Source organism: Pipistrellus kuhlii, unplaced genomic scaffold (genome assembly GCF_014108245.1).
Source record: "Pipistrellus kuhlii isolate mPipKuh1 unplaced genomic scaffold, mPipKuh1.p scaffold_m20_p_49, whole genome shotgun sequence".
NCBI classification, from domain to species: Eukaryota; Metazoa; Chordata; class Mammalia; order Chiroptera; family Vespertilionidae; genus Pipistrellus; species Pipistrellus kuhlii.
Window position 1 is genome coordinate 2,316,545 of NW_023425550.1, and position 67,317 is coordinate 2,383,861.

Consider the following 67,317-nt stretch of genomic DNA (forward strand, 5'->3'; position numbering starts at 1 on the left):
CAGCCATGTAAGATGAAAAAGGTCTAGAGTTTTGTTATACAACACTGTGAATGTACTTAACACTACTAAACTGCCTCTTAAAATGCTTAAGGTGGTAAATTTTATGTGTATTTTACCACCATTAAAAATGTTTTAGCCCAGCCAGCATGGCTCAGTGGTTGAGTGTCAACCTATGAACCAGGAGGTCAGGGTTTTATTCCCATCAGGGCATATGCCTGGGTTGTGGGCTTAATCCCCAGCTTGGGGCCAATCAATGATTCTCTCTCATCATTGGTATTTCTATCTCTCTCCCTCTCCCTTCCTCTATGTATTTAATATTAAAATTTTTTAAAATGTTTTTAAAAGAACAAGAAAAACTAGCTAAGCATTTGAATCTCAGCTCACTAACACTCCATGTTACAAGTCAAAAGGAGGGATTCCAACCACAGGGATTTGAGAAACTCTGATGCCACTGACAGCTCGTTAAAACCACCTTGTGCCCACATTTCTGATCAGCAGCCATCTTGGAGGCAAGGCTCTCAATATGTAACAGTTCTATGGAAGAAGTACCAGCTGGGCCTGCAGCCCCATGACAGAATCCTGAAACCATGGAAAGAAGGTCCAGAACAAGGCAAAGAAGCCTGAATAGCTCAGCTACTGCTGTTTTATAAACAGTCACTTCCCTGCCCTGCTAGAAGTCACTTATGCAAATATAGTCCTTGGCAATTACTGAAAGAAAAGTCTTTTCGTCTAGTGCACCCAGAAATGCTTATCCCAAGCAGGCTGACCTATTGTGGTCGGCCAGTGTCCAGCCGCAGTGCGTGGACTGAGAACCTCCAGAGACTGGCTCCTTTAGCAGCCTCAGCTCACAAGCCCACTATCAACCCCCTGCCTTCCACCCCTGCTCACTTGAGTGTGCCTCCATGGACCCCTCTCTCTTCTTCAAATGGCCAGGGAGCATTAACAAATCCCCTCATCAGTGCTCTATGCACGGAGAGAAAAAAACCAGTTTTGTTTTTTTGGATTGGGAAAAAAGCAGGGTTCCCATCAGTGGGAGCATTGGTATTTCTTTTCCAGCCTGGGAAGAAGTGGGAATGTAAACCAAGTTATTCCAGTCGGTCACCAAACTGAGTTCTGGTGTTTTTGTAAAGGAAGGCCTATTTGTTTATTTCTTTCAGCATAGAGACACATTTATTCATTCAACAAGCATTTTCAGAACACTTACATTATGCATGTGAAAATCCCAGGACGTGTGCTGTTAAGTTTCCAGATAGGGCAGGCCAGGGACTTATAGGGGGGCGGATAGCATGGGCACCTCCCCTTACTCAGCACTTAGGGAAGGCCTCCTGGGAACTCTTTTTTTTAAAAATATATTTTATTGATTTTTTACAGAGAAGAAGGGAGAGAGATAGTTAGAAACATCGAGGAGAGAGAAACAATGATCAGCCGCCTCCTGCACACCCCCCACTGGGGATGTGCCCACAACAGAGGTACATGCCCTTGATCGGAACCAAACCTGGGACCCTTCAATCCGCAGGCTGATGCTTTATCCACTGAGCCAAACTGGTTTCAGCTCTCTTGGGAACTCTTTAAACCGAAATTGGCACAAGTAAGTAGGAGTTATCCAGGCCAAGGAAAGCACAGGATGTGTGTTGCAAAGATTCAAGATAGGGTAAACCAGGGGATTATAGGAGGGAAGACAGCAAGGGCACCTCCCCTTGCTCAGCAGATAAGGGAGGCCTCCTGGGAACTCTTTATGTTTTCAAAAACATATTTTTATTGATTTCAGAGAGAAAAGGAGAGAGAGAAAAATAGAAATATCCATGATGAGAGAGAATCATTGATCGGCTGTCTCCTGCATGGCCCCCACTGGGGATCAGGCCCATAACCACTGAGCCACGCTGGCTGGGCCTGGGACCTCTTTAAACAAAAATGGACATAATAAGTAGGAGTTACCCAGGCCCAGGAAAAGGATAATGCACCAAATAAATGCTCAAATAAATGTTTAACCTAAGAAAGAAAGCCAGTGAGGAGAGAATCAATCTAAGTCATTGTTAACAGCAGCTCAGAAAGCAGGACAAAGGTTCTGGAGTTGGTACCATAGATCCACATGTAGGGCCAAGGCTGGAGAATGAATGAATGAATGAATGAGTGAATGAATGAATGAGGTATTGGGCAGAGAGGAGCTCTTTCTACACCCAGGCTTCCTTCCTTGGCCTGCTTTTCTCAACATGCTTCCCCAGCTCCAAATGCCACTCACTCGGTCTATGGCCAGTCCTCAAGGTCAACAGTCCACAAACCAGATGGCAGGCCGCAGGTTGGTGGGGGCCGAAGAAGGGGAAATAGCATATGTCTATTGTTCTTACATCATTTTTAAATGTCAAGTTTGTCTATACTTTCTAGTGCATGACATACTATATTACAGTAGTAACGTGCATGCGATTTAAAAATAACTATGTATGCACATTTGGGGGAGGGGTTATCAGTTGAGTCCTGCTGTGACGCCAAGAGGGCCTGTGGAATGCACAGTTTCTGCCAGTTGGTCCCTCAATTTTATGTGCACCTACTGCTTCTGCATGTGTACACATCTGCCCTGGGGGAGCCTTCTAGACCAGTTCCCCTTCATGCACCTCCATTGCCGAGAGCCTCCACATTTCAGGGCTATAACTGTACATTGAATTTGGGGGGTTTTAGCCTGCAGATCCAGAGAGACCAGAGACTGTGTGGATTTGTGCTCACTGCAATGTCTTCAGAGCCTAACACAACACTGCCTCGCACACAGGAGGAGCTCAATGATCAATTCTTGCTGATAAATGAAAGAGTGAGCAGGCAACATTTTTAGATCTCCCATATTCTGAGCACCGGAATATGAACTCACTGAGTAGATACTCATGAAGTTGAATTTTTCAATCATACATATTCTAAAATGATGCCAGTGCAAATAACCTCAAGAAGTAATGTCTACACAGGAAAATTGTCGCATAGCACAGGTAAGGAGGAAGAGGACGTGAGTGAATTCCTGGCCCTACCAGAGGCCAACTGTGTGACCCTTGGAAATCACCCAACTGTCTGTCTCCATTTTTTCATCTGAAAAAAATAATGGTCATGCTGGTTCTTGTGAGGTGTTGGCCAAATTACCCTGCAGAGAACATTTCACAAGTTGCCTGTTGCTTCACAATTAGTCAGTGCTCACCGTTATTATAATTCCTGTGCAGTTTGGTCATGGAGTTCAGCCTCATCCTGGCCCAGTCGACCTTCCCTTATCGAACTATGTCACCTCACATACTCAGGAGCAATGAGTCTTATCGTCCAGTGACTCCCTCCGCCACCCTCCGTTTCTCCTTAGCACATGAATATTTATTTACCTGTCCATTCTGGATACATGTCATTCAATTCCAATGCTACACTCCACACATCCACACCAGGGGTTCTGCTCACCTAGTTACCAAGAATGGCTTCCAGTTACCTGGCTACTGAACACCTCACTTACAGACTTGTTATTCTAAAAGATTTAAAACTGATCAAACAGCAAAATTATGCTCTAAAATTATACTCAGGAGTTTGGAGTCAATTCCAAAGCTGTCTGGAGCTTTCAAAGGCCTTCTTCCAAGGACTTAACCTTGTGTGTGCTGCCCCATGACTTTGGAATGGCAGCTTGCTGGAAAAGTCTGTCAGTGCTGACCTGTGCGGGGTTCCACGGTGTTTCTCAGCATTCCCCCCACCCTTGTGACTAAAATACAGACTCCAAAGCCCCATCCCTGCGAGTCTGATTTGAGGATATGGGCTGCAACCCTGCTCCGTGGGAATCTATTGTAGCTAGCCCTGTCCTGCATCAGAGCCTTGGCAGTGGCAAGGCTCAAGGAGCTCACCAGGCCTCCAAAACACCATGGGCCCTAGCCAGTTTAGCTCAGTGGATAGTGCATTGGCCTGTGGACTGAAGGGTCCCAGGTTTGATTACCATCAAGGTCACATGTCCGGATTGTGGGCTCAATCCCGAGTTGGGAGCGAGCAGGAGGCAGCCGGTCAATGATTCCATCTCATTGATGTTTCTATCTCTCTCTCCCTCTCCCTTCCTCTCTGAAATCAATAAAAATATATTTTAAAATAAAAATGTCCTCAGGTGAGAATTAAAAAACTACAAACACCCTGGGTTGTACTGCTCCAAGGCTTCAAACTCCACCTTTTCACCCAAGTGGCAACATCCAGTCCCTCAGGTCCTCCTGGGTACTGACCCACAATCACAGGAGCTGGAGGGGCGGCAGAAAGCTGTACGGAGGCAGCATGTCCAGAAACTAGGCAGGAGGGGCAAGTCTTCAGAAGCCCCTCTAGGAGAACCTCAGGGCTTCTTTCCACAACAGTGTTGCTGGCATGGTGCAGGGTGCCAAGGAGAGGTGAGCACAGTGCCCTGCCCGCAAGAGCACCTCTGCTGAGGGATAATGCTGAGGAAGGACAATCCCAGCAACCAAGGAAGAAACCTCTCTCCTGCACTCCACACATTGCATTTCATGATCTCCATTCTACAGATGAGGAAGCCGAGGCCCTAAGAGGGAAAGGCCATAGTGTTTATTGGGATGAAGCGGGTAATTGCCAACAAGCAAGTCAACTGAGCAATGGGACATGCTTGAGTGCTCCCAGTTTCGTATCCAAAGCAGTCATATGGCCAAGGGTGAGCAAGGCGGGCTCCCCACTGGGCGTCTGCTTACACACTGACCAACCATGCTCCTGGAAGCAGTCAGTGGCATCTGCTGAGGGCTACATCTGAGACAAGCCTGAATGCACGTCCCATCCTGCACACCTATCAGGAAAAGATCTTTATTATGGTCATTTCATAGTTGCAGAAACTGAGCTTCAAACAGGTTGAGTAATGAGACAATAGGGCGGTGAAGGCCTGGAGTGGAGGGCAGGGGAAGGCTTGAGGGAGTTAATGGGGAGGAAAGGGGACATATGTAATACTTGCAACAATGAAGATATATTTTAAAAATTACATAAAAAAGGTTAAGTATTATATTTCTGCAGAGAACAAGGCTGCTAAGCGTTGAAACTGGGCTTAGAATCCAGACAGCCACACAAAAATGTGTGGTCTTCACCCAATGCTGGGTTACAAGGATTCTCGAACTTTCTTCCTTGTCAGAACTACTTAAAGAGCTGATTAAAACTCAGAGTACTGGGCTCCACTCCCCAGTGTCTGGAGTGGGGTTGGCCCTGAGCATTTGCATTTCTGAAAGCTTCCAGGCCTCCACCTCATCTCACAGTCCACCCCATGCTTACAGTCCCCTCAATAGTGGAGCTACGGTCCTGCCTGCGTGCTCTATGGCACGTCCTTTGCTCTATCTGGAATGTCTCCCTCCCAAATCGCCCTAAGAAAATCCTCCAGATCTGCCCTAGGAAATGGCATTCTCTGACTCATCCTCCCTACAATAATCTGCCTGTTCTGCTGCTATTCCATGTAGCAATGATCTCATGGTATTGTGATACTTACTTTCATCTTTATCTGTTCCCTGTGCTGCGGGCTTTACTTTTTCTAGGAAAATGACCTTGTCCGATTTATCTTGTTATACCCAGAAGTAAGTACAGGCTCAAAGAAATGCTTGTTGATAAATGCATGACTCCATCCCACCCAAGTTTCTGATCCCTCCATAGCCCTGGCCTGACCATTCTTTCATTCTTATCTTTTGGCTCATCAATGCTGTTCCAGCTTGCTTTCCATATAGTATCAGCAGGAGACAGGATGATGGTGGAGCCACAAGCATCCATAAACATAAACTGTACATAAACTGTATGATTAATACTAGTGGTGGCCAGGGTCAGTGCAATAAATATATCCCCAGGACCCAAGAAGTACAGAATAACACCGCAGTTCTCAGAGCAGACGCTGGGAAACCCTATGGCCGTGGGGGACGGGGGTGGGGGGGAGGATTGTCCTTGAAAATATTTTAATCAGGGATCGACAAGATCAGATAATACTAAGATGTTTATACCTTTTACACTCTCATTCCTAAGGGCCACGTGGAGTTTTTCAGAGCTCACCCAAGTATGTTATCATGGCAGACCTAAGTCAGAAACAGATATGATTACTGAGCCAGACATACTAGTATAATCTCCTATTAATCCAGGCATCAAAGAGAGTTATGAAAGTATAAAACGATGCCACTTTTCCCACTAATTCTTATTTGTTTTGTAAAGTATAGATTTCCATGAAATATGATTTTCATGTTATCAAGGAAGGATTTTATTACTGTCATCTTTAACTGAATGAAAAAAATATATTTTTTAAATTTCTCATTTTACATTTCAAGACAGTAAATGCTGAAATGTGTAATCTACATTAAAAAAAAAAAAAAAGGCTCTTTGGAGTCCTCAATGAATTTTAAGTGTGCAAAGGGATCCTGAGGCCAAAAAGCTTAAAGACCTATTTAATTTGATGCTCCACAGAGGAAGAAAGTGAGAATCTTTCATGGTATATTAAGTTATGGGGTGGGGTCCCTCTTCTTTTAAAGGTAACTCTTTTTTTTTCTTGATGATGGTGTAGGTGCCACAGAATGCAAATTTAGGAGGGCAATCATGGAAGACTTTTGTGATCCATGCAAAACACCAGATATTTGGCCAACAATGTCTATGCCTTACTTTTAAAATCTCTTTGCTTGTTTTTTATACGGGAAGGACATATACATGGAACACAGTTGTGCACCGCATAATGATGTTTTGGTCAATGACGCACCGCATATACAGCAGTGGTCCCATGAGATTATAAAGGAGCTGAAAAATTCTCATCACCTAGTGACATCATAGATGTCATAATGCCATAGTGAAATCCATTTGTCATGTGTTTGTGGTGATGCTGGTGTAGCCAAACCTACTGCGCTGGCAGTCATATAAAAGTCTAGTGCATACAATCATGTACAGTACATGCTACTTGATAATGATAATAAAGAACCATGCTACTGGCTTCTGTATTTACTATACTAAACTTTTTATTGTAATTTTAGGGTGTACTCTTTCTCATTATAAAGCAGTTTGCTTGCCGGGACCGGTTTGGCTCAATGGATAGAGCGTTGGCCTGGGGATTGAAGGGTCCCGGGTTCGATTCCAGTCAAGGGCATGTACCTTGGTTGCGGGCATATTCCCAGTGGGGGGTGTGCAAGAGGCAGCTGATCGATGACTCTCTCCTATCGATGTTTCTAACTCTCTATCTCTCTCCCTTCCTCTCTGTATAAAAATCAATAAAATATATTTTTAAAAAAAAAACAGTTTGCTGTAAGACAGCACGCCCGTTATACCAGCAGCAGCCTCATCCGTCTGGTGTTTAGCTCGTCCCTTGATTGCATAGTTTAATTTTGTGTTTGATGTAATCTCACATTGCATTGTTTTTGCCTGCTCTTGACTTAATCTCATGTTGTTTTCTACAGCGACGCACTGTACAGGCTTGTAGCCTAATACCAATAGGCTACACCACACAATAGGAGTATAGTAGGCTATACCAGTGGTCGGCAAACTGCGGCTCATAAGCCACATGCGGCTCTTTGGCCCCTTGAGTGTGGCTCAGCGTTAGAACCACTTCTTCAAAATAGACTCGCCCAGACCGAAAACCGACTTCTGCGCATGGGCCACGAAGTTTCAATCGCACTGTACATGCGTGCCTGCACGTGGTATTTTGTGGAAGAGCCACACTCAAGGGGCCAAAGAGCCTCATGTGGCTTGTGAGCCGCTATTTGCCGACCACTGGGCTATACCATCTAGGTTTGTGTAAGTGCATTCTGATGTTTTCACAATGTCAAAATCACCAACTATGAATTTCTCAGAACATTTTCCTGTTATTAAGCAGCAAATCTATAATAATAAAAGCATAATATGCTAATTAGACCTGGACAGCTAAACGTCCTTCCAGACAACCAAATATCCTTCCCGACAAAGCCACTGTGGCAGCAAGGGCCAAGGTCAGGCAGCTGTGGCAGCAGCGGTGCCTTCTCCTGATTGGCCGGTTGCCTCCTGCTCCCCGGGGGACAGGATCTTCACAAAGATAATCGAGTTGTCATGAGATATTAGGGGGGCCCCTAATTCAATAAGTCAGGTGGAAATTTGGAAACACACACATGCATACCCAAGGAAAACACTCTGTGGAAATTAGAGTGATGCTGCCACAAGGCAAGAAGTCCCCGAAGCTAGCAGAGCAAATCCTCCCTTAGTGCCCTTAGAAGTGCATGGCCTTGTTGACACCTCAATCAGTAGGACATCCCCTGAGGGCTCCTGGACTATGAGAGGGGGCAGATCAGGCTGAGGGATCCACTCTCCCAGTAAACAAATTTTCATGCACCGGGCCTCTAGTGACACAATAAATAAGGAATTATGGCTTTAGCTTAAAAAGAAAAGAAAAAAAGAAAAAGAAAATGGGTTGTAGTCTGGCCAGCATGGCACAGTAGTTGAGCATCGACCTATGAACCAGGAGGTCATAGTTTGATTCCTGGTCAGGATACATGTCTGGGTTGTTGTGAGCTTGATCCTCATGCAAGAGGCAGCTGCTCAATGATTCTTTCTCATCATTGATGTTTCTATCTCTCTCTCCCACTTCCTTCTTGTCTGAAATCAATAAAATAAATAAATAAATAAATAAGCCCCAGTTTAAAAAAGAAAGAAATGGGTTGTATTAGTTTTCCAGGGCTGCTGTAACAACTTATCAAAGACTGAGTGGCTCAAACAACAGATGTTTCTTGTCCCACAGTCTGAAGATTGAGGTGTCAGCAAGGCCATGAGCCTCTGAGAGTGCTAAGGGAGGATTTGCTCTCCTAGTTTCTGGGACTTCCTTGACTTGTGGCAGCATCACTCCAATCTTCACGGAGTATTTCCCCTGGGTATGCATGTGTGTGTATCCAAATTTCCACCCTACCTATTGAATTAGCCCCCCCCCCCCGCCAATGTCTCATGACAACTCAATTATCTCTGTGATGATCCTGTCCTCAAATAAGGTCACATTCTGAAGCACTGAGGCTTAGGACTCCAACACATCCTCTTAGGGAGACGCAATTCAACTGGTAACAATGGACAATGACAAGTTAGAGAAATCATAAGGGAAAGAGGCATGATTTAAAACCATGGGGTCAAAGCAAGGAAGCCAATTCCATCTTTTAGTCCATGGCAATAAAGAACCAAGGAAGTTCCCAGGACCAAATCTTAAATCTTATCATTGCATTGTTGCTATTTATCACCAAGTACAGGGAAATGTTACTTGGAGAACTGGGTCTTCTATTGTTAAATTTCTTGCTGGGCTGGAGGAGTAAGTTCACATCCCTATAAGTCAGTCATGTTCAGATGATGCAAGTGGAAAGAACAATCTGGACCTGCAAGTTTTAGAACCAATTCTAAAATTCAAGAGAAGAGGGAGTACGGAGGACAAGAAAGAAGAAAGCCCTGGCCAGTTTGGCTCAGTATATAGAACATCCACCCGAGGACTAAATGGTCCTGGGATCGATTCCGTATGTATGTACCTCGGTTGCAGGCTCAATCTTTGGCCCAGGCAGGGCATGTGCAAGAGGAAACCAATTGATGTGTCTCTCTCACATCAATGTTTCTCTCTCTCTTTCGGTATCTGACCTCTCCCTTCCACTCTAAAAAAAAAAAAAAAATGTAAAAATATCTTTGAGTGAAGATTAACAAAAAAACACAAACAAAAAAAAAAGAGGAAAAAGAAAAGTGGAATCCTCTATAATTCTAAAATCTTCTAAAATTTGGCGCCTCACAGACATTTAAGGATGCAGTTTATGATGATGAGAAATGTGGATATGAATGAAATGAGCTTGGTTAGTGAATTTAGAGAGGGGATACCTTGTAAAGAAAGACAAGTGCCACAAGAAAACATTGTATTGTTGAAACCACAGTAGTCATTTGAGCCAGGAAAACAGTTGGAAGTTGACCAAAGGGAGAAAGGAGACTGAGAAACATTGGGCCCAGCACCTACGATGCCTTGGGGCCTGGGCAGTGAGGAGAAAGCCACACTCACCGGCCACACCAATAGGAAGAAGCTGCACTTACTGGGGGAGTGTTATGCTGGTTACCAATTTTTTAAAATATTTTTATTTATTTCAGAGAGGGAGATGAGAGAGAATCATTGATCAGCTGCCTCCTGCATGCCCTCTACTAGGGATGGAAGCCACAACCCAGGCATGTGCTCTCACTGGGAATCAAACTGTTACCTCCTGATTCATAGGTCAATGCTCAACCACTGAGCTACACTGGCTGGGCTTGCTGGCCACCAATTTATCAGCTTACAATAATGGCCAGCTAGTATACACAGTTGCCCTGGGTCCAAGGTCCAGGCATCACTGAGCTCCGGAAGCTACAATCAGTGTTGGCCTGCCAGGGTTTTCTCTGGAGGTTTGGAGCAGAATCTTTCAGGATCACCACAGTAGTCCATCTGCAGAATCCAGTTCCAGGCAGTTGTCAGTCTGGGGTCCCCCTTCATTTGTTGGCTGTCCTTGGGGGGCCACTCTCTGATCCTAGGGGCCACTAACACCTACCCTGTTTCCCCGAAAATAAGACAGTGTCTTATATTAATTTTTGCTCCCAAAGATGCGGTAGGTCTTATTTTCAGGGGATGTCTTATTTTTCCATGAAGAAGAATACGGTACACATTTATTGTTAAATGAAAATAAAGGAAATTTATTACCTGTATATGGTACGGTAGTACGGTAGTTGTCAACACAAACCAGAAAAACTGTGAATCCTGCAGTATCAAGAATTTACTCATTTATTCAATGACAATCATGTCATCATCTTCTGGAACATCATCATAACAATCCAATTCCTGAATTTCCTGGTGAATTTCTTGTGACTCCATTTCTTTCAGAATCAGTGGACCAAATCTCTCATGTTTAGCCTAGGGGGGCCTTATTTTTGGGGGGATGCCTTATATTTCACTCAGAAGGAAACCTGTAAGTAGGTTTTATTTTCGGAGGATGTCTTATTTTCTGGGAAACACGGTACATTCCCTCTCATATCCATCCCCCCTCCTGTGCCGTGCCAGCATGGCCAAGGGTGAACCTGAGGAGGGGCGGTGAAAGATTAAAGACAGGCAGGAGAATACAGCTGGGGCTCAGGGATCTCCCATGCATAGATGAGGACACAGAAAGACCCAGCCTGCTAGCCAAAGCTCTATTTTACAGTGAGATCAAAACAAGGGTAGTGCTCAACATGTTTACAATGTTCTTGTGAGTTTCACCTTGTTTTGGCAGCACTTGCTGCACCTCCCACAACCCATTAGCTACCTAGGAAGGAGCAAGGGAGGGCTATAAGGTCAAGCTTAATTGTGCTAAGAAGGCTCTGCCCTCCAAGCTGGGACTTGTTTGTGGCCCTGCCACCCATCAGTCCGAGGCTTAACCTTATAGCTGCACCCTACACCCTCCCTCTGCAAACAAGCTTCAAACCTTTGTGACTTCCCCTTGTTGCCTTTCTTGGGGGGAGAGGGGGACTCTGCTGGTAAAGAACCTACCAGATAATCCAAGATAACCTCCCTATTGTAAGAGCAACGATTAGTAGCCGTAATTGCATCTGCCATGTAACTTTACATATTCAAGGTCATGACACCAGGAGGCAAAGGTCCTGAGACCAAAAGCTTTCCTAGCACAGGAGGGCCAGCCAGCCTGCATCTCAGGAAAGCTATCTTCTGTGACTATTTTTCATCCATCAAAGGATTATTTCTGTTTTATCAAAATCTTGCCCTCCTTCCAAATTGCTTTCTAGCCACTCTTGACTTATAATTGCAGCGGTTTCCTTAGCAACAACTGGAGCTGGCCAACCTCTTTCTGATGCAGACCACTCCAGTATTTTTCCACAGAGTGCTGCCCATAGCAACATCAAGAGAGAGAGAGACAGACTCGTAGATAGAGAGCAGGCAGACAGCTCTTAGGGAGGGGATAGGTTGCGGGGGGCGGGGGGTGAAGGGATTGAGAGAAAAGAGAGAGAGCTCATGGACATGGACAACAGTGTGGCCATTGTGGGGGTGGAGGGGCATGGGTGGAGCTGGTAGAGGGAATAAAAGGTAATGGAACAATTTTAATTTAAGAGAGGGAGGAGGAAGAGAGAGTTATCTACCTGTTATGAAAAAACCTCACTATGGATTCCTCTTTGCTTCTCCAGCTCATGCTTTACCTCTGTCCTCTCTCTTGGCATCCCTGGCACTCCAGGCACACATTCATCATGGCACTCATGCCCCTCCTCTCTGATAGAACAAACCACACTTTCTCCCAGTCTTCCCTCTACCTCAGAACTGGGGCCCAGCCAGTAGGGCTCAGTGGTTGAGCGTTAATCTATGAATCAGGAGGACACGGTTCAATTCTCGGCCAGGGCACATGCCTGGTTGCGAGCTTCATCCCCAGTGGGAGGCTTGCGGGATGCAGCGATCAATCTTTCTATCTCATCATTGATGTTTCTATCTCTCTTTCCTTCTCCCATCCTCTCTGAAATCAATAAAAATATATTTTTTTAAAAAGCCTGAGCTCAGAACACATCTCCCTCAGGGAGCCCCTGTGAATCCCAGGCTGAGTTCCATGTTATCAAAATCGATTACCCTTAGCCATTGCACATACCTCATGCCAAGTACTCAGCCTGTGTCACTCCAAAACAGGACATGAGACCCCACAGGTAAAGCAGCGTCCATGCAACAAAGTCCTAAGGTGGCACCCAGCATTTATTCAGTCCTTCATGAGGGCTGTTTTCGTCCCTGCCACCACCACCTACATCAGGGTGCCTCTCTCCTCTGCCATTGGTCCCTCGCCCTCTGTGTGCCCAGCTGCTGGCACAGGAACTGAGTCTTGCAAACAGGACAGCCATCCCAAATTGTGAATAAACAAACTGGCAACAAACTCCACGGAATGCCCCCTGCCCCCAGGGCCCATCTCCTGGAGGGGAATGCAGAGAGCCTGGAGCCCTTCTTGGTAAAAAGTAAAAGCGACAGACCTCCAGATGTGTCGTTGGCCCTTCCTCTGAGCAGATGTGCCCTACAGAGGTGGAAGGTGGTTTCATTTAGGTCTGCTGGGTCCCTGAGTCACCTGAAGGAGGGCAGGATGATGCTTGCTTCTCGGTTGCTCCCTCCCTCCCTCTTCCTCTCCTACTCTCCCTTCTGGTCCTTCTGGCCTTGGCATCCACATGCACTACTCCCTCTGTGTTTCCGGGACTGTCACTGATAGTGTCCTTTAGCCTGAGAGGTCCACTGGCCTGGCCTGGAATCCCAACACCACTGAGGCTCTGTGGGGCATTGGGCAAGTCCCTGAGTCTTCCTGTACCCAGGCTCCTCATCTGTAGCAGAGGGGTCCCAATACTGTCCACCTTCCCCGGGGCTCCTCTGAGGACTCCCAGAGAGATGCAGGGCCAGTTGCTCAGCCCACTGCCTGTTGGGCAGTCAACATCCAGAGATGGAAGTTCTTAAGGAGGTACTCACTCTTCTTCCAGGACCCTAACCTTCACACCTTTTGGGTACACAGCTGATGTTGCAGTCCCAGGTCCGCTGTGCCTTATTTGGCCAGGTGGGACTATGGCTCTGACTGCCATGCAGAAATGGAAGCAAGGTGCAGGGGGTTATGGGAGTCATTGCCACAAGCAGCGCCACAGGAAACCCAGCATAGAGGGCAGGCAGCATAGGGATAAGCCTGGGATGAGCCATTGCAGAGCCCAGGTGCACATGTGTTAGGACACCTGGGTCTGACTGAGCTTGGGAAGGTTAGGGCCAAGTCTTATGCAGCACCAGGTGCCCTGGAACAGGACCACAGGCCCCAAAGGTACTCAGAGGTAATCTGGTTTGACTGGCAGCCCTGCTGGAGAGAAAAGTGCCCAGCCACATCCTGGAATAAGAAAGGAATCTGCTTAGGGGGCTGATCTTCCCTCTTTGTGATGGAGATCATGGCTCCCAAGAGGTGCTAAGGAGATAGGGACCTTGGCTTTCTAGTGTGAGAATGGGAGCCCTGAGTTCCAGCCCAGATGGGCAGCTGGGGAAGTAGCAGGACAGCCAGAGGTATAAGCAGCTAAAGTGTTCAAGGGAACACTCTGGTGGGTGTGGCTCATTTGGTTGGAGCGTCATCCCACGCATGAGGGGTCTAGGGTTTGATTCCTGGTCAGGGCATATACCCAGGTTTCAGGTTTGATCTGGATTCCTTCCCCCATTCAGGGGTATGCACAGGAGGCAACTGATCCATGTTTCTCTCTCACACTGTTCTCTCTCTCTCTCTCTCTCTCTCTCTCTCTCTCTCTCTCTCTCTCTCTCTCCCTCCCTCCCTCCCTCCCTCCCTCCCTCCCTCCCTCACTTTCTCTCTAAAATCAATAAAAACATATCCTCGAATGAGGATTTTAAAATAATAATAATAAATTAAGTGTTAAAAGTAAGAATTCCCACGTGCAGGGACAGTGGCTCAGGAGCTAGGCCCTGATCCAGGCTCCAGAAGACAGCAGTGGGGCCTACAGGAGAATGGTGGTCTTGAGGAGGGGGAGGTGCTAAATGACAGCTTTGAGCTTTGGTGGGGAAACCTCAGAGGGAATATGACCCTTCTGACTCCTTCCCAACACGCCCCACTGCAACTGCCCCTCTTTGCCTGTGTGCCCAGCACTTCCAGAGACCACTCCATCCCTGCGGCCCCACTGTCCTCAGCCCTCACCACAGGGCCCAAGTTTCCCCAGATGCATGGTTCCTGCAGACCCCAGCCCTCAGAGCCCTGGCTCTTCAGCTGCTCTGGGGACTGTGCCCTTCATCTGTGCTGTGGGGGTGGTAAGAGACTATCCCATCAGAATAGCTGGAGGACAGCTCTGGGCACAGACTAAGGGAGCCCCAATGCGTCTCTCACTATGTCTGGGTCAACAGTATTTTCCCCTCCTCCAATACATGCAAGAAGGACCTAGTCCCTCCTTCTGTCTGCCTCCCAAAGACCTGGAATCAATTCAATGACCTATTAAGGGCTGTCCTCAATTTGTGGTGGGCTTGTGGTCCCCGGGGCTGAAAGGGCAAGACCCAGGAGTGATAAAACCACCTTAGCCTCTCTTCCCCACTGGCAAGGGATAAGCCCTGTGAAACCCACCTGGCCTGCTCTCCATCCCTCCAGTATCCCTTAATGGCTATACCAATGCTGGCCAGTTGTCAGCTGCCAGGGTTAGCCTGATCACAGAGGGGTGGGTAGTCACCCCAAGTCACCCCAGAGTTCTGTACTGAGCTTCTGGCAGGGGCATCTGACCTCACTCTCAGACCCTTCTATGGCCCACTGGTCTCTGGGACTACCCAGGTGACTTCCCTGACCCCGAGTCCCCACCATGCTGCCAGAGAACTCAGGGCCTTCAATCCTGCCTGCTGTCCAGACCACTATCTTCAATGTTTAACCCAATTATTGCTAGGGGGTCCCAGAGTTTCCTGCAGAACCAACCAACCATTGTTCGTGCCAACCAGCCCAGAGGATTTCATAGCCCCCATGGACCCTGTCCCTACCCTACCCCAATGTTGACTTGGAATCCCATTGTTCTTCCCCAACCCTGTTCCCAGCAGACCCTTCCTTTAATTGCCCACAGAAGAGACGAAACTCAGCTGAAACATTCAATGATGTTTATTGAAGAGAAACATTTACTGAATCCATTGAAGAAGGGGAATTACAACACAGAGAGGAACTTCAACGGCCACTAGAGCCCATAGGTCACACCCCCTGCTCCTGGGGTCCCTAACGAGGAGCCTTAAATGTCCCCCACACTGTGGCCCTCCTTCCATAGTCCCCCTCCCTGAGGGCCCTTTGGCTGGACTTTGTAGGACCATGGACACAGGTGATGTCCACTCACTGCAGGGCTCCCCGCCCCCTCCGCTCTGGACGACATGTTGGGACCTGGCCCTACCCTGTGGCCTGCACTGAACAGACACAAGATACTGGAGAAAACAGCAGGGGACACTCGAGCATGCTGAGGAAACTGAGTCACAGGGAACAACAGGGTGGCATATCAGAGCACAGTCCCCGTGGAGCCTCCAGGAGCCGCCTTCTGTCCCTGGTCCATTTTTTCCTGCCACAGGTCACCGGGTGAGCGCCAGACGCGCCCTGGTCCGCCCTTCTCCTCCGTTCTTCTGGGCTCAGGCTCGGGGTCTCCGAGGTGGGTGATGTTGGCGGTGGGGAGGGAAAAACTGCTCAGAGAAGAACACACACATCACAAGCACAAGCAGCAGTTGGCCTAAATGTATACTGAGAAAGCAGAGGCTGAGCTCACGACACTGGACGAGAGCTGGCAGAGCCGTGGCTGGCAGTGGGGCTCACAGCATGTGCCGGGGCTGAGAGGTGGCTGCCCCGGGCAGGGTCGGGGGAGAGGCCAGGACACCCACCTGGGTTCACACACACCAAGTGGTACTGCACAGACTCATGGTCTGTTTGTGGGCTGGTGGGAGGATGATTACTTGGCACGTGGGTCCCTATGGGGCTATAGAGAAATGAGTTGGGGCCCCCCAGGGGATGGAGGATGGGGGTCCCCAAGAGTGGCACCCGAGATGGGCTCTAAAGTCTCCCAGTTCCACGCGGGTGGCAGATGTCTTCAGGTGCCCCTCTCCTAGGCTGAGATGGGCTGCTCAGCGGTGCTCCCAGGCCAGCTGCCCAAGTTGGCAGAGGCTGGGCAGGGGCTGAGGCCAGGCGTGGCGCTCCCTTGTGTGGGCACCTCTCCCCATCCCATTGGGTGTCAAACATGGTTATCTTGGTGACTTGGAGGGCTGATGGAGGTGATCAGGGCCCCTTGGGAGTAGTGGGGGGCCAGGGGACAACGCAGACCCTTCCCTGGGCCTTGCTCCCCATGAGGGGTGAGGTGGCCTTCCCCTGCCTCCAGGGCTCTGCTGCCCCAGAGAACAGGAGGCCACCGGGCCCTCCACGCTTACTCGAAGGAGGGCTCAGAGGGAATCATCTCCCCAGACCCATCCTCACTTCTTGACTCCTCCGGTAAGAGAATGAGCCCCTCCTCATGGGGCTCCTTGGCCTCCTCCTCTTTTTCCTGGAGCAGGCCCTCTGAGTCACAGCCAGGACCACCTGAGCCCACCCCCAAAGCAATGCCCATGTGGGCAAGGGAGGGCCCTGCCTGATCTAGACCTGCAGGAGCCAGAGCATTCTCATCTCCCTGAATGGTAGGGGAGGTCTTGGTGGTGTGCTCAGGGGCAGGGTCTGCCCCAGTGGCATCACTGGTTTCAGGAGCAGCCTCATCAGGATTGGCAGTGGCAGGACCCGCCTCAATGTCCACTTCCTTGGCCAGAGTGGCCTCGGCACTATCTTCCTTGGAAAGGGCAGCCTGGGCTGCATCTTCATTGGCTGTGGGGGCCTGGCCAACATCTTCATTGGCTAGAGCATCCTGAGCTGCATCTTCATTGGCTGGGGCGGCCTGGCCAACATTTTCATGGGCTGGAGAGGCCTGGACAGCATCTTCGTGGGTTGTGGCGGTCTGGGCTGCATCTTCATGGCTTGTAGCGGTCTGGGCTCTATCTTCATGGGCTGGGGCGACCTGGCCAACATCTTCATGGGCTGGGGCAGCCTGGGCAGCACCTTTATGGGTTAGGGTGGCCTTGGCATTAACCAGTTCTCTAACGTCCACCCGGACGGGTTCTTCCACTTGAAACTGCTGACTCATAGTCGGAGTGGCCTCGCATGCCTCTGACAGCCGAATGAGCCGAAGCAGCTCCAAGAAGCTAGGTGGTTTATTCTCCACTTGCATCCTCTGCAGCTTGCTCTGGAGCTCCTTACTGAGGCGGCCCTCCATCAGCAGCTGATGGACCCGTGCCTCATCCACCAAGCCTGGGTGGATGCCCTCCTTGTCCATGGCTGTGTGCAACAAGTCTTCCAGGCGAATCGCAAAATCAAAGAGAGTCTCCTCGGGCTGCTGGACACAAGTCACAAACTTCAGCCTCAGAATTGTCCCGGGTATCCTGTTTTTAAATGCAAGATTTACGGCTGCCAGGTATTCGTGAGCAGTGAGCTTAGGTCTTTCATTCATGAAGGCTTCTATGAAATTCTGTACGGGGCCGTGCAGGCTCTCCACCAGCCGCCGCCGCTGCTCCCTTTCCGATATGTGGCGCCACAGGTACATCATGTCGTTGGCCTCGTCGTGCCAGTTCTCAAAGTTCACCTGCACGTAGCTTGGCTGTTTGTTGTCAGGACAATCTTTCAGTTGCAGGTAGGCTAGATTTTCCAGCACAGGCTTCACGGCCTGATTCCATTGGTCGATCCAGGCATCCTCGGATGCATCTCGTGCCTCGGCTACACCTCCTGCCTCGGCTGCACCTGCTGCTTCGGCTGCACCTCCTGCCTCGGCTGCACCTGCTGCTTCGGCTGCACCTCCTGCCTCAGCTGCACCTCCTGCCTCGGCTGCACCTCCTGCCTCGGCTGCACCTCCTGCCTCGGCTGCACCTCCTGCCTCGGCTGCACCTGCTGCTTCGGCTGCACCTCCTGCCTCGGCTGCACCTCCTGCCTCGGCTGCACCTCCTGCCTCGGCTGCACCTCCTGCCTCGGCTGCACCTCCTGCCTCGGCTGCACCTGCTGCTTCGGCTGCACCTCCTGCCTCGGCTGCACCTCCTGCCTCGGCTGCACCTCCTGCCTCGGCTGCACCTCCTGCTTCGGCTGCACCTCCTGCCTCGGCTGCACCTGCTGCTTCGGCTGCACCTCCTGCCTTGGCTGCACCTCCTGCTTCGGCTGCACCTCCTGCCTCGGCTGCACCTCCTGCCTCAGCTGCACCTTCTGCCTCAGCTGCAGCTAATTCTTCACCTGGAGCTTCTAACACATCTTCAGCCTCTGCCTCATCTGCTGGCTTTGCCTCTCCTTCAGCTTCCTGCTCACCTGTAGCTCCTACCTCACCTGCAGCTCCTGCCTCACCTGCAGCTCCTGCCTTGCCTGTAGCTTCTTTCTCATCTGGAGCTTCTGCCACATCTTCAACTGAGGCCACAGCTGCAGCTCCTTCCTCTCCTGCAACTTCCTTCTCCCCTGAGGCCCCTGCCTCATTTGCAGATCCTTTCCTATCTGGAGAACTTGCCCCACCCGGAGCCCTTGCTTCCCCTGCCAATCCTGCCTCACCTGGAACTCGCACCATATCTTCAGCTCCTGCCACACCTGCAGCTTCTGCCTCATCTGCAGCTCCTGCCTCATCTGCAGCTCCTGCCTCATCTGCAGCTTCTGCCTCATCTGCAGCTTCTGCCTCATCTGCAGCTCCTGCCTCATCTGCAGCTTCTGCCTCATCTGCAGCTCCTGCCTCATCTGCAGCTTCTGCCTCATCTGCAGCTCCCTCCTCACCTAGGGCTCCTGCTTCACCTGCACCTCCAAGCCTCTGTGGGGCTCTTGCCTCACCAGCCAGGCCAGCCACCTCTCGCCTCTGGGGCTGTGCAGGGAAATCAGGTCTATCCTCTGAATCAAAGTCAAAGGCCTGAGGTAGGAAGAGCAAAACCCATGCCTCTCGATGCTTGCCTGGTATTTGTCGGGGGATCATTTTTCGGGTTATATTGTCATAAAACTCAACCAAGGCGACCTTGCAGTGTACCTCCTTTCTGAAGACATTGCCCAGCACTCGGTACCTGCCCAGGGGCCACAGGGAATCCTGCAGGATCACATGGATTTCTTCCACATTGCAGTCCAGAGGGATGCCCACGACTAGCACCGAGCGTTGTGAATCCACGCCCAGCCAGGTGCACCAGTCCCGCAGCAGCGTCAGCGCCATCTCCCAGACCTGGGTGGGGGTGGGGGGAGCAGGCGCGAGAGGAAAGGGGCGCAGACTGTTGCAGTCTCTGCTGAGGCAGCCTGGGAATGCAAATTGGGGAGGGGAGAGAAGAATGTTGGTGCCACACAGCCCACCCACCGCCTCCCAATCCAGTTCGCGCCCCCACCCCCCACTGCCGCATAATTCCCCACTGCACCTCTCACCTCCGCAGCAAGAAGACCCCCTTTGGTCTGGGCTTAAACTCCTGATCCGGCCCCAGCAGCTGGAGCCCCTCCTTCCATCATCTGCAAACCCCGCAGCCAGGAGTGCTCCTACCCTCTCTTTCCTAGAGCGGAGCTAGAGCTCTTGCGCTCTCTACTCTGACTCATGCAACCTGTAAGCCTGCTGCCGCAGAGCCCCAGCAGCCAAGTCCAGACCCCCTCCCCCACCCGCCAGACGCAGCGCCCCCGCAGCCAAGTCCAGACCCCCCATCCGCCAGACGCAGCGCCCCTGCAGCCAAGTCCAGACCCCCTCCACACACACACCCGCCAGACGCAGCGCCCCCGCAACCAAGTCCAGATCGCCTCCCCCACCCGCCAGAACCAGCCCCTCCGAAGCCAGGAGCCCTCTCCTCCCCAAACCCCTGCAGTCCGCTATCCCACCTCCCATCCCCTCCCCATCGGCACCCGCCCAGAGACCTCCCCTCCAACCCCACTGCCTTCCCAGCCCCGGCTGAGATTCCACCCCTACCCAGGGCGCCCCCTACCCAGGGCGCTGGCCAGAGGTAATTCTGGGGTCCAGCCCCAGAGAAGCCCCCAGTCACCTGCTGACTCTCTCCTCCTCTGAAAGCGCTGCCGCAGTGGTGGGGGTGACGGGGAGTACCGCCTGCAGGCTGCAGAGCCCACTGCAGATGCCACCGCGGAGCCCTGAAGCCAGAGAGTCAGAAGATCGTGGCCTAGGGCTGCGCAGTCCAGGGGTCTCCCGGGTAGCCCCCTCGGAGTTAAGGGCAGGTGAGCTTCCCAGAGCTTCTAGAAGCCCCGGGTAGATGAGGCAGACTGATCTCTGCGTCAGGATGCAGGGCAAATGACTGGCTCCGGAGAACACGTGAGGAGGCGTCAGTGTTGCCATGGCAATGGATTCATGAGGCAAGGCCTGGAGACTACACCCATTGGTCCTCCAGCCGCAAAATGGCCTCCATCAATAACTGCAGCAAAAATGGGGGTGCAGTGGAGGCTGAAAACCAGGCGGCAGGGGCCAGAGGAACCTAAGAACAGGTCCCCAATGCCCCTCTGCTTTCACAGCCTGCCCTCATTAAGCCTGGAATCTCCACAAGAGACAAGAGACACAGGCTACTTGTTCCCAAGCCAGCATCCTGATCACACCTCTCTATACTGTGAAGCCAGCTCTTAACCAGGCAGGCAGCCATTGCAGTGGAAGGTCTGTGGGCTTATGTGAGCCCAACACAGAAGCCATACAAGTCACTGAGCATCTGTGCCCTGCACCTGTGAATAGACAATAGAAAAACTTTCCTTACCATACATTGCTGGATTTCACTGGCTGATAGCTAAAGATTTTTGCTAACTATTCATGAGGGACATTTTCCTATAATTTTCTCTTTTTTCTTAACCATCACTTTTAAAATCAAGATTTATTTCCAGGTTTATCCTAGCTTTGCAAAACAAATTAGGAATTGTCCCCTGCTCCCTTATTTCCTGAAAGTGTGTGAGATTCGGCGAGTTTCATTCCTTAAACATTTGCTGGAATTTACCCATAAAGTCATCTGGGCCTGGATTGTTCTTTTGTTATATATACATATATATTAAATTAAATTAAATTAAATTAAATTCCCGTCTAAGAAATAGGGCTATTCCTATTTTATATTTAACCTGTTGTCAGTTTTGATCAATTGTTTTGCTAACAAGGAATTTTTCAATTTAATTTATCAAAATTATTGGCGTAAGGATGCCCACAAGAACCCCTCATTATTCTTTTAGTATCTACATGATCTATAGTGATAGCCCTCTTTCATGCTTGATGCTGATGATTAGTGTACTTTCTCTTCTTGATTAGTCTTGCTGGGGGTTGTACATTTCATTTCTCTTCTAAAAATATATGGCTTTGTTCATTTTCTCCATAGTTCGTTTGCTATTGCATTTTGTTCTGCTATTATCTCTGTTATTCTTTTTTTCTACTTATTTTGGGTTTACTTTGCTTTTCTTTTTCTCGCTTCTTTAGATGGACTATTAGGACATTGATTTTTATGCCTTTTTTCTTTCTGATATGATTTAAAGCGATAAATCTTCCTCTAATCATTTCTTTGGCGGCCTCCCACTAATTTTGATATTTTGTTTTTATTATCATTCAATTTCAAATACTTGTAAAGTTTCTTTGTGTTTTCTTCTTTAATACAAAGAAGAAAGTGTGATGTTGAATTTCCAAACATTTAGGGGCACATTATTGTTATTAATTTGTAATGGAACACCACTGTGAACTCAGATAACTTATTATGTAAGCCTTCACTTTTTCTAAATGTGTTGAGACTTGATTTTATGGCCCAGTATTTGATCTATCCAGATGAATGCCCTTGTAATGAATCTATAGTCTGCAGTTGCTGGCTATCGTGTTCTATAAATATAAATGAAGTAAAGATTGTTGATAATGTCATACAGATCTTCTGTATATTTACTGATTTTTTTTTTTTTTTTTTATCAATTGCTGAGGCCCTCTGGGTCTCTGGGTTTTTGGCACCCAACATGGCATCCTCTATAGCCCGCCCTCACACATGAACAAATATGCAGACAGGAAACTCAAATTCTACCAATTATTTGAGGAAGAAATAATGGCAACACTATGCAAACTCTTCTAGAAAAATGAAGAGGAAAGACTATTTCCAACTCAGTCAATGAGGTCAGCATTACCTTTATTATCGACTCTACACAAAGACATATGACAAGAAAAGTCCAGACCTAAATGCTTCATGAGCATCCACGCAAAAAATTCTAAACTAAATTTTAGCCAATTGAGTTCAACAAGATACAAAAATGATAGCATAACATGACTGAGTAGTTCACCACGAGAATGCAAGTTTCATTTAAACATTTGAAATTTTATCGATGAAATTCAGCATACTAACAAACTAAAAAATAAAACCCCTCTAATCTCTACCTTAGTCCATCTGTGCTGGTATAACAAAATATCACTGACTTGGTGGCTTATAAAGAACAGAAACTGATTCTGCAGTTCTGGAGGCTGGAAGTTCAAGATCGAGGTGAGGGGTCGCTTCCTGGTTCATAGCCAGAGCCTTTCTGTGCATGTCCTCACATGGTGAAGCATCTCTGGAGCCTCTTTAAAAGGGCATCAATCCTCCTGAGACCTCATTACTTCCCAAAGATCTCACCTTCTAATGCCTTTGGAGGTTAGGATTTCAACATATAAATTTTAGGGAGGGACACACTCAGACAGTAGCAATCTTCTCAATAGATGTAGAAAAAGCAGAATCTGACATCCATTCCTGATTTTTTAAAAATCACAGAAAATTAGGAATAGAAAGGAACTTCCTCAACCCGATAAAAGACATCTACAAAAAACCTACAGCTAACATCATCCTTAGCGGTGAAAGGCTGAGTGACTCCTCCCTCCCCCAAATCAAAACAAGACAAGGATGTCCACTCTTTCACTTTGTATTCAACACTCTACTGGAGGTTCAAGCCTGAGAAATTAGGCAAAGAAAAGAAACATCATGCAGATCAAAAAGGAAGAAGTAAACTATCTTTATTCACACATGACAAGATTGTCTATGTAGAAAATACATTGGAATCTACAGAACAGTTCCTATAACTAATATGTGAGTTTAGCAGGTTGCAGGACTTAAGTTCTATATAAACAAATCAATTGCATCTCTATATACTAGAAATGAACAATTCTAGATATTTTTTTAAAAATTTAAAACAATACCACTCACTATACCATCAAAATATGCAACATTTAAGAATAGATCTGGTAAAAGATATGAAAGACTTGTACATTGAAAACTACAAGACATTGCTGAGAGAAATTAAAGGACAAAATAAATGGAGAGAGAGAGACCTCATTCCTGGGTCAAAAGACTTAATATTGTTAAGATGTCAATACTCCCCAAATGGGCCTACAGAATATAATCCAGTCCCACTCAAAATCCCATCAGACATTTTTTTTTGGAAACTAAGGTGATTCTAAAATTTATATGGGAATTCAAAAAACCTAAACTGGTTAAAACAGCGCTGAAAATAGCAAAAGCTGTAGAACTTACACAAATTGATTTCAACAATTATTCTAAATCTACAGTAATAAAAAAAAAACTGCCTATTATTGGTGCAAAGATAGACAATACATCAACAGAACAGCATAGAGCCCTAAATACAAACATTTATGAACAACTGAACATTGACAAAGGCACAGAACAGTACAGTGGGGAATGATAGTCGTTTCAACAAATGATGCTGGAATAACTGGATATTCACATGCACAAAAATGAACTTTGACTCATATCTCCCACTACATCCAAAAATGGACTCAAAATGGATCAGAAATCTAAATAAACATAAAGCCTAAAACCATAAAACTTCTAAAAGCAAAGAAGATCCTTGTGACCTTGAATTAGACAAAGATGTCTTGGGTATGACACCAAAAAATATAATCCATAAAAGAACAGCTTGATAAATTTAGCTTCATCAAAACTTAGAATTTCTGTTCTTCAAAAGACACTACTAAGAGAATAAAAAGACATGCCACCAACTGGGAGAAAGTGTTTGCAAAGCAAATACCTAAAAAATCTCTTGTTTTAAGGATTAATAGAGAGTTCTTATAACTTAATAAGACAAGCAACTCAATAATAATAAAATGGGCAAAATGGTTAAGCAGATACTTCACTAAAAACAGCTAATGAGGATATGAAAATATGCACAACATCACTAGTCAAGGAAATCCATATTAAAACCATAATGAGGTTATACTATACACCTATTAGAGGCTAAAATTAAAAAAGCCTGACCATACCAAGTATTGACAAAAATGTGGAACAACTGGAACTCTCTTACACTGCTGGTGGGAATGTAAAATGGCACACCCACTATGCAAAAACAATTTGGTCATTTTAAAAAGTTAAACATACTTCTATACTATCAGCCATACCATTCCTCAATACTTACCCAAGATAAAAGGCAATATATGTCCCTATAAAGGCTTGTACACAAATATTCATAGCAGCTTTATTCACAGTTGTTCCAAACTGGAGATATCTCAAATGTCCATTAGCAAATGAATAAATAAACCCATTGTGGTACATTCATGCAATGAAATATTATTCAGCAATAGAAATGAATGAGCTGTTGGTACATGCAACAATGTGGATGAATCTCAAAATAATTTTGAGTGAAAGCCAGATTTTTAAAAAGCACTTATAATATTATTCCATCTATATATATAAAAGCCAAGTGACCGGAATAACTGGTTGCTATGATGCACACTATGATGGCCAACCAGCCCTATTGGAGCCCCAATTACCCCCCCCCCAACCTCCTGCAGCCCTTCCCCCCAGGTTAACATATGATAGCCTGGACATGTTTAAACTGTACAATCTGATAAGGTTTGACATGATACCATGACCACAACCAAGGCAACAAACATCCATTATTCTCAATGTTTGTAGTCCCTTTGTAGTTCCTCTCTCCTCTCTCTTCTTGCTTCTCTCTTTCTCAAGCAACCATTGATCTACCTTCTGTCACTAGCTGATTGCTGCCCCCTACTCTGAAGAGGGGCAAGACTAGCTGATCAACCTCCTGAGACCCCCTCTCACCAGCCCCACCCCTAAGCGGCCTCCCACCCTTATCAGGATGGGACTGGCCAACCTCTTGCATCCCCTCCCTCCCTCCCCATCCCCTGCCTGACCTGTCTGATCAGCCTCCATTGGAGCAGGCTGTCCGGACCCCACCTATGCATGAATTTGTGCACTAGGTTTCTAGTTTATATATAAAACTCTAGAAAATGCAAACTACCCTATAGTGACAGAAGGTAGATCAATGGTTGCTTGAGAAAGAGAGAAGCAAGAAGAGAGAGGAGAGAGGAACTACAAAGGGACTACAAACTTCGAGAATAATGGATGGTTGTTGCCTTGGTTGTGGTCATGGTATCATGTCAAACCTTATCAGATTGTACAGTTTAAATATGTCCAGGTTATCATATGTTAAATATATCTCAAAAGATCTTTTTTAAACAAATGCACTTACAAGTAAGCAATAAAAAGACAAATAATCCCATAAAAGTAGTCAAGCTTTTGAACTGACACTTTATAAAGGGGGTTGGAGAAATGGCCAATGAGCACATAAAAACATCATGCTTGATATGATTAGTCATCAGGGAGAAGATAATCCAAATCATACTAAGTTACCACTTTGCACCCACTTAAATAGTTAAAAATAAAGGCTGACAACCCCAAATGTTGAGGAGGATTGGGAATAAAAGGAACTCTCATATATTTCTGGTGGCAACATACATTGTACAATCACTTTGGAGAATATTCTGGCAGTTTCTTATAAAACAACTATCATGGCAATTTCCTTTCTAGGTACTTACCCAAGTAAAATAAAAGCACATATCTACATGAACGTGCACACAAATGATCATAGTAGCTTTATTTATAGTAGTCCAAAGTGAAAACAACACAGATCATAAAGTGGTGAGTGAATAAGCCAACTCAGATATGTCCAGACAATGGAATGCTACTCAGTAATAAAAGTAAAGAAGTCATAACATTCAACAATATAGATAAATCTCAAAATCATTATAATGAATGAATGAATGAAAGAATCCGGACACAAACTACTATCTGATTCCATTCTTACAAAGTTCTCAAGTAGGCAAAAGTAATCTGTGGTAGGGAAACATTAGAATAGGAGTTTGTGTTGCCTCCATGTGGGATTGTGGTGGGGACTGACTGGGAATAGACACAGGGGAAATTTCTGGAATGTTGATAGTGTTCTGTATCTTGACAGGGACTTGGAGTACACATTTATCAAAGTCAATGCATGGACTCTTAAAATGTGTGTTTTGCTGTATGAACTTTTTTCATTATCTCCACAAAACAAAAAGAACTATAAACAGGTATTGATCTCTAGCTAATGCTGTGTATGTTGAAGTGTTTAGGGATGAAGTGCATTGATTGGAATGGATCAGTCAGTCTACGGCCATAGCACCCTGAACATGCCTGATCTTGTCTGAAATGGATCAGTAACATAAGGATGACCATGCAATCAAGCAAGTAGAGCATATTGGTACAGGGGTACAAATGTTTCAATTGAGCTGTATGTTGCCAAGTTTTCATAAGAAAATGTGGAGGGAGAATAAGAATAAAGTTGTTAGCATCAAATGGATAAAATTGTTAAGAGACTATTTAAGAAGTTGGTTATATTGTTATGAATAAATCATTCAATGCTTATTCATTTTAAAATGAAAAAAAAAAAAAAGTTGGCCATATCCTTCAGACTCAATTTCAGTGCCCAGCGCCTAACTCTTCATTCCCTTGGCTGACTTACTGCACTCCAGCATTTTCTATTGAATCCTGAAGCACGTCCAGTTTGCTTTTCCTTTTACCTGTGGACACTTTCCTGTCTTCAACAACCTTTACGTGGTTGAGCCCTCATTGTTATTCAAGTCTCATCTCAACCGTAGCCTCACCTAAGTCCCCCAGCCATCACTCTAACTGATGGTCTTCACAATTCTAACTCTTCTGTGTTATACATTGATCCTTGTTGATTACCGGCTTCCTTTCAAAACAGGCATCTTCAGGAAAGCATAGATGGGCTTACTGCAGGGCTACTGCAGTTTCCTAGATTTTGGTTTATTGGCAGCGAATTCATCTGCAGCTAGCTGTCACTACTAGCAGCACCCGGAATCCAAGAATCCTATTCTTTTCCTTTACTGTATAATATGCTATTTTGAAATTAATTCAAGTGCGTTTCCCTTCCACCACCGGTACTCCTCGACCCCCTCCCCTGCATCCCCGCACCCCTGCAGCGCGCACACACACACACACACACACACACACACACACGAATTCTTGGACGCCAAATGCGAGCCCCCTCAGGGCAGGGATGTGGCCCGGTTTTGCTCACAGATGTATTCTCAGTCCCCGGTGCAACCATAGCTCACTTCTTTGGTGAATCAGTGATTCACTTTGACCCCTCCAGTGAGGCCTGATTTTGCTCTACTTCTGACATTCTCCTCTTCTCTCCCCACCCCTCACCCTCGTCCAGAAGGCGCGGGGGGAGGGGTCCTTTATATTCCTTCGTTACCTTTATTCGTGGGCTGGTAGGTTCGTTCACTCGTTCATTCATTAATTCACTAGTACATTCGATCCACGATTCACTCCGCCCACCTCCACCCAGGCATCGTTAGCGGGCACAAGACTCCAAGGGCTCAAGCTGGACCGCCCTCTCCCGCCGGCCTCAGTCCCGCCCCGCCCCGCCCCGCCCCCTTTCTGGGCCAATCGCGGCCGGAAGATAGGGCGGGGCCAGGGTCTGGGCGGGGTCTCGCCCCACACTACCCCTGGCGGCTCCCGCGGCTCCGGAAACGCGCCGTGGGGCTGTGGGCTCAGCCGGGCGCGGGTGGCTCCGTGGCGCTTCCTGCCACGCCGGGCCTGCGGGGGCTGGTCCAGCGCTGCTCATCCAAGGGCCGCGCGTCGACTACCGCCGGGCTGCGGTGAGCATGCGGGCCACGGGAGGATGTCCGCGGAGGTGTCCTTAGACGGGTGATCTTTTGGGACGCGAGAGGATGTCCTGGGGAGGCCGGGACAGTACGCGGGCCGCGAGCTAATGTGCAGGACTGAGGTGAACCTTTGGGCCGCGGGAGGATGCGCAGGGGGATGACCAGGGAGAATGGGGGGGTTGAGATGAGTGCTTCTTTGGGGAGTGTGAGGTTAGAGGGGACTGTCAAGCCTGGGCGGAGGGAGAGGGGCATCTTTGGGCCTGCAGTAGGCTGTTTGGCCTTGGGACCAGCCGAAGGGGGGACTGGGTCCAGGGTGAAGGGTAGGAGGAGGACCGAACGCCTTCCCAGGGCAGGCAGGGGACGGTAGTCAGGACCGGGATTCGCGGACGTGTGGAGGCCTACGTTGCTTTTTGGGAAGATGTTAAGGCGTGGGAACGAATCAGTGTGGGAAGGAACTGACCCCCTCCCCAAACGCAATGGAGGCCGAGGCGGAGGGGGTGTTAGGTAGGTGTTTAAAGGGCATTTCCCCAGTCTGGGGGGTAGAGGGCGGGGGCTGAGCCGAAGTCCTGGGCACCTGGTAAGTAAGCTGGGAAGGTTCCTGTTAGTGGAGTCCTTCCTTTGCTTTTGGGTGGGGGTCGAGCCTCATTTTGGTGGGGAGGCTGGAGGCGGGTAGACTAGAGCCCAAGGTGTATGATGGAAGGAGAGAGGCAGCCCTTGCTCAAGGCCCTTGGTCTGAACAGGGCTTTAGCTGTTGCCCTTCTGGGGGCCACCATCTCCTGCTCCAGTACAACTCCTTCGCTGCCTCCTTTGGTCTATATTTGGGTGATTAATTACATGTCTTTTTCCATCCTTCTCCCCCCCCCACACACACACACACTCCCCTGCTGCCCAAAGGCCATGGTCCCTTTCAATCACCATCCCCCCCAAAAAAATCCTGGCCCTCTTCCCGGAGGTCTCACCTTGTTCCAACTGAAGCCCTCCAGCCAGCGTTTGCCTGGCCCAGCCCCCAGCCCCCTCTAGTCTCCTTGGTCAGTGAAATATTTCTTCAACCTCAGACCCGACACTTTTCCTTTACCAAAGGATTTCAGATGGGATTGCTAGAACAGTACCTCCTCTGGGCACTAATGCCCAGATCCACCAGCCCCTCTCCCCCATTGGGCCTTTAAGTAGAAGCAGCTTGTACAGTGTCTGGCACAGTCCAGTCCATTCCAAAAAAAAAACATCCCCGGAGCTATATTTAGAATCCTATTGAGCAGTGATCTCCAGCCTTCTTTGGGTGAAAGACCCCTTGGAAAAATCACTAGAAAATGTGAATTCTCTTCCAGAAGTCGGACGGGACATAGTAGGGTTTTACTCAGGAGGCTCATGGGCCAGAATCCTGCCCGCTGAGCAGAGGAGAGGGTGCCTCCAGATCTAGACGGCCCAGTGCTAAGGAGGAGCATCAGCTCTGTATGCCAAGCCCAGTGCTGGTTAGAAATGCAGATTCCTTGGTCCCCACCCACAGCTGCTACTCTGCCCCTGGAGTTCTTAGCAAAACCCAAACCAAGATTCTAACCCACTGACCCAGCGCTAGCCCTAACTTACCTGAGCTCCTCAACTGGCCCAGGGACCCCTTGGGATTTGCACAGCACCCTCCCCCCCTCATTTAGATTCTCTCCTATCCAGGGCAGTATAACCTACATGAAGCTATGCTTACAATTTATTTTGATTTGTACTAAAACGTCATGCATCTTCTGGGAGAAATTGGAACAGAAACCTTTCCTCAAGTGAGTACAGCAAACACTACACACTCCCCTTCCGGTCTACCTTCTGGCTTTTTATAGAAGGGAAGGAAAATGGAAACCTCAGCAGCGAGGGACAGGTGCCCAGGCAGAGTGAGAGAGAAAAACTGAGGAAGACAGAGACAGATGCCTCCCACCCACACACACCAAAAAAGACACACACACAGACAAAAACATCCTGAGAGAAACAGCCTTTTTCTGGTGAAACACCCTTTCTCTTGGCCCTTTAGGATTCTTCCACTTCTAGTAGCAGTGCATTTGTACAGTATAGGGTGGGCCCAAATGAGGCTTTGGGGACCCCGTCCTGGCCAGGCAGGTAAAGAGCCAGACCTGGCCTTTCCAGGGGCGGGAGGGCGGGGTACAAAGATCCAGATCCTGCAGAGTATGTTCAGTCTCAGCCTGTCCTTTGGTTGAGCATTCACGACCCAAAAAGACATGTTCCCAAGTCTGCTTCTGCCGCTTCAAATTATTTTGACCCAACAGGTAGGCCATTTGTCAGGTTGATTAATCACTCAGAATCATTCCAAGATATGATGAGTTATCCCTGTGTGTCCCTTTGGGGTAAGTCTGGGTGTTTCCAGACCTATCTGGTGGCCTTAAAGCTGGCCTTGCTGTTAAAAGACCCAACGGTGGAGAGGCAAGATGGTGAGAAGTATTGTTTCCGTTGTAGAAGCGACTATGTTTTCATATATGCTGGTATTGCCACACTGTTTTTGCCCAGACACAGTTCTCTCTGTGTAAGAGACCCAACTCAAGGAAGAACAGGTATCCAGTCAGGAGAATTAGGAATCCATGTGATCATTTGGATGGGAGCAGGGGCTGAAGGCACCTATCTGAATTAGATGCTGAAAAAAGAGGTCTTGTGTGACCAAAAAGGCACACACACACACACACACACACCAGGACATTTTTGCTCCAGCCCAGAACCAAACTGAACATCACGAGCCGCCTGTTGTCTTCTGGGGCCTGTGAACATTCTGCTACAGTCCTTATCTAGATACTCCAGGGAGTCCAAGTGTTTCTGGCACCCTTGGAAATTTCCAGAAGGTGCCAGAATGATCTAGTTTGGGTGGCCTTGCTGCTTGTCCCCTGCCCCAGTGCCCAGGGACTGACGGGTGTGGAGGTGGTTGCTTGGCTATTTGTGCCATGTGATTGGTCAAAAAACCTGATCTTTTAGGCTCCAAATCAATCTTTACTGGCAGCCAGATATCCAGAAGAGGGGTCCTCACCACAAAGTTGACAGAAGATACCTAATTCTTTTTGTGATGATGCATTGGTTTTTGTCTCCATTGAATTCAGCTCTTACTTTCTGTTCTCTCTGATCAAAGTGGAACGATTATTTTGTTTCTCTTAATGTCTCTGATTCCCTGCACAAAAGTCTATTTAAATGAGTTGGTTGAAATTCACATCACCATCTACACTGAGTAGCCACATTATTATGATCTTTGAGCGCATAATAATCTGGCCACTCAATATATATATATTAGAGGCCCGGTGCATGAATTCGGACATGGGTGGGGTCCAGCCAGCCTGGCCAGAGGGAGGGGACATGGGTGGTTGGCCTGCCTGCCTGATGGTCAAACTCCTGGTTGAGGGGACAATATGCATATTAGCCTTTTATTATATAGGATATATACTGAGTGGCCAGATTATTATGTGTTCAGAGATCATCATAATCTGGCCACTCAGTGTAAAGCACTATCAGGAACACAACAAGCTCTCGTGCTTTACAATGCATGGCTTTTTGGACTGCCAGGCAGTAGGTTATCATGGACATAATCTCCCTGTGTTTATGAAACAGCAGCAGTGGTCATGGCACTCGACTAGGTTCAAGGTAGAATCTGAAATCAACTTGAGAGCTCTGGGTCTCTGCGAGCATCTAGTCATTAGCCACAACTTCACATCTCACTGAACAAAGGAAGATAATATGATTTCTATTAGGAGGCAGAAATGTGTCTTCCTGTATCTTTCTCTGAAGTTACATTTCCCGGCTGGTTGTAGGAGTGCACTGTGTAAGGTTTGGGGGGCGCTTATCCACAGTGACTTCATTTTGAAGGTCAGCCTCACTCTCTGTATCCATTGGGTACACCACCAGGGCTTTTGTATTCTGCCTGGAACTGCTTTGACCTTGGTCCCCCAAGGTCCACTTTCGGAAGGCAGCAGACACCTGTTTTTGTCGCTTCGGTCGCGGCGTCCAGCTTTTCCAGATTAGTTCCACCATTTTAAAGCGGAGCCACGGTGCAACATGGCTTCAACATGATCAGGTTGTCTCCAAGATGGATGATAATTTTATTTTTTAACTGCAGTGGGAGGGGGGGTTAATGTGTATCTCTTTTAACAATCTAGCTTTGCTTCGCTGAAAGCTTTTACCCGACACACGTGGTTCATTACACAGAGGTTAGCTTCCTTTTGTGAAATCAGGGCTCTCCTTTTCCCTCCCGTGTTTGCGAGCACCTTCTAAATGATTTCTGTGTCTGTGTGCTCTGTTGCTGCGGGCGGTGATGTGAAGTGGCCTCAGGCGAAGTCCCTGGGCAAGCCTGGTACAGGAAGGACCTGGGAAAGAATAACCAACGATTCGCTTGGGAGTTGTGGCTCCAGGATTTCAACAATCAGGCCACTTAAATAAATACACTCGGGTGGAATCTGCTCCATTAAATGGAACACTTCAAAAGGATTTGCTCAATTAAATGTGGGTAGCTTGGAAGAACTGTGTGAGCATAAGAGAGAGAGAGAGAGCGCAGTAAGGGTCTATGATGGCCTATTGATAGGACAATTTGAAGCCAGCCCCCCTAATTCACATATACCATCAGGCTTCAGGGACTCTTCGTGACTGCCTATCTTCTGGTGATAGAGGGTTGGGTATTATTTCTCTCCTCTATTGTGGTTCGAAAAGTCTACAATATTAGGAGCTGGACCTTAGGCAAGCTACTTAACTTCTCGGATCCATGGCTTCCTTCTCTGTAAAATGGAGGCGTAATAAGTACAGGTTGTGACAGCTAGACAATTAAATTAAATCCGGGGAAGGGAACGCATTGCCAAACCCATAAATGGCAGTTTGCGCTGTTTCACATGCCCCCCCCCCACCTCCGTTTATCACTGCCCACTCAAGGCCAGGAGCTGCTACAGATGCTGGGGGTCAGGGCGACTAAGAAAAAAAAGACCCCTGTCCTGTGGGAGGTGACACTTCTGTGGAGAGTCAGGTAGAAACAAGCAATTTCAGAGGATAATTTTTAGGTAGTAAAAAGTGTTGCTAGTATTATTAGTATACCCTGATGGGGCTGGAGAATGAAAACACTCGAGTGAGGTCTGAATTCCTAGAAGAAGCCACCTGTGTAATGAATGGTCAGAGCCCCTGAAAGGCATTGCCTTGGAATATCTAGGAAGGATGAAGGTCACAGTGTCTGGAAGGAATGACTGAGATTGGGGGTGCAGAATAGGGGTCTGGTGGCCTCAGCCAGGGCCCTGTCGGGGGTTAAGGGCTTCCTTGGGTCTCTGGCCTGAGGGCTTGTCACAGGCCATCTTTCTCAGAAGGTGAGTGCACCTTTCTCCCCCCACCCTTACACTTGGCAGCAAAACCTCAATGTCAATTGAAAGTACATCTTCATAAATGAATCGTGTAAGTAATCTAGGACCAATTCGCTTCGAGTTGGAGGTCAAACCAGGCATCAAATGTATCCCAGGAAGAATCCAACTGCTCAGAGTGGGCCCTGCCCAGGTGATAGCGGGACACAGAGGGCTTGGCTGCTAGGCCCCTGGGGCTTAATCCACACACCGGGAAATCGCCTGTGCTGGGCAGCTGGCTAGAGATGGGAACGGGGCTCCTGTGGATGCTGGGGCCAAGGAAGGCCTCCACACACCTGTCCGTGGCGCTGACAGCATGGGGGTTTGGGGGAGACAGGCCCTGGAAGGTGTTGCCTCTTAAGTTTTCTGGGACTACCCACATTTCTCCCAGCCCCCTCTTCCCTGTGGCTACCTTGCCCACGTGGGCCCTTCAGAATGTTGCCCTGATTGGAGGGTGTTTCCCTGTTGTCTCCTAGGCCCCTCAACCCTGTCCTCTTGCATCTGAGCATCTTTTTAATCCAAAATCCACCTACACCTTTTAAAATTATTCTTCTTTTCTGATTACCAAAGCAATGCAGTTTGGTTATCAGTAATTCACACATTACAGAAACAGAAAGCAGACCTGCCAGAACCGGTTTGGCTCAATGGATAGAGCTTTGGCCTGCGGACTGAAAGGTCCCAGGTTCTATTCCGGTCAGGGGCATGTTGCGGGCACATCCTTAGTGGGGGGGGGGGGGGGCAGGAGGCAGCTGGTCGATGTTTTTCTCTGATCAATGTTTCTGACTTTCTGTCCCTCTCCCTTCCTCTCTTAAAAAAAATCAATAAAATATATTTTTTTAAAAGAAAGAAAGAAAGAAAGACCTTTCTAGACCCAGACCCCACCCCGCTCTCCGTGTATTCCTTTCAACTCATAAAAAGCAAATCTATAGTAAGCCATCCTCTCCCTTTTACCTACCTTTTTTTGATGATTTAACAAATAGGTCTGTCTACATCTTCTGCGAAGGATTTGCATTTTTATAATCTGCATGTCATCCTGCATCAGCCACCTGTTGATTTCTTTTTGTTTGTTTGTTTGTTTTGTTTTGTTTGTTTGTTTATTGGTTTTCTTCCACCTGTTGATTTGATACCTAAGCTCTTCAGTTGTCATTGCCTGCTCTGAGTTCTAGTATCCTTCAGTACAGTCTCCAGAGCTCTGAGCTGCATTCATAATTCTCTCTCTCTCTCTCTCTCTCTCTCTCTCTCTCTCTCTCTCTCTCTCTCTCTCTCTCTCCCATCTCTATCTCTCTCTCATTTTTATGACAAGGGGATAACTTAGACCCTTCCTGTTGGTGATAATATATTGTTTTCCATCCTTTTACTTTTAACCTGCCCAGGTCTTTACATTTAAAGTCTTTATGTAAATTTAAGGTTTCTTGTAGACAGCATATACACTGAGTGGCCAGATTATTATGATCTCTGAACGCATAATAATCTGGCCACTCTGTATATTATACATATTAGAGGCCAGGGGCATGAATTTGTGCATGGGTGGGGTCCAGCCAGCCTGGCCATGGGCAGTTGGCCGGCCTGCCTGCAGGTCGAACTCCTGGTCGAGGGGACAATTTGCATATTAGCCTTTTATTACATGGAATGTACACTGAGTGGCCAGATTATTATGAGTTCAGAGATTATATATAATCTGGCCATTCAGTGTAGTTGAGTCTCTTTTTTAAATACAGTCTGATAATTTCTGCCTTTTATTTGAAGTGTGTGGTCCATTTGTACTTTTTTTTCCTTTTTATTGAATTTATTGGGGGGATACTGGTTAACAAAATATTACAGATTTCAGGCACACAATTCTACAACACATCATCTGTACACTGTATTGTGTGTTCACTACCCCAAGTCAAGTCTCCTTCCATCACCATTTATCCCCCCTTTACTCGCTTCTAACTCCCCTTTTCCCTCTGGTAATCATCATACTGTTGCCTGTACCTATGAGGGTTTTTTGCTTAATACCTTTACCCAGCCTCCAACCCTCTGCTACCAGTCTGTTCTCTATCTATGAGACTGTTTCTATTTTGTTTGTTAGCTTATTTCGTTCATTCAATTCTACCTATGAGTGAAATCAGATAGCATTTGTCTTTCTCTGACTGGCTTATTTCACTTAGCATAATGCTCTCCCCACCCCCAAAAAAAGTTTGGTGCGTTTACGCAATGGAATACTACAATACTTAGCTGTAAAAAAGAAGGAAATCCTATCCTTTGTGACTCCATTTGCATTTTACTTAATTATATGGTTGGAATTATATTTACTGTCTGGCTGATGGTTTCTATCTGTCCCATGTGTTCTTTTTCCCTTTATCTTTTTTTGTTTATCTTTATTGTTGAAAGTATTACAGATGGCCCCCTTTTTCCCCCATTGGCTCCCCCAACCTCTCTCCCACCCCTTGCCCAGGCCTTCACTGCACTACTGTCTACTGAATGTTCCAGGTGACCACTGAGGAGGACTCTCTACTGGTTGTTTGGACTCTGAACATCTCTCTTCCTTTGTGTGTCTTGGAAATTATTCCACTTACAGCTTCCTGGTCCTGCTTTCCCCAGTCTTGGAGTTTCACTATGTGTATGCATGGCTGGGGAGTCAGTAAAGACTCGAGGGGAGTCTTATTGAGACCTTTTCTGGAGCACTTTTTTTCTGCATAGCTCCCTCCTTTCTGGAACTTCCGGCTGCCTTGAACATTCATCTGTGCCTTGAAGCCACCAAGCTCTATTTGGGTCCTCCTTCTCTACACTCTCAATCTGGAAATTGCTTCCAGAGAGAGAACCTGGACAGCGATAAGGCTCATCTCATTTTGCTGTCTGCTTTCCAATGTCTAAAAACTGTTGCTTTGCCCTAGCCAGTTTCCTCAGTGGTTAGAATACCAGCCCTCGGACTGAAGGGTCTCGGATTCGATTCTGGTCAAGGGCAGGCTTACTCCTGGCCCTGGTCAGGGCATGTGCAAGAGGCAACTTAATCGATGTTTCTCTCTCAGTGTCTCTCCCTCTCCCTTCCACTCTCTCTAAAAATTAATGAGAAAATATCCTCAGGTGAGGATTCACAACTATAAAAACATCTATTCTATACAGTTTTCTGCTTGTTTATGGCAGGCCATGAAGTCTATCCTTGTTACTCCATCACAACCACAAATGGAAATCTCCATCCATCCTTTTAACATAGCATCAAATTTTATGTAAGTCTTTCCGCTGGAGTATCTGAGTTTTGTACTCCTTGAGCTGGTGTAAAAAATGCTTCCTTTTCATTGAATTATAAATGGGATTGAATTGACCTGGCATCAGAACAAACACTGTGCTCCTGTTTCTTTGAACTCACTGCGAGTGGGAGGCCTGTGATGCGCATGTCTGTGGTAGTCTCTTGTAATTTTTCACCTATTCTGCAACCTGGAAGCAAAAGGTAACATATATATTATTCAGGACTTTCATTTATTTAGCAAGTTAGTGCTTGAAAATATTTTCTTTGATGCTTCTTTTTCCAGCTGTTTTTTCTTTCTTTCTTTCTTTCTTTCAGATCTTCCTTTTGTCCAATGTATCACACAAGTGTTCTTGTCTGCGGCTGACTCATGGTCACCTGGCGCAGTTTCAGTGGGTGGGAGGTGACTATGAAAGACCTTGCCGCTGGGCAGAAAGCCCTGCCTCCTACCCTTTGTTGCCTCTCTTCTCTCCAGTGGCCCGATCTGGGGGTTTTTTTGTTGCCCCTACGCAGTTGGGAAGAATCTCTCACTTCCTAATTATTTCTTCTGATATTCTTCGGGGAATGCTTTCTTCCTGTGCAGTATAAGTGGGCACTGATCTCTTCAAGGCTCGCTGCTGGGAGGCCCGTGGTTGGCCTCTCTCTGAGATCCAATCTCCCCGCCATCAGCCCTCCATCTTTGTCTTCTCCCGGCTGTGCCTGGGCTATCATTCATTTGTCTCGTCAGGGCTCCCTCTGGCCTGCCTGCATTCATTCTTTGCCAGTCCACTTACCACACTGCTTGGGGTATGTTTTCTTAGGCCCACCCAGGCTCTGGCTTGTCATTCAGCGGCTGCGCCAGAGAAGACTCGACAAGATATAAAATCAGGGAAAGGGAAATTGCCAGTCACATCCCAAGGCTGCTGTCACTCACAGCACTTTACACTTCCCTTAACTCTGCCTGCTCCTGCCTCCCGCCAGGGTCTTGCCCTTCCCCGGGATAGAGTTGGGGGAAACAGGTTCTGGCAGGCCATCTTGAGATGCTGGAGATATCTCTTCTGCCCGTCACTCCTCCCTGTTCTGGCCTCAGCCTAATCTCTTGCCCCAGCATGACACAAGGTAGGGCCTGGACCTCAGCTACTGCCTTCCTTCCCTTCATTTCTCCCTCCTTCCGCTTCTCTCCCTGGACTCTGCCAAGGAATGGATGCCCACTGGACTTGTAATCCCCATCATACCACTGGAGGAGCTAAATTTTAATCCAGGAAAGGGACTGAACCAAGGTCCTTGGCAGGCCAGTGGCCCAGGTCTCCTGGCACATGGTCTCCTGTTGTCTTCCCAGGACTTCTTGACACTTGCGGGTAGATCTCCATGTTAGCAGGGCACACCCACTCCAGACCCCCACTTCATGTCCCTGGTGTTACTGGGACGGTCTCTACCTCATTGTAGAATGGATGGAAGAACTGATGATCCTTTTTAATTCTTTCAGGATTCACTGACATTTGGTTGCGTGGCACAGTACCTCACAAAAAAGGAGTGGTCGAGGACGCCGGCATATTACGGCAACGTGACTTCTTGTGGGTAAAGACACCCCTAGCCCTTCCATCAGCTTCATGATGCTAAGCAGCAGAAGCTGGAGTTAGGCTTGTGCCCCCTGGGGATGGGCTGTAAGAAAATACAAGGGTCTGCCACACCCCAACTTCTAATGGCACGGAAAGACACCCCCCATTTTTTTTTTTTTTTAGAAAAGAAGTTAAAATAAATGTGCCACTGTAATCTAGAGTGAATTAATCCCACACATGATACAAATTGCATGGCCATTTTATTATAGTTGACTGTCGAGAGAAAGGTTGGCACCAGCAAGCTTCTTCTCGCTATCATGCTGATGTGTAAAGTGGCCAGGGTTCTTAGAAGAGAGACACCGGGGTCACATGTGGATTGTGGAAGACCATGGAGTTCAGTATCCACCGAGGGGTGGATATAGAGAAAGGGAGTGCCCGCTCCCCAGGACGACTACCTCCTACTCTAACGGAGCAGGCCCAGAGCCATCTCATCCAGCCCCTGGCAGGAGTTACCCACTGGGGAAGGCATTTAAAATAGACGAATGACTTCCAAAGGTCACAGCCAAGCTAGACTTTGAGAATTGAAGGAGATTCCCCTTTGAAGTCCCTGCTTATTCTATGCTCTTCCTTTGCCATCTCTAGCCACCACTGCCATAATCCGTTTCCTTTCTCATGAGCAGGAGTTCCTGTTCTGAATCCTGCCTTGGTCTCTCACTGGGTGCCAGCACACACACTATTGGTATCAGACCCTTAACACGGATCAAGCTACGTATTCTGGTGAGTGAAAAAGAATCCTAAAGAAATGTGAGGAAATGGTGGGGAAAGCCCAGCTGAGCCTTTGGGGAGAGGGTGTGGTTTGGCTGCTGCTCAGTCACAGAAGGGGAGACCTCCCTGGGCCCACTTTGGTAGGAAGCACAATCAATCAGGCCCTTCTACCCTTTCCCTCTATGTTCCTTACTTCCGGTTGGATGAATATCTGCTGTTCTGACCCGGTGGCCTAGTGCTCTGCAGCTGTCTCATGAGGGAAGCGATTCTTTAAAAAAAAAATTTATATATATATATATATACACACACACACACACACACATACACACACACACACACACACACACACCACACACACACACACACACTTTTATTGATTTCAGAGAGAAAGGGAAAGAGAGATAGAAATATCAATGGTGAGAGAGGATCACTAATTGGCTGCTTCCTGTACACCCCCCACTGGTGATCAAGCCCATAACCCCAGGCATGTGCTCTGACTAGGAATCAAGCCATGACTTCCTGGTTCATAGGTCGACCCTCAACCACCAAGCCACGCTGGCTGGGCAGGAAAGCGATTCTTGACAAAGAATAACCTCCTTCCTCCCTCCTTTGCAGACAGCAGTGACTTGTGGTTCTCATTTCAGAAAGCATCTTGGCGACCCAACACCAGACGATGGGTGAAGACGCCCAACCACAGGAGATGGCATTTAGGAGCTCCCCGAGGGCCAGCGAGCCCAAACCTGAGGTCAATCAGAATGGGAACTCTAAGGGGAGGAGAGGGATCCCCCAGAATCTGCCCGTAGAGCCTCACTTTGCGTGTAAAGAGTGTGGGGATGCGTTTAGGCTCAAGGTCCTCCTTGTGCAGCACCAGAGAATTCACAGTGAGGAGAAGGGCTGGGAGTGTGGGGATTGTGGGCAGGTCTTCAGGTGGGTCTTTGAGTTCAATGAGCACCGGAAGAGTCACGTGGCTGTAGAGCCCCGGCCCAGCCCAAGCCAGGCCCTGAATGATGCCACCGAGAAGAGGGAGCAAATGGAGGAGGAGGCAAAGCCCTTCGAGTGTGAGGAGTGTGGGAAGAGGTTTAAGAAGAACGCAGGCCTTAGTCAACATCTGCGCGTGCACAGCAGAGAGAAGCCCTTCGACTGCGAGGAGTGTGGGCGGTCCTTCAAAGTGGACACCCACTTTTTTCGCCATCAGAGGCTGCATATTTCGGAAAAGCCCTTTGCCTGCAAGGTCTGTAGCCGGGATTTCCTGGATCGCCAGGAGTTTCTCAAGCACCAGCGAGTGCACAACGGCCAACTGCCCTTCGACTGTGACGACTGCGGCAAGTCCTTCCGAGCAGTCAATGGCCTGGCCGAGCACCAGCGCATCCACAGTGGTGCGAAGCCCTATGGCTGTGCCCACTGCGGCAAGCTGTTCCGGAGGAGCTCGGAGCTCACCAAGCATCGTCGGATTCACACGGGTGAGAAGCCATACGAGTGCGGCCAGTGCGGGAAGGCCTTCCGGCAGAGCTCCAGCCTCCTGGAGCACCAGCGCATCCACACGGGCGAGCGGCCCTACGCATGTGGCGACTGCGGCAAGGCCTTCCGGGGGCCCTCCGACCTGATCAAACACCGGCGGATCCACAGTGGACTGAAGCCCTATGAGTGTGACAAGTGCGGGAAGGCCTTCCGGAGAAGCTCGGGCCTGAGTCGCCATCGGAGAACCCACACTGGAGCCAGACGCTGTGAGTGCAGTGAGTGTGGCCGCGTATTCAAGAGGTGGTCTTCGCTGCTGAAGCATCAGCCAACCCATCATGAGTAGATGAGGCCTGCGGATCCTTATCTGTCAATGGGTCCCTGCCTCCCCCGTCCCCCAGTCCCCTCACCCTGGAGTGGGATGGCAGAGTCAAAGGAGATGAACAGTTTTGTAGCGCTTATATATTTTCTTGTCAGAAAGGTTGAAAGCAATTTATACTGCCACCAGCAATTTATAAGTGTACATTTCCCATTTTGCCTCTCGAGAGTAGCTTTGTCCATTTTAACTTATTTCAGCGAGTTTACCTCGCATCCAATATCTTCAAGGTATTTATATCTGCAGGCCTTGAATCTGAGAATGAGAGAAGAGAAACCTGGATGTGGGGCTCGAGGGCGGCTTGTTGGTCCTCCCCTCTGAGCTCCCACCTCAGGGAAACGGACACAGCTATTCAGCGAGGTGTCCAGGTAAAGTGAGCCCGACTTTACCGAAGTAAAGAGCCCTCCAGTCTTTTGGCCTACTTGAATCTATAAATTTTTAGGGATAGAAATAGAATATTCAAATGTGATAGAGTGTTTAACTTATTTAGTTATACGTACATATTATAAATAACATATTATATAGAATAATATATTAATTTAGAAAATATTCTCCCCCCCTCCTACTCCACTCCCTATCATTTTGTTCTAACTCCTCGCGTGCATTTGTGACCTCACCATCTTCATCAGCCTGGGAGCCACTTTTGAATCGTCGGTTTCAAAGCACATCGAATGGTTTTCCATCCATTCAAGCCGCGTGCCATGTAGCATCATGACAGGCCTCTCACTAGAAATTTCCTCCCAAGCCATAAATACGTGTCCACGTAAGCTTAGGACAGTTGCTTTTAAAAATGGTCCCATAGCTTTACAATATAACCACTCAAGGTATTGCTTTTTAAATGACCTTTCAAAGCCTTTTAAGTATCTACAACTTGTGATTGTGAGGTCATACCTCCTATGTTCAGTTTCTTTTTCAGAAAAAAAGGTTTTTCTGAAACCAATTCTGTCTGCCAATACACAAAACTAGCATCTGTTGGACTTTGCTTCAGGCTAATGAGTCGTCCTTAGTGGCACTATCTTGTTCAAAATCAAGTAGTTGAGAGAGCATCTCCATAGTAACAGGGACATCATGGACACAAGTGTGACACCTCCTTTTCAAGAATAATTGCCTCTCAGAGAACCATTGCCTCTCATCGAATGGGACCTAGATGTTACTTCTCAACCCTCAGTTCTGGCTCTAAAACGGGAGTGATAACAGGACTATCTCCTGGGGTTATGGTGAGCACCGTGACATGTGACACCGTGAGATGTGACACTACGTCCTGCATGGAGGGACACTCAGTGAAGAGCATCTGCTGTCATCGTCATAGTTATTGCTGTCATTCTTTGGCTCATTAATACCAGAACTGGGGATGGGCCCAGGCCTTCTGACTCCTAGTCTCATCTTTCTCACGCAGTGACTTCAATGCTGTTTCCGTTTTCTTGCACGCAAACTGTACGTTCATCTCCTTTGACCAGTTATCAAGTTACCTTTGGATATATTGACTTTATATAGAAGTTCTTTCTACATCAATTGTGAGGATCTCTCTTTCGATTTTATTGCTTTGTTCTTGTAGCAATTTTATTATACTTTTTGTTATGTAAGCTTTTAATTTTTACATATCCAAGCACTCATTGTCCGTTAAGTCATAATTTTCATTGGTTGAGTAGTTAGATAGGACATTTCGTTCTCAAATTTTAACTACAAATGAAAAGTTGAAAGCCCTGCCCCACCAGAAGGCGAATGTGCCAAGCGGGCAGGCTGGATGGGAATGGGCCGGAGAAGCAGGCTCGCTCCTCATCCAAGACGCAGACTCTGCATGTCTGCAGGCAGTACTTGACTATCCAACCTGGCCACTCAGGCATGGGAGAGAAACTTCCATCACAGCTTGGCCAGAACACTGACTGTTCCTCAGTATAGCCCTAGCCATCAGCAGCAGGGCTGGGCCTCACCCGACCGATGGGGGGTTCCCAACTTGGCCTTGGCAACAGCTGGCCATCCTTTGAGCTCCTGGGAGCCTTAGCCATGTGCGATGTGGATTCAATGCCTGAGCAGCAAATTCACTCAAGAGACATCTCCAACACAAGAAGACTTACCTGAGACGATGTCATGTGAATCGCATCCTCCTCTTAGGAAGTGACTCTGGGACAAGAAAGAAGTCAGTTTGGTGGCTTCCACTTTGAGCAACCGGGGGGACATTCACCCACGTGTTCTCATGTCACCTGCAGCCACACCTGAGAGGAGCAACGGAGCAAAGTCTCAGAGAGAAACCAGGCCCCTCTGGTGGCCTGCATGTCATCGTGATTGAAGTTGGCCACACAGGCCTGAGCCGTGACTTACAGCAGGTGCGCCCAGAAGGGGCAATAAAACAAGGGTTTGGAGGGCAATGATGCCCTTCTGATGGCCCATGTGGCCTAGAAACAAAAGCTGGTCCTTCTGGGGCTGGGCTGTTACTTCCAGCAGCCTCCCCAGGAGGAAGAGCAGCAAGGGCTGGCCAGCAGCCTGGCCCCTTGTGCAGAGCCCACAGGGAGAAGCCAGCCACACAGCCTGTGGCTTCCCAGCAGCTGTGCCTGGGGTCACAGGCAGCAAGAGGGGCACTAGAAGGCCCGGAGAGGAAGTGTGCCCTTCTGATGGGCCCACCAAGGCTCGGGCGTAACTTCCCCAAAGCTCCCATCCTGGGAAGCGGGGTCCCACAGTGACCCCTGTGACCTTAGCCAGAAAGTACTCTGGAATGGCCGCCAGGCCACCCCAGTGGCTATCTGCGACAGCTCCATCCTGAGCCCCAGGCTGGAGAGCCGCCGACAGCACTTGTTACATAGCGATTCCTTTTGCTCTGTGGGCTTCAGTTCTCGCAGTAGTCGTGAATCTGTGTCTGAGATCGCTACTTCCTTCTCTCAGCAGTTTGTCTCTTTTCCAGCTGTTCTGACATGTTTGATACAAGTGTCCTTTGGTAAGGAATGGTGACGTCATGGGCAGGGGGGACAATCTGGCACCTGTACCTGCAAGTACTCTGCCATTTCTTACCCATTCACTAGGCATTTGTCGGGTTTCCTGAAGGATCCTGATGCAGTATTCACTCGGAACTTAGCATCATCCACACTGCCTCGTTTCCCCCAGCCGGGACATGGAGTCCTGCCATACCGTCATGCCCTCCTTTACTTTTTTCCATTCCTGGTTCTATAATTTCTTCTCAAAGAAACCCTTTCCCAGAGTTAACACTAAAGACCGCTTCTTCTCCATCGCTGCGTTGGCTCAAAACAATCAATTTGTGGTTTTCATGTATGTCCTGTAGTTGCGCCTTCCGTTTTTGCCTCTGGCAACTAGGGGGCGGATTTCCTGGGATTCTCTAGGCATACTGCTACATCAGATGCAAAATGTGATCGAGCTTTCTGTCGTGTGTGCTTATCTCTGCATTTGGGTATCTACCTCATTTCACTTTTCTTTCTAATCACACAGACCTTTTGCAAGGGAAACGAAGAGCAGTTGGGTTACCTAGAACGCTAGCTCTCATTAGAAATCTACCCTTTTGTTATAGTCTGAAAGAAAGCCTCCATTGCTTTTATTCAACTTTTGAATACTTGCTGAAACTTTCCAAAAAAGCGATTGCTTACCGTGTTTGCTGCTTGAAATTAACTGTTGATTAGTTGTGTCAGACCCACTCTCAGATTTCCACAATGAGCCCCACGCGATCGCAGTGGGCATCCTTCTCATGTGGTGTTGCATTCCCAGTGCCCTTGACTTGGGCCCTGTTGTGTGCCACGTGACTCCCACCCCCCTTGTAGGCCACATTCCTTCAACCACAACGAACCACGTGACCCGTGGACAGCAGCTGGTCATCAGAGCTGGCTGGGAATGATGGGCCAGGCCTTTTAGGTTTTGCAAACAAGGAAACTAAGAAGTTTTTAGTTGGTGCTGGAAAAAGAGGGAGCACTCCACATTTAGAGGAGTTGGGCAGCACTGGCTTGAAGATCTATGGGTTCCTGTTAGGTGCCCCAGAGATGTTTCAATCCCAGCACCCGAGGGAAAGCCTGGTCTCATGTTCTTGGATTTCTGAGGACTGCCCTCTGCAATAGACTTCCTTAGCCAAGTCAGCCTGAATGGGTCTCTGCTTTTTGCAATCTGTTAAGAGCCAATGTATAATATCATTTGGCTGTTTCTTGAGAAGCATCAGGTGGCTGGCTTTCCTTGTGTTCCCCTGGCCCGAGTTCCTGGCCCAAGTCCCCCCTGACTATAGTAAACACCCCTTTAAATTTGTGGCACTGTTTTCTGTTTGCTGAGATGGGTTAAAAAATCTATACCTTCTAGTATCAGTAAATTTGACTAATGCTTTTCTGTTTGGTTATCATTCCTGTACTGACCCCAAATTTGCCCCACCCACCGTGTTCCTGTTTTTGGAAGTGTCTCCCTACTTCCAGCAAATCCATCAGACAATGAATGGATAACTTCTCTATGACTATGTATACTTACAATTCTGTAACTGTTGTTGCATCGGTTTAGGTATTTACTTTCAAAAGTAGAACTGATCTCTTTAAATTTGGCCTTCAGTATTTGCATATCTAAGAACAGTAGCTATCCCCCACCCCAGTTCATATTTTGGTTGTTGGCACTCTTTTCCCCTTCCTCCTAATCTCCATAACTTGTTTGTTTTAAAACACTTGACTATAACCAGCCTTGCACAGCTTCGCGGTCCCTGCCCTCCCCCACCCGTTAGATTGTGCGCTCTTAGAAGACAGGGGTGGTCTTTCATGTCTTATTCCCCTACCAGACCTAGCACAGTGCCTTGCATCAAGTAGATTTCAATAAATATATGTTAAATGGCTTTGGTCTCCTGAACTTATTTTGTCAGAGCTTAGTTTATCAGTCCACCCCTGGCCTTTCTCTACACTCTGGAGTTCTCCCCCATCCAGGGGTCCAGGTTCTGTATTGGCTTCCACTTGCTGGAAACGCAGAGGGGAGAGGAGATGCCCTGATGAGGGAGGGCTGGTTTGCTTGGAAATTTGGGGCCCCCCTTGGCAGAAGGGGCCTGTCATTCAGCCTTGTGCCTTCCCCCTCTAGTCAATTCTGGGAGCAGAAGACCAGGCTGGACCATGAGCTCCTCCCATAAGGAATGGAGTAACATCACTTCTGGGACTTGAGATTCCGTCAGCCTCTCTGGGCTGGGAGAGGACAGCAGTTGGGGAGGTCAGTCCTCTTGGTAGCCAATGGCTGGCCCTCTCTCTGATGACCATTATCTCATAAAAGGCAGGTAATAAGGATCAGGCCTAAACGGGCAGTCGGACATCCTTTGAGGGGGTCCCAGATTAGAGAGGGTGCAGGCTGGGCTAAGAGACCTACCTCCCCCGCCCCCCCCCCCCCTGCGCGCCGTGCACAAATTTCATGCACCAGGCCTCTAGTTATCTCATAAAAGGCAGGTAATAAGGAGAGGATCCTGGCTTTCTGGCCCTTCTAAATACAAATAGCTCAGCTGTGGAGTCGGTTATCTGCTCCTGGAAGGACAAGGACAGAGTAGGCTCTAGGAGTGCTTGAGTTGGACCCTTGTGGTTCACAATGTACCCCAGCAGGAGAGAGCAACACTGGAATAGAACATGACTTCCCCTTCCCCCAATCTCCCTGGAGGCTCCCAGGCAAGGATCATGCCATCATTCCTCCAGAGCCCCATCCTCATCACGCTGTCAATTGCCAACTTCTAGGCAAGAGGAGTAATAGCTCTTTGCCCCATTTGCAGCCCAGCCAGCTCTGCTTGCAAACCACATGTTTGAAAATAATCATTTGCTTTGCCGATTTCATGATATGCTTGTTCCTGAAAATTCTACCCATTTTTTTTTCCTTAAAACATGCAAACTGTGTTCTGGCAAGCTTTGGTTTTACAGAAGTTAAGGCCACAGGTCCACTTTGACACCTAATACCAGACCCCAGCGGAGGGGACAGCCTGAGCTTTTCTCTCCAGACCCCCTGTGGGCCTCTACTAGGGGTTTGAGAATATTCTAGTGCCCACTGCCTTCTGGAGCCCAGTAGCTTCTCCAATATCACCCTCCTCTGAGTCCTCCCCCGCCCCAATTCTTGCTGCCTGGGGGGTCATAATCCCCAGAACCCCCACCTTGTTGTCCTAGTCCATTCTCCCAAGCACGACCCTCTGTCTGAACCCACTTGTGGCCCACTTTGGAGGGACATTGGCGTTGTCTTAATCTGTTCAGGCTGCTATAATGAAAATACCATAAGTCAGATGGTTTATAAACAACAGACATGTATTGCGCAGTTCTGGAGGCTAGAAGTCCAAGATCAAGTTGCTGACAAAGCCGGTGTCGAGTGAGGACCTGTTTCCTGATTCATAGATGGCTGCCATTTTGTGGTGTGCTCACAAGGGAATGACATGGGAGCTGTCTGCAGTCTCTCTCTTTTTTTACATTTCTTTATTGATTGAGGTTGGAGTCTCTTTACAAATTTATTTTATAGGGGCTCCACACTCATGACGTAATCACCTCCCAAAGGGCTATGTCCCAAAATCACCACCTTGGGGATTAGGATGTCAATGTATGAACTTCGGGGTGACAATTTCAGTCCATGATAGGGGTGCAGATAGAAAGGGGGGCTTCTGCTTTGAAGCTCCCTGCTCTTTAGCTTAGGATCCTCCCAACCCATTAGCCTCACGATTCCACCAGCCCCAGCCCCTTCAAGAGCTGCTGCTGGGGCCCAGTTCATGATTGGAGTCCTGGGCTGAAATGTAGCATGTCCAGGTTGGGGGAAAGGGGCAAGAGGCTGATGAGGCACTGAGAGGCAGGGTCACTGCCACCCCACCCTTCATGCTCCTCCTCTGCCCACACTACACTCCACCTGGGCACTGCTGGTCCCCTTCACAGTTAGGGAGACTCAGAGCTTCGCCAGGGAGAGGTGAGCCCCAAGACCCCCAGGAAGGTGGAGGGTCCAGGGAACTGGGTGGAGCCAAGGGCAGGGGGGCAGCAGGGAGGCTGCCAGGCACAGCGGAGAGCAGGAAATCCAGACTCAAGTGCTTTCAGGCCTCTGTGTGTCCCCGGAGAGCCACTTGGGTGGCAGTGGAAGGATCTCCTGGTTGGAGGTGGCAGGTGCCTGGAGGATGGGGTGCAGCGTCAGCCTGGACTCACAGGACCCCTCAAGGCCAGGAGCTGCCTACACACTGGGCGGCTGCCTGGGAGGGGCCTGATGGGTGGGGGCTGTTGACCCTGAACTTCAAGAAGCTTTACAGTACCAAGCCAGCAGCTGAATGGCAATGAAGAGCATGGAACATCAAGGCCAAATCATAAATCCCACTACCAGGAAATGAATTTGAGATTCAATAAGTCTGAAATGTATCCCCAAGTGAACCTGTTACACTAGGTTTCCAGTGTATGTACTTCAGGGTGGAACATTCAGTCCAGGACAGGCATGCAGATAGAAGGGGGGCTTCTGTTCAAAGGTCCCTGCATTTTACCTTAGGATTTTCCCAACCCATTAGCCTCACCATTCCACCATCCGCAGCCCCTTCAAGAGCTGCTGCTGGGGCCCAGTTCATGATTGGCATCCTGGGCTGAAATGCATTTCATTCCAATGGCCTGTTATTCCTCACATGGAAATACTCCTTTGGCCATCCTAGCGGCTCTGACTGGGTGGTTAGAGCATCAGCCTGCGGACTGAAGGGCCCGCGGTTCAATTCCAGTCAAGGACATGTGCATGTACCTCAGTTGCAGGCTCCATCCCCAGGTCAGGGCGCTGGCACTGCAACCAATCCCTGTCTCTTACATGAACATTTCTCTCTGTCTCTCTCCCTCCCTTCCCCTCTCTAAAAATCAATGGGGAAAAATATGTCTCCAGTAGAGATTAATTAACAAATAAAATATTTTTACATACGCTTTTGGCCTAACGCCATCACAGTGGTGATGAGGGAAAGAAGAGTAACGTGGGGGCAAGGGTGCCTTGCCCACCGTTAACAGAGGTGAGAGTACTCGGACTTCTTCTGGATTTGGGCACAGAGGACTTACACATTGGTGAGCTGTTATAATTTTGTCCCCACTGAGCTCCTATTATTCCTTTAATTAAAATATATTTATACTAGTGACCCGGTGCAAGAGATTCGTGCATATTAAAAGAGGATTACTAAGAGAAAATAATTTAATATTGATTGCTATTTGCCGTTTCTCTATAATAGAAGTGTCAGAGATGAAAGAAAATTAGTAAAATGTATATGAAAACCTTCCTCCTGTCAGAATCTGGGGCTCAAAACAGGACCCAAAGTCAAGTCCCGCCCACCCACATGCACCTCAAAATCGTGTGAGACCCAGTCCCAGCCGCTCACCCCCCCACATTGGGCTACATACAGACTTGGCCAGTTCCACCCTTGTCAAGCCCTCTCGGGCAGGGGGGCATAGCCTCAGGTCCCTTGTCGCAGAGCCTGGATGGGGGGGGGGAGAGCATGACCTGAGGCCCCCCAGCCCAGACTGGGTCAGGGGGCATGCCTTGAGGTCCTCCATCAAGCCCCGCCAGGTGGGGATATGGCCTGAGATCCCCTGTCAAACCCCGCTGGGTGGAGGCATGGCCTGAGGTGCCCTGTTGAGCCAAGCCAGGCAGGGGGGTGCAGCCTAAGATCCCCTGGCCCGATGCTGGGAGGAGGGGGTGGCCTGAAGTCCCCTGTCAAGCCCAGCCGGGCTGAGGGGCATGACATGAGGCCCCCAGCCTGGCGATGGGGTGGGAGGAGCAGCCTGAGTTCCTGTAGACAGCACCAGGATAGGAAGTGCACAATGAGGTCCATTGTCAATCCCTGCCAGGTGGGAGGCAGGGGCTGAGGTCCCTTAGCCACACAGGGGAGGGGGGCAGAGGAGAGGTTAAGACTCCTTATGGGAACTTGCCAAGCTGTGAGTGCAGCCATCTTTGTGACTGAGTGATGGTCGATGAGCATATTCCCTCTTTATTAGGCAGGATAATAAAAAATAATCTCCCCCACACTTTTTTTCAGAGAAGATGGGTCACAAATAACCCTGTGTTTGAAATCCTTATCCATTTTATGAAATTCAAACAACAAGGATTTATTGAGTACCTACTGCATGCCAAGCTCCACAAGCATTTATTGAATACCTGCTGTATGCAGAACTCCACAAGCATTTATTGAATGCCTGAAGTATGGCCAGCTTCACAAGCATTAATTGAGTACCTAATGAATGCAAACCTCCACAAGCATTTATTCAGTACCTGCTATATGCCAACATCAACATTCATTTATTGAGTACCTGCTGTATACCAAGCTCCACAAGCATTTATTGAGTCCCTGTTGTATGCCAAGCTCCACAAGCTTTTATTGAGCCTCAGCCTGAGGACTGAAAGGTCCCAGGTGCAATTCCTGGCAAGGGCATGTACATGTACCTCAGTTGCAGGCTCCAGCCCCCAGTCAGGGCACTGGCACTACAACCTGTCCATGTCTCTCTTACATCAAGTTTTTCTCTGTCTCTATCCCTTCCTTTCATTCTCTAAAAATCAATGGGGGGGAAATATATCCCCAGTAAAGATTAATTAACAACAACAAAACTTATTTTACATACACTTTTGGCCTAACAGCATCACACTGGTGATGAGGGAAAGAAGAGAAACATGTGGGCAAAGGTGTCCTGCCCACCGTTAACAGAGGTGAGGGTACTAGGACGTCTTCTGGATTTGGGCACTTAGGAATTACACATTGGTGAGCTCTTTGAAATTTATCCCCACTGACACCTATTATTCATTTAATTAAAATATATTTATATAATAAAAAAATACAACCCCCACACACACAATATTAGTCACAAATAACTCTGGGTTACTCACTCTTAACCATTTCTTGAAATTCATGCAAAAAGGATTTATTTAGTACCTACTGTATGCCAAGCTCCACAAGTATTTACTGAGTACCTGCTGTATACGGAACTACACAAGCATTTATTGACTACCTGCAGTATGACCAGGTCCACAACCATTTTTTGAGTACCTGCTATATGCCAAACACCACAAGCATTTATAGAGTAACTGCTTGTTGCCAAGCTCCACAAGCATTTATTGAGTATCTGCTGTATGTCAAGTTCCACAAGCATTTATTGAGTACCTAGTGTATGCCTAGTTCCACAAGCTTTATTGAGTACATTCAGTATGGCCAGCTCCACATGTATATATTGAGTACCTACTGTAAGTCAAGCTTCCCAAGCATTTATTGACAACCTGCTGTATGCAAAACTACACAAGGATTTATTGAGTATTTTCAGTATGCCAAGCTTCATAAGCATTTATTGAGTACCTGCTGTATGAAAAAAACCACAAGCATTTTCATATTACCTACTGTATGCCAAGATCCACAAGCATTTATTTGTTACCTGCTGTATGCCATGATCTACAAACATTTATTGAGTATCTGCTATATGCCAAGACCCATAAGCATTTATTGAATACCTGCTGTATGCAAAGCTCTAAAACATTTATTTACCTACTGTATGCCAAGACCCACAAGCATATATTCAGTACCTACTGTATGTCTAGCCATAAGCATTATTGATTACCTTCAGTATAGCAAGAGCCACAAACATTTATTGAGTACCTGCTGTACGCAAAACTCTAAAGTATTTAATGAGTGCTGCTGTATACCAAACTCAACAGATTTATGGAGTACCTGATATATGCCAAGCTCCACAAGCATTTATTGAGTACCTGCTGTATGCCAAGATCCATAAGCTTTACTATCGTAATTACCTTCAGTAATGCTGGCTCCACAAACATTTATTGAGTACCTGCTATATGAGAAACTACAAAGTATTTATTCAGTGCTGCTGTATTCCAACCTCCACAAAGATTTATTGAGTAAATACTGCATTTATAGCTCCAAAAGCATTTATTGAATACCTCCAGTATGCCAAGATCCACAAGCATTTACTTGTTACCTGCTCTTTGCCATGCTCTACATTTATTGAGTATCTGCTATATGCCAACATTCATAAGCATTTATTGCATACCTGCAGTATGCCAAGATCCATAAGCTTTGATAATTACATTCAGTATTGCCAGCTGCACAAGCATTTATTGAGTACTTGCTGTATGCCAACCTCTACAAGCATTTATTGAGTACCTGCTGTATGCCTAGCTCCATAACCTAGATTGACTACATTCAGTATTGACAGCTCCAGAGGCATATATTGAGTACCTGCTGTAAGGCAAGATCCTCAATCATTTATTAAGTATGCAAAGCTCTGCAGAGTATTTATTTATTATCTGCTATATGCAAAGCTCTACAAGCATTTATGAGTGATGTTGTATGCCTAATTACACAAAGATTTGTTGAGTACCTGCTTTATGCCAAGCTCCACAAGCACTAATTGAGTACCTGCTGTATGCCAAGATCCACAAGCATTATTTAATACCTTCAGTATTACTAGCTTCAAAAGCATTTATTGAGTACCTTCTGTATGCAAACACTACAAGCATTTTTGAATACCTGCTAAATTTCAAACTCCACAATAATTTATTTATTATGTGCTATATGCCAAACTCTGCAAGAATTTATTAACTACCTGCTATATGCCAAGCTCACAAGCATTTATTTATAACCTGCTGTATGCCATGCTCCACAAGCATTTATGGTGTACCTGCTGTGTGCCTAGCTCCATAAGTATGGTTGATTATATTCAGTATGGCCAGCTCCACAAACATTTATTGAGTATCTGCTGGACAAGAAACTCCAAAGTATTTATTGAGTGCTGCTGTATGGCATGCTCCACGAGCATTTATTGTGTAACTATTGTATACCTAGCTACATAAGGATTGTTGATTACATTCAGTATGGCCAGCTCCACAAGCTCTGCAGCAGGTACTCAATAAATGCTTGTGAAGCTGGCAATGCTGAAGGTGCTCAATAATGTTAATGGATCTCAGCATACAGCAGGTACTCAATTAGTGCTTGTGGATCTAGGCATACAGGAGGTACTCAATATATGCTTGTGGAGCTGGTCATACTGAATGTACTCAATAAAACTTATGGAGCTATGCACACAACAGGTACTGAATAAATGCTTGTAAAACTTGGCATACAACTGGTACTCAATAAATGCTGGTGGAGCATGGCATACAACCCATAATAAATAATGTTTGTGTTCTTGGCATATATCAGGTAGTCAATAAATGCTTATGGATCTTGAAATATGGTAGGGAGTCAATAAATCCTTGTGGAATATGGCATACTGCAGGGAAAATAAATTATTGTGCAGCTTGGCATACAGCAGGTACTCAATAAATGTTACTGGAGCTTGGCTTTCGGCAAGTACTCAATATATGCTTGCGGAGCTGTTCATACTGAATGTACTCAATAAAAGTTATGGAGCTATGCACACAACAGGTACTGAATAAATGCTTGTAGAGCATGGCATACAGCTGGTACTCAATAAATGCTGGTGGAGCATGGCATACAACCCATAATAAATAATGTTTGTGTTCTTGGCATATATCAGGTAGTCAATAAATGCTTATGGATCTTGGAATATAGTAGGGAGTCAATAAATACTTGTGGAATATGGCATACTGCAGGGATAATAAATTATTGTGCAGCTTGGCATACAGTAGGTACTCAATGAATGTTTGTGGAGCTGGCAATACTGAAGGTAATTAATGAAGCTATGGATCTTGGCATACAGCAGGTCTGCAATAAATGTTAGTGGACCATGAAATACAGCAGGTAAGAAATGAATGCTTGTGGATTTGGGCATACTGGAGGTATTCAATAAATGCTTGTGGAGCTAGGCATACAGTAAGTACTAAAGATTTTTTTGTGGAGCTTGTTATAAAGAAGCACTAAATAAATACTTTGGAGTTTTGCATAAACAAGCACGCAAAATGCATGTGGAGCTTGCCATACTGAACGTAATTAATAATGCTTATGGAACTAGGCATACAGCAGGGGCAAAATAAATGCCTGGGGATCATGGAATACAGCAGGTTATAAATAAATGCTTGTGAGCTTGGCATTTGTCAGGGAGTCAATAAATGCTGGTAGAAGTTGGCATACAGCAGATAATAAATAAATGATTGTGGAGCATTAAAATCAGCAGGTAGTCAATAAATGCTGGAGGAGCTTGCCAGAAAGCAGGTACTCAATAAATTCTTGTGAAGCTAGCAATACTGAAGGTACTAAATAATGCTTATGTATCTTGGCATACAGCAGGTACTCAATAAATGCTTATGTATCTTGGCATACAGCAGGTACTCAATAAATGCTTGTGGACTTGGCATATACCAGGTACTCTATAAATCTTTGAGTAGTTTAGCATAAAGCAGCAATCAGTAGATTCTGTGGAGCATGGAATACAGCAGGTAATGAATAAATGATTGCAGAGCTTTGTATACAGAAGGTACTCAATAAATGCTTTTGAATCTAATAATACTGAAGGTACTAAATAATGCTTATGGATCTTGGCATACAGCAGTTACTCAATAAGTGCTTGTGGAGTATGGCATAAAGCAAGGACTCAATAAATCTTTGTGCAGTTTGGCATACAGCAGTACGCATAAATGCTTGTGGCGCTTTGCATACAGCAGGTACTCAATAAATGTTAGTGGAGCTTGCCTTTCAGCAGGAACTCAATATATGCTTGCGGAGCTGTTCATACTGAATGTACTCAATAAAACTTATGGAGCTAGGCACACAACAGGTACTGAATAAAAGCTTGTAGAGCTTGGCATACAGCTGGTACTCAATAAATGCTGGTGGAGCATGGCATACAACCCATAATAAAAATGTTTGTGTTCTTGGCATATATCAGGTAGTCAATAAATGCTTATGGATTTTGGAATATAATAGGGAGTCAAAAAATGCATGTGGAACATGGCATAGTGCAGGTAAAAATAAATTATTGTGCAGCTTGGCATACACCAGGTACTCAATAAATGCTTGTGGAGCTGGCAATACTGAAAGTAATTAATAAAGCTATGTATCTTGGCATACAACAGGTATTCAATAAATGCTTATGTATCTTGGCATACAGCAGGTACTCAATAATGCTTATGTATCTTGGCATACAGCATGTACTCAATAAATGCTTGTGGAGTTTGTCATATGGCAGGAACTGTATAAATCTTTGAGTGGTTATCATAAAGCAGCACTCAATAAATGCTGTGGAGCATAGAATACAGCAGGTAATGAATAAATGACTGCAGAGCTTGGTATACAGCAGGTATTCAATAAATGCTTAAGGATGTTTGGTATACAGAAGGTACTCAATTAATTCTTTTGAATCTAATAATACTGAAGGTACTAAATAATGCTTATGGATCTTGGCATACAGCAGTTACTCAATAAGTGCTTGTGGAGTATGGCATAAAGCAAGTACTCAATAAATCTTTGTGTAGTTTGGCATACAGCAGTACGCATAAATGCTTGTGGAGCTTTGCATACAGCAGGTACTCAATAAATGTTAGTGGAGCTTGCCTTTCAGCGGGAACTCAGTATGTGCTTGCGGAGCTGTTCAAACTGAATGTACTCAATAAAACTTATGGAGCTAGGCACACAACAGGTACTGAATAAAAGCTTGTAGAGCTTGGCATACAGATGGTACTCAATAAATGCTTGTGGAGTTTGTCATATGGCAGGAACTCTATAAATCTTTGAGTGGTTATCATAAAGCAGCACTCAATAAATGCTGTGGAGCATGGAATACAGCAGGTAATGAATAAATGATTGCAGAGCTTGGTATACAGCAGGTATTCAATAAATGCTTGCGGTGTTTGGTATACAGAAGGTACTCAATTAATGCTTTTGAATCTAATAATACTGAAGGTACTAAATAATGCTTATGGATCTTGGCATACAGCGGGTACTCAATAAGTCCTTTTGGAGTATGGCATAAAGCAAGTACTCAATAAATCTTTGTGTAGTTTGGCATACAGCACTATGCATAAATGCTTGTGCCGCTTTGCATACAACAGGTACTCAATAAATGTCAGTGGAGCTTGACTTTCAGCAAGAACTCAATATATGCTTCTGGAGCTATTCATACTGAATGTACTCAATAAAACTTATGGAGCTATGCACACAACAGGTACTGAATAAATGCTTGTAAAGTTGGCATACAGCTGATAATAAATGTTGGTGGAGCATGGCATACAACCCATAATAAATAATGTTTGTGTTCTTGGCATATATCAGGTAGTCAATAAATGCTTATGGATTTTGGAATATGATAGGGTGTCAAAAAATGCATGTGGAACATGGCATACTGCAGGGAAAATAAATTATTGTGCAGCTTTGCATACAGCAGGTACTCAATAAATGCTTGTGGAGCTGGCAATACTGAAGGTAATTAATAAAGCTATGGATCTTGGCATACAACAGGTATTCAATAAATGCTTATGTATCTTGGCATACAGCAGGTACTCAATAATGCTTATGTATCTTGGCATACAGCAGGTACTCAATAAATGCTTGTGGAGCTTGGCATATAGCAGGAACTCTATAAATCTTTGAGTAGTTATCATAAAGCAGCACTCAATAAATGCTGTGGAGCATGGAATACAGCCGGTATTGAATAAATTATTTCAGAGCTTGGTATACAGCAGGTACTCAATAAACGCTTGCAGTGTTTGGTATACAGCAGGTACTCAATAAATGCTTGTGGAGCTGACAATCCTGAAGGTAATTAAAAAAGCTATGGATCTTGGCATACAATAGGTATTCAATAAATGCTTATGTATCTTGGCATACAGCAGGTACTCAATAATGCTTATGTATCTTGGCATACAGCAGGTACTCAATAAGTGCTTGTGGAGTATAGCATAAAGCAATTATTCAATTAATCTTTGTGTAGTTTGGCATACAGCAGTACGCATAAATGCTTGTGGAGCTTTGCATACAGCAGGTACTCAATAAATGTTAGTGGAGCTTGGCTTTCAGCAGGAACTCAATATATGATTGTGGAGCTGTTCATACTGAATGTACTCAATAAAACTTATGGAGCTATGCACACAACAGGTACTGAATAAATGCTTGTAAAGCTTGGCATACAGCTGGTACTCAATAAAAGCTGGTGGAGCATGGCATGCAACCCATAATAAATAATGTTTGTGTTCTTCGCATATATCAGGTAGTCAATAAATGCTTATGGATCTTGAAATATGGTAGGGAGTCAATAAATCCTTGTGGAATATGGCATACTGCAGGGAAAATAAATTATTGTGCAGCTTAACATACAGCAGGTACTCAATAAATGTTACTAGAGCTTGGCTTTCGGCAGGTACGCAATTTATGCTTGCAGAGCTGTTCATGCTGAATGTACTCAATAAAAGTTATGGAGCTATGCACACAACAGGTACTGAATAAATGCTTGTAAAGCTTGGCATACAGCTGGTACTCAATAAATGCTGGAGGAGCATGGCATACAACCCATAATAAATAATGTTTGTGTTCTTGGCATATATCAGGTAGTCAATAAATGCTTATGGATCTTGAAATATGGTAGGGAGTCAATAAATCCTTGTGGAACATGGCATAATGCAGGAAAAGTAAATTATTGTGCAGCTTGGCATACAGCAGGTACTCGATAAATGCTTGTGGAGCTGGCAATACTGAAGGTAATTATTAAAGCTATGGATCTTGGCATACAGCAGGTCTGCAATAAATGTTTGTGGACCATGAAATACAGCAGGTAAGAAATGAATGCTTGTGGATTTGGGCATACTGGAGGTATTCAATAAATGCTTGTGGAGCTAGACATACAGTAAGTACTAAAGATTTTTTTGTGGAGCTTGTTATATTGGAGCACTAAATAAATACTTTGGAGATTTTCGTAACCAAGCACGCAAAATGCATGTGGAGCTGGCCATACTGAAGGTAATCAATAATGCTTATGGAGCTAGGCATACAGCAGGGGCAAAATAAATGCCTGTGGATCATGGAAAACAGCAGGTTATAAATAAATGCTTGTGAGCTTGGCATTTGTCAGGGAGTCAATAAATGCTGGTAGAAGTTGGCATACAGCAGATAATAAATAAATGATTGTGGAGCATTAAAATCAGCAGGTAGTCAATAAATGCTGGAGGAGCTTGCCAGAAAGCAGGTACTCAATAAATTCTTGTGAAGCTGGCAATACGGAAGGTACTCAATAAAGCTTATGTATCTTGGCATACAGCAGGTATTCAATAAATGCTTATGTATCTTGGCATACAGCAGGTACTCAATAAATGCTTATGTATCTTGGCATACAGCAGGTACTCAATAAATGCTTGTGGACTTGGCATATAGCAGGTACTCTATAAATCTTTGAGTAGTTTAGCATAAAGCAGCAATCAATAGATTCTGTGGAGCATGGAATATAGCAGGTAATGAATAAATGATTGCCGAGTTTGGTATTCAGAAGGTACTCAATAAATGCTTTTGAATTTAATAATACTGAAGGTACTAAATAATGCTTATGGATCTTGGCATACAGCTGTTACTCAATAAGTGCTTGTGGAGTATGGCATAAAGCAAGTACTCAATAAATCTTTGTGTAGTTTGGCATACAACAGTACGCATAAATGCTTGTGGAGCTTTGCATACAGCAGGTACTCAATAAATGTTAGTGGAGCTTGCCTTTCAGCAGGAACTCAATATATGCTTGCGGAGCTGTTCATACTGAATGTACTCAATAAAACTTATGGAGCTAGGCACACAACAGGTACTGAATAAATGCTTGTAGTGTTTGGCATACAGCTGGTACTCAATAAATGCTGGTGGAGCATGGCATACAACCCATAATAAAAATGTTTCTGTTCTTGGCATATATCAGGTAGTCAATAAATGCTTATGGATCTTGGAATATAATAGGGAGTCAAAAAATGCATGTGGAACATGGCATACTGCATGGAAAAATAAATTATTATGCAGGTTGGCATACAGCAGGTACTCAATAAATGCTTGTGGAGCTGGCAATACTGAAAGTAATTAATAAAGCTATGTATCTTGGCATACAACAGGTATTCAATAAATGCTTATGTATCTTGACATACAGCAGGTACTCAATAATGCTTATGTATCTTGGCACACAGCATGTACTCAATAAATGCTTGTGGAGTTTGTCATATGTCAGGAACTGTATAAATCTTTGAGTGGTTATCATAAAGCAGCACTCAATAAATGCTGTGGAGCATAGAATACAGCAGGTAATGAATAAATGACTGCAGAGCTTGGTATACAGCAGGTATTCAATAAATGCTTGAGGTGTTTGGTATACAGAAGGTACTCAATTAATGCTTTTGAATCTAATAATACTGAAGGTACTAAATAATGCTTATGGATCTTGGCATACAGCAGTTACTCAATAAGTGCTTGTGGAGTATGGCATAAAGCAAGTACTCAATAAATCTTTGTGTAGTTTGGCATACAGCAGTATGCATAATGCTTGTGGCGCTTTGCATACAGCAGGTACTCAATAAATGGTACTGGAGGTTGGCTTTTGGCAGGTACTCAATATATGCTTACGGAGCTGTTCATTCTGAATGTACTCAATAAAACTTATGAAGCTATGCACACAACAGGTACTGAAAAAATGCTTGTAAAGCTTGGCATACAGCTGGTACTCAATAAATGCTGGTGGAGCATGGCATATAAACCATTATAAATAATGTTTTTGTTCTTGGCATATACCAGGTAGTCAATAAATGCTTATGGATCTTGGAATATAATAGGGTGTCAATAAATATTTTTGGAATATGGCATACTGCAGGGAAAATAAATTATTGTCCAGCTTGGCATACAGTAGGTACTCAAAAAATGTTTGTGGAGCTGGCAATACTGAAGGTAATTAATAAAGCTATGGATCTTGGCATACCGCAGCTCTGCAATTACTCTTTGTGGACTATGAAATACAGCAGGTAAGAAATTAATGCTTGTGAATTTGGGCATTTGAGGTATTCAATAAATGCTTGTGGAGCTAGGCATACAGTAAGTACTAAAGATTTTTTGTGGAGGTTGTTATACAGCAGCACTAAATAAAATACTCTGGAGTTTTGCGTACACAAGCACGCAAAATGCATGTGGAGGTGGTAATACTGAAGGTAATCAATAATGCTTATGGAGCTAGGCATACAGCAGGGGCAAAATAAATGCCTGGGGATCATGGAATACAGCAGGTTATAAATAAATGCTTGTGAGCTTGGCATTTGTCAGGGAGTCAATAAATGCTGGTGGAAGTTGGCATACAGCAGATAATAAATAAATGATAGTGGAGCATTAAATTCAGCAGTTAGTCAATAAATGCTGGAGGAGCTTGCCAGAAAGAAGGTACTCAATAAATTCTTATGAAGCTGGCAATACTGAAGGTACTCAATAATGCTTATGTATCTTGGCATACAGCAGGTACTCAATAAATGCTTATGTATCTTGGCATACAGCAGGTACTCAATAAATGCTTATGTATCTTGGCATACAGCAGGTACTCAATAAATGCTTGTGGACGTGGCATATAGCAGGTACTCTATAAATCTTTGAGTAGTTTAGCATAAAGCAGCAATCAATAGATTCTGTGGATCATGGAATACAGCAGGTAATAAATAAATGATTGCAGAGCTTGGTATACAGCAGGTACTCAATAAATGCTTGCGGTGTTTGGTATACAGAAGGTACTCAATTAATGCTTTTGAATCTAATAATACTGAAGGTACTAAATAATGCTTATGGATCTTGGCATACAGCGGGTACTCAATAAGTGCTTTTGGAGTATGGCATAAAGCAAGTACTCAATAAATCTTTGTGTAATTTGACATACAGCAGTATCCATAAATGCTTGTGACGCTTTGCATACAGGAGGTACTCAATAAATGTTAGTGGAGCTTGGCTTTCAGCAGGAACTCAATATATGCTTGTGGAGCTGTTCATACTGAATGTACTCAATAAAACTTATGGAGCTATGCACACAACAGGTACTGAATAAAAGCTTGTAAAGCTTCACATACAGCTGGTACTCAATAAATGCTGGTGGAGCATGGCATACAACCCATAATAAATAATGTTTGTGTTCTTGGCATATATCAGGTAGTCAATAAATGCTATGGATCTTGGAATATAATAGGGAGTCAAAAAATGCATGTGGAACATGGCATACTGCAGGGAAAATAAATTATTTTGCAGCTTGGCATACAGCAGGTACTCAATAAATGCTTGGGGAGCTGGCAATACTGAAGGTAATTAATAAAGCTATGGATCTTGGCATACAACAGGTATTCAATAAATGCTTATGTATCCTGGCATACAGCAGGTACTCAATAAATGCTTGTGGAGTTTGGCATATAGCAGGAACTCTATAAAACTTTGAATGGTTATCATAAAGCAGCACTCAATAAATGCTGTGGAGCATGGAATACAGCCTGTAATGAATAAATGATTGCAGAGCTTGGTATACAGCAGGTACACAATAAATGCTTGCTGTGTTTGGTATACAGAAGGTACTCAATAAATGTTACTGGAGCTTGGCTTTCGGCAGGTATTCAATATATGCTTGCGGAGCTGTTCATTCTGAATGTACTCAATAAAACTTATGGAGCTATGCACAGAACAGGTACTGAATAAAAGCTTGTAAAGCTTCACATACAGCTGGTACTCAATAAATGCTGGTGGAGCATGGCATACAACCCATAATAAATAATGTTTGTGTTCGTGGCATATATCAGGTAATCAATAAATGCTTATGGATCTTGAAATATGGTAGGGAGTCAATAAATCCTTGTGGAATATGGCATACTGCAGGTAAAATAAATTATTGTGCAGCTTGGCATACAGAAGGTACTCAATAAATGTTACTGGAGCTTGGCTTTCGGCAGGTACTCAATATATGCTTGCAGAGCTGCTCATGCTGAATGTACTCAATAAAAGTTATAGAGCTATTCACACAACCGGTACTGAATAAATGCTTGTAGAGCATGGCATACAGCTGGTACTCAATAAATGCTGGTGGAGCATGGCATACAACCCATAATAAATAATGTTTGTGTTCTTGTCATACAGCAGGTACTTAATAAATGCTTATGTATCTTGGCATACAGTAGGTACTTAATAAATGCTGGTGGAGCATGGCATACATCCAATAATAAATAATGTTTGTGTTCTTGGCATATATCAGGTAGTCAATAAATGCTTATGGATCTTGGAATATAGTAGGGAGTCAATAAATCCTTGTGGAATATGGCATACTGCAGTGAAAATAAATTATTGTGCAGCTTTGCATACAGCAGGTACTCCATAAATGTTTGTTTAGCTGGAAATACTGAAGGTAATTAATAAAGCTATGGATCTTGGCATACAACAGGTATTCAATAAATGCTTATGTATCTTGACATACAGCAGTTACTCAATAATGCTTATGTATCTTGGCATACACCAGGTACTCAATAAATGCTTATGGTGTTTGGCATGTAGCTTGAACTCAATAAATCTTTGAATGGTTATCATAAAGCAGCACTCAATAAATGCTGTGGATCATGGAATACAGCAGGTAATGAATAAATGATTGAAGAGCTCGGTATACAGTAGCTACTCAATAAATGCTTGCTGTGTTTGGTATACAAAAGGTACCCAATTAATGCTTTTGAATCTAATAATACTGAAGGTACTAAATAATGCTTATGTATCTTGGCATACAGCAGGTACTCAATAAGTGCTTGTGGAGTATGGCATAAAGCAATTATATAATTAATCTTTGTGTAGTTTGGCATAAACAGTATGCATAAATGCTTCTGGCGCTTTGCATACAGAAGGTATTCAATAAATGTTACTGGTGCTTGGCTTTCGGCTGGTACTCAATATATGCTTGCGGAGCTGTTCATTCTGAATGTACTGAATAAAACATATGGAGCTATGCACACAACAGGTACTGAATAAATGCTTCTAAAGCTTGGCATACAGCTGGTACTCAATAAATGCTGGTGGAGCATGGCATACAACCCATAATAACTAATGTTTGTGTTCTTGGCATACAGCAGGTACTTAATAAATGCTTATGTATCTTGGCATACAGTAGGTACTTAATAAATGCTGGTGGAGCATGGCATACAACCCATAATAAATCATGTTTGTGTTCTTGGCATATATCAGGTAGTCAATAAATGCTTATGGATCTGGGAATATAATTGGGAGACAAAAAATGCATGTGGAACATGGCATACTGCAGGGAGAATAAATTATTGTGCAGCTTGGCATACAGCAGGTACTCAATAAATGCTTGTGGAGCTGGCAATACTGAAGGTAATTAATAAAGCTATGGATCTTGGCATACAACAGGTATTCAATAAATGCTTATGTATTTTGGCATACAGCAGGTACTCAATAATGCTTATGTATCTTGGCATACAGCAGGTACTCAATAAATGCTTGCAGTGTTTGGTATACAGAAGGTACTCAATAAATGCTTTTGAATCTAATAATGCTGAAGGTACTAAATATTGCTTATGTATCTTGGCATACAGCAGGTACTCAATAAGTGCTTGTGGAGTATGGCATAAAGCAATTATTCAATTAATCTTTGTGTAGTTTGGCATACAGCAGTATGCATAAATGCTTGTGGCGCTTTGCATACAGAAGGTACTCAATAAATGGTACTGGAGCTTGGCTTTCGGCTGGTACTCAATATATGCTTGCGGAGCTGTTCATTCTGAATGTACTCAATAAAACTTATGCAGCTATGCACACAACAGGTACTGAATAAATGCTTGTAAAGCTTGGCATACAGCTGGTACTCAATAAAAGCTGGTGGAGCATGGCATACAACCCACAATAAATAATGTTTGTGTTCTTGTCATATATCAGGTAGACAATAAATGCTTATGGATCTTGGAATATGGTAGGGAGTCAATCAATCCTTGCGGAATACGGCATACTGCAGGGAAAATAAATTATTGTGCAGCTTGGCATACAGTAGGTACTCAATAAATGTTTGTGGAGCTGGCAATACTGAAGGTAATTAATAAAGCTATGGATCTTGGCATACAGCAGGTCTGCAATAAATGTTTGTGGACCATGAAATACAGCAGGTAAGAAATGAATGCTTGTGGATTTGGGCATACTGGAGGTATTCAATAAATGCTTGTATAGCTAGGCATACAGTAAGTACTAAAGATTTTTTTGTGGAGGTTGTTATACAGCAGCACTAAATAAATACTTTGGAGTTTAGCCTACACAAGCACGCAAAATGCATGTGGAGCTGGCCATACTGAAGGTAATCAATAATGCTTATGGAGCTAGGCATACAGCAGGGGCAAAATAAATGCCTGGGGATCATGGAATACAGCAGGTTATAAATAAATGCTTGTGAGCTTGGCACTTGTAAGGGAGTCAATAAATGCTGGTGGAAGTTGGCATACAGCAGATAATAAATAAATGATTGTGCAACATTAAGTTCAGCAGGTAGTCAATAAATGCTGGAGGAGCTTGCCAGAAAACAGGTACTCAATAAATTCTTGTGAAGCTGGCAATACTGAAGGTACTCAATAATGCTTAAGTATCTTGGCATACAGCAGGTACTCAATAAATGCTTATGTATCTTGGCATACAGCAGGTACTCAATAAATGCTTATGTATCTTGGCATACAGTAGGTACTCAATAAATGCTTGTGGACTTGGCATATAGCAGGTACTCTATAAATCTTTGAGTAGTTTAGCATAAAGCAGCAATCAATAGATTCTGTGGAGCATGGAATACAGCAGGTAATGAATAAATGATTGCAGAGCTTTGTATACAGAAGGTACTCAATAAATGCTTTTGAATCTAATAATACTGAAGGTACTAAATAATGCTTATGGATCTTGGCATACAGCTGTTACTCAATAAGTGCTTGTGGAGTATGGCATAAAGCAAGGACTCAATAAATCTTTGTGCAGTTTGGCATACAGCAGTACGCATAAATGCTTGTGGAGCTTTGCATACAGCAGGTACTCAATAAATGTTAGTGGAGCTTGGCTTTCAGCAGGAACTCAATATATGCTTGTGGAGCTGTTCTTACTGAATGTACTCAATAAAACTTATGGAGCTAGGCACACAAATGGTACTGAATAAATGCTTGTAGAGCTTGGCAACAGCTGGTACTCAATAAATGCTGGTGGAGCATGGCATACAACCCATAATTAAAATGTTTGTGTTCTTGGCATATATCAGGTAGTCAATAAATGCTTATGGATCTTGGAATATAATAGGGAGTCAAAAAATGCTTGTGGATCATGGCATACTGCAGGTAAAAATAAATTATTGTGCAGCTTGGCATACACCAGGTACTCAATAAATGCTTGTGGAGCTGGCAATACTGAAAGTAATTAATAAAGCTATGGATCTTGGTATACAACAGGTATTCAATAAATGCTTATGTATCTGGGCATACAGCAGGTACTCAATAATGCTTATGTATCTTGGCATACAGCAGGTATTCAATAAATGCTTGTGGAGTTTGGCATATAGCAGGAACTCTATAAATCTTTGAGTGGTTATCATAAAGCAGCACTCAATAAATGCTGTGGAGCATGGAATACAGCAGGTAATGAATAAATGATTGCAGAGCTCGGTATCCAGCAGGTACTCAATAAATGCTTGTGGTGTTTGGTATACAGAAGGTACTCAATTAATGCTTTTGAATCTAATAATACTGAAGGTACTAAATAATGCTTAGCGATCTTGGCATACAGCGGGTACTCTATAAGTGCTTGTGGAGTATGGCATAAAGCAATTATTCAATTAATCTTTGTGTGGTTTGCCATACAGCAGTATGCATAAATGCTTGTGGGGCTTTGCATACAGCAGGTACTCAATAAATGTTACTGGAGCTTGGCTTTCGGCTGGTACTCAATATATGCTTGCGGAGCTGTTCATTCTGAATGTACTCAATAAAACTTATGCAGCTATGCACACAACAGGTACTGAATAAATGCTTGTAAAGCTTGGCATACAGCTGGTACTCAATAAAAGCTGGTGGAGCATGGCATACAACCCACAATAAATAATGTTTGTGTTCTTGTCATATATCAGGTAGACAATAAATGCTTATGGATCTTGGAATATGGTAGGGAGTCAATCAATCCTTGCGGAATACGGCATACTGCAGGGAAAATAAATTATTGTGCAGCTTGGCATACAGTAGGTACTCAATAAATGTTTGTGGAGCTGGCAATACTGAAGGTAATTAATAAAGCTATGGATCTTGGCATACAGCAGGTCTGCAATAAATGTTTGTGGACCATGAAATACAGCAGGTAAGAAATGAATGCTTGTGGATTTGGGCATACTGGAGGTATTCAATAAATGCTTGTAGAGCTAGGCATACAGTAAGTACTAAAGATTTTTTTGTGGAGGTTGTTATACAGCAGCACTAAATAAATACTTTGGAGTTTTGCGTACACAAGCACGCAAAATGCATGTGGAGCTGGCCATACTGAATGTACTCAATAAAACTTATGGAGCTATGCACATAGCAGGTACTGAATAAATGCTTGTAAAGCTTGGCATACAGCTGATACTCAATAAATGCTGGTGGAGCATGGCATACAACCCATAATAAATAATGTTTGTGTTCTTTGCATATATCAGGTAGTCAATAAATGCTTATGGATCTTGAAATATGATAGAGAGTCAATAAATCCTTCTGGAATATGGCATACTGCAGGGAAAATAAATTATTGTGCAGCTTGGCATACAGCAGGTACTCAATAAATGTTATTGGAGCTTGGCTTTCAGCAGGTACTCAATATATGCTTGCAGAGCTGTTCATACTCAATGTACTCAATAAAAGTTGTGGAGCTATGCACACAACCGGTACTGAATAAATGCTTATAGAGCATGGCATACAGCTGGTACTCAATAAATGCTGGTGGAGCATGGCATACAACCCATAATAAATAATGTTTGGGATCTTGTCATACAGCAGGTACATAATAAATGCTTATGTATCTTGGCATACAGTAGGTACTTAATAAATGCTGGTGGAGCATGGCATACAACCCATAATAAATAATGTTTGTGTTCTTGGCATATATCAGGTAGTCAATAAATGCTTATGGATCTTGGAATATAGTAGGGAGTCAATAAATCCTTGTGGAATATGGCATACTGCAGTGAAAATAAATTATTGTGCAGCTTTGCATACAGCAGGTACTCCATAAATGTTTGTGGAGCTGGCAATACTGAAGGTAATTAATAAAGCTATGGATCTTGGCATACAACAGGTATTCAATAAATGCTTATGTATCTTGACATACAGCAGGTACTCAATAATGCTTATGTATCTTGGCATACAGCAGGTACTCAATAA

At 45.5% G+C, this 67,317-nt stretch overlaps 2 protein-coding genes across 6 annotated transcripts; one reads left to right on the plus strand and one right to left on the minus strand.

Moving 5' to 3' along the window:
* Positions 1-15,530: 15,530 nt before the first annotated feature.
* LOC118704995 (paraneoplastic antigen Ma6E) lies at positions 15,531-20,727 on the minus strand. Its single transcript, XM_045572551.1, has 3 exons — positions 20,399-20,727; positions 19,172-19,733; positions 15,531-19,105 (listed from the first exon to the last, which is right to left on the minus strand). Exons 2-3 carry the CDS (start codon positions 19,651-19,653, stop codon positions 16,837-16,839), a joined length of 2,751 nt encoding a protein of 916 aa, XP_045428507.1. The 5' UTR covers positions 19,654-19,733; positions 20,399-20,727; the 3' UTR covers positions 15,531-16,836.
* A 7,485-nt stretch (positions 20,728-28,212) lies between these two features.
* ZNF275 (zinc finger protein 275) lies at positions 28,213-45,871 on the plus strand. Of its 5 annotated transcripts, none has more exons than XM_036413143.2 (4): positions 28,213-28,365; positions 38,405-38,496; positions 39,158-39,254; positions 39,858-45,871. In XM_036413143.2, the coding sequence occupies exon 4, from the start codon at positions 39,916-39,918 to the stop codon at positions 41,041-41,043; it is 1,128 nt and encodes a 375-aa protein (XP_036269036.1). In that variant the 5' UTR covers positions 28,213-28,365; positions 38,405-38,496; positions 39,158-39,254; positions 39,858-39,915; the 3' UTR covers positions 41,044-45,871. The 5 variants fall into 5 exon arrangements, with proteins under 5 accessions (XP_036269036.1, XP_036269034.1, XP_045428510.1 ...); XM_036413141.2 differs by having other exon boundaries at positions 39,887-45,871; XM_045572554.1 differs by having other exon boundaries at positions 38,405-38,492; positions 39,887-45,871.
* The last annotated feature ends 21,446 nt before the right edge of the window (positions 45,872-67,317 follow it).

What these genes read in the sequence shown, in the direction of transcription:
- LOC118704995 (XM_045572551.1), bottom strand. Translation starts at nt 19,653, where the DNA reads ATGGCGCTGACGCTGCTGCGGGACTGGTGCACCTGGCTGGGCGTGGAT. An exon ending in GCAGGAGCTGCAGATGAGGC is followed by an intron (nt 19,106 to 19,171) that starts AGAAGCTGCAGA and finishes AGAAGCTGCAGA; the next exon opens with TGAGGCAGGAGCTGCAGATG.
- ZNF275 (XM_036413143.2), top strand. Translation starts at nt 39,916, where the DNA reads ATGGGTGAAGACGCCCAACCACAGGAGATGGCATTTAGGAGCTCCCCG.